This window comes from Magnolia sinica, chromosome 11 (assembly GCF_029962835.1).
Source record: "Magnolia sinica isolate HGM2019 chromosome 11, MsV1, whole genome shotgun sequence".
NCBI classification, from domain to species: domain Eukaryota; kingdom Viridiplantae; phylum Streptophyta; class Magnoliopsida; order Magnoliales; family Magnoliaceae; genus Magnolia; species Magnolia sinica.
The window spans coordinates 71,142,088-71,214,176 of record NC_080583.1 but is presented as its reverse complement, the minus strand read 5'-3'; the positions used below and the strand labels follow the sequence as shown (position 1 = coordinate 71,214,176).

General features: G+C 38.9%; 2 protein-coding genes across 7 annotated transcripts in view; one reads left to right on the top strand and one right to left on the bottom strand.

Annotated features, from left to right (window-relative positions):
* Positions 1-28,069, top strand: part of LOC131219322 (uncharacterized) — a 38,081-nt gene extending 10,012 nt beyond the window's left edge. Inside the window, exons 3-7 of one of the 6 annotated variants that reach the window (XM_058214387.1) lie at positions 15,513-15,564; positions 15,690-15,759; positions 17,274-17,416; positions 26,961-27,034; positions 27,171-27,411. In XM_058214387.1, coding sequence (XP_058070370.1) covers positions 15,513-15,564; positions 15,690-15,759; positions 17,274-17,416; positions 26,961-27,034; positions 27,171-27,172 — 341 coding nt within the window. In that variant the 3' untranslated portion in view covers positions 27,173-27,411. Of the gene's footprint in view, positions 1-15,512; positions 15,565-15,689; positions 15,760-17,273; positions 17,417-26,960; positions 27,035-27,170; positions 27,412-27,702 lie in introns of those variants that run through there. The other 5 variants (XM_058214390.1, XM_058214388.1, XM_058214392.1 and 2 more) reach the window with 5 other exon arrangements.
* A 19,660-nt stretch (positions 28,070-47,729) lies between these two features.
* LOC131219321 (14-3-3-like protein GF14 iota) lies at positions 47,730-65,010 on the bottom strand. Its single transcript, XM_058214386.1, has 7 exons — positions 64,783-65,010; positions 61,486-61,792; positions 50,519-50,606; positions 50,295-50,404; positions 50,056-50,204; positions 48,211-48,260; positions 47,730-48,094 (listed from the first exon to the last, which is right to left on the bottom strand). The coding sequence occupies exons 1-7, from the start codon at positions 64,853-64,855 to the stop codon at positions 48,089-48,091; spliced, it is 783 nt and encodes a 260-aa protein (XP_058070369.1). The 5' UTR covers positions 64,856-65,010; the 3' UTR covers positions 47,730-48,088.
* Positions 65,011-72,089: the final 7,079 nt, after the last annotated feature.

Genomic DNA, 72,089 nt, shown 5'->3' with positions numbered 1-72,089 from the left:
GAGGCAAGACACGACAAGCAACAATGGAGAGGAGAACATGAATTGAGTTCAATTTGGCAACCAAAGCAAATGTTTCATGATTGTCCACCCCGAATGTTTGAGTTCTTTGCTACTAAAGAAGCTCTGTGTTTCTCAATGGATCCGTTTGTGTTATACTTCATGGAGTATGCCCAATTACCCATTTACATCCAACCACTTGTTTACAGTCGGGTATGTCCACCATATCCCAAGGGCAACCATTTTCTCCATCATAATTGCTTTCCAACATGGATTAGAGATGAGGACATCCAAGCACTAGTCAGAGGTTACCAGAGGAGGAGGAGAGCTCCCATTTCTTTATGGCTAGGTGATGCATACATGGGGCCTCGTGGGCCCAATTCAAGTGCCTAGCCCATTGAAGACACCACATGCATGATCATGCATCTTATGCATCTTTGAAGGCCCCACACTGGGAAGATGCATGTGGGCTATTTAGTTGGACCATTCTGACCGTTGGATCATTGTCATTGGACATCTTCATCGTGGGCCATAAAATAGTTTAGTTTATTTAGTTATTTATATGTTTGCTATTTTTTGTTTGGCTTGTATATTTGCTGAGTGAGTTAGGAACAAATTTTATTTTATTGAGCGTCTTTATGTGAAACTTTTTATTTGAGTACGTCTTTTTATAAAAAGTCTTTTCTAAGACTATAAAGGCTTGGACGTCCATGCCCTAGCCCCCCATTATTGAATATGTGACAAAAGTTGTTCTTTCTCTTTGCTTTGAGATGAAGCAAATCTCTTGTGATTTGAGTGATTTGGTGTGATGCCATGGAGTGAATCCAAGTTATCCTTTTCTTTCATTCTCTTCGATCAAAAAGTATTTCTTCTCTTCTCTCTCTCTCTCTCTAAAACTATTTTCTTCTTTTCCAACAACAAACCATCTCCATCTCCATCCTTGTTCTTCTTTCTTCCAATCCATACACCCGCAACCTAACCCATCCATAAAATCCCAAATCACAACCCTAAATACCCAATTCAAACCCTAATCCCCAAATCCCCAAATCTTAACCGTAGTTTCCTAAAACCCTAACCCTAAAACCCTAAGTCTCAAACCCTAAGGGCCTGTTTGGGAGCTTGGATTTGAAACCCCCTGGATTCGGAACCCCCTGTTCCTGTTTAACACCTTGGATTTGGAACCCCCTGGATTGTAAAATTTGTGTTTGGGAGTGTGGATTTGAAACCCCCTCAAATTTTGTGGTATATTTGCATGAATATTCAAGGAGATCGAGTAAATTATTTAAAATACCCAAAGTGATTAAAATATACTATAACATAAATAATTATGATAACAAGCCCATCAAAATATACACATTGGAAGAAAAAAAAAAGAAGTAATTCCGAACTTCAGTGGGCCATAATAGTGGGCCCACTAAATTTCACCATTGTCATGTGTTAAGATCTCTATTCTAATTTCAGGTGGTCTAAATACACACCATAGAAATTACAAAACATACGTGCACCCACGTTAATAAATAAAAGGATAAATACTGATCAAATGTAAAATATTTTTAAAGTTATACAAACCCAAATTGCCAAATTAACAAAACTAAATAAAAAGAATGTAATACAATCATCAATCTCGAATAGTGTTTATAAGAAACTCCCACCTCAGCTCAACAGGCAATTCGATGAAGAATCGTGCTGCCTCTATATGCTCTAAGAGATACCTTAATGCTCGCCATGTATACGGTTCGTCTATATTTGGTACGTCCCTAAGGCATTGCATTATGGTTTGTCGGAAGTTACTCTTTTCAATTTGGGCTGTGTGATGCATATTAATGAAGTCATTGAGTTTGTCTTGCATCTCTATCATTGTTGCTCGGGTCGCTTCGATAGAGAAGGCTACGTGCTTCATCTCTTGCACCATTTCATTGTTAATTGTGACCTTCTTTTTCTTCTTTCTTGATGAAGATAACCCAGCTTGTGGAGTATCAGTCATTCCAAATATTGAAGATGTTGCAGGTTGTGTACCTGCATCAGAGAAATCAGACCCTGGAGGCACATTGGGGTTAGCTTCAAATGGGTTTGAGTCAAATGCCCCGTATGTGGGATTCTCTGATAATTCGTTTAACTTAGTATGCGCCATTGATTTGCATAGTCGGTCCTGGCAATTATTGCCATATTATCATATTAAGGAAATGGGATGTTCCGAAACGCCTTCATTCCAGGGTGCATCTGTGGTCATTAAAATACAAATACATATTAACATTAATATAACCATAAAGCTTTTGTATGCCAAATTTTTTTTTATTAATATACCTCGATGTAAGCATTCCATACTTCTGCTTCGACAGTAACACACTTTCGAGTATCATCCCATCCAAACCCGCTTAATTCAAGCATGCATTTCACCTTATGATAGTCTTTTCTTAATATCTTGATTCGATTTTTACAATGCTTTGGCATAAGCTCAATGCCCAATTTCTCACAAATCGATCCAACTAGTGCAGCGTATGTTGATGGCTTAAATTGATTATTGTCACATCGATAACCAAGGGAGATGTGTTCCAATAATACATCTATCATACAACTATCCATCGCTGAATTCCATTTTATTGGTTTTGCACGAGACGAGTAAGCTCCGTTTGTTGTCGACATTCCTGATGTATGTAGGTAATTGAACATTCAAAATAAGACAAAAATATATTATATACTTCATTATCTAACATAACAAAATTATATATCAAACGTTAACAATTACAATATATTTAATCTGATATTAGGATCGTAATTTTCATACATCGCTCCTGCAAGACTATCACGAAATTGGCTCCAATCATCTCTCTCTTTCACTTGGTTCTTCAGTTTGTATCTCTTCATCAGAGACGTCGCTATCGCTTTCCTCCATTTCGATTGTCCCATTATGAAATTCATCGGCACATGAGTGATATTCCTGGCCCTCATTTGTATCATAGCTTATATCATTGGAATCATTGAGAAGTGCATCACTCCTTTCGCTAATAATATGATTATGTATGATGCAACATGCAATTACAATCTTTGTTTGCGTTTCTATGGGATAGTTCGGTGTGTTCTTTAATATAGGAAATTGTGCTTTCAAAACTCTAAAAGCACGTTCAATGGCATTTCTTAATGACGAATGACGAAGATTAAATAACTCTTTCTTGTCCCTCGAAAGACAACCTTGCTTAAATTCTTTCAGATGGTAATGAACGCCTCGATAGGGTGCAAGGAAGCCAGGAGAATTAGGAAAACCAGCATCAACTAAGTAGTACTTGCCTTTGGGTAGAGGTAATTTCCCTTCCCGCGTGCGTGCTGATGCCAGTATACATGAATCTGCGGCAAATCCTTCCCAACCAGCAAGGGCGTATAGAAATTTTAAATCAAACGAACGTGCTGCCAAAATATTTTGGGATATGAACCCCTTTCTGTTACGCGATGAACCTTGATCTTTCACTGGAATCTTTGCCGAGACGTGCGTACCATCTATAGCACCGATACAATCTTTAAAATATGGGAAGAATCGTTCATTGTTTTGTATTTCCGGAGGTATGCCTAGCTGAATAGGTGGTATACATATGTCATGGAGTTTGACAATTGCATTTAATACTTTGTTAAAGTATTGTCTTATAGTTTCTCCTGAATGATTAAAATGGTGCCGTAGAATACGATTTTTTACACAGTGGCTAATGGTATACAAAAAAGTTATTAATTGTTCTTCTGGGCTAACTTCAAGCGTACCGGTCAAGTGGCTACTCTCACGAATCAAATCCTGTAAACAAATAAAACAATCCTTATTCATTCGAATATGGTCAAAGCATGTGGTACTGGGTCCATCGAGAATCGCATTGGTAGATTGCAGACCTGTCCAGTTGCGGGACTCTCGAATATCATTTTCATCATCCTCCTCCATATAGTTTTGCGTGACCGTTGCTACTATCATGGATGCATCATTACACATCATAGTTGCCGCTGATGCAGCTGTAGTTACTGCCGTGAATAAAACAATCGCTTTCTCGGTTTCATCATTTGAGTCCGAATTATTTAAATTCGCCATTTATATAGCCTGTTCAATGAACATTTGTTAAATTCATTACATCCAAAGGGTGTCCTCATATCAACAGTCCAGACCACCAAACGGTGGGCCCCACGTGCAAAATCCCACGACCCAACAAAGTAATTGGGAAACGGATTGGCTACTCCCCCTGCCAACTATGATGTATGGGACGCAGATTGCATCTTACCCTTGCCCGTCTCCAACGAAATTGGATTGCGTACTGAGTAAACTCCGTTGGGCCCACTATCAACGCGTGTGGTTTATCCACGCCGTTCATCTGTTTTTCCATATAATTTTAGGAGTTGAGCCCAAAATTGAAGCATATACAAAGCTCAAGTGGAACATACCACAGGAAACAATGGAAATATTAATTTCCACCGTTGAAACCTTTACAAGGCCTCCAGTGATGTTTATTTGTCATCCAACCTGTTCGTAAGGTCACACAGACATGGATGAAGTGAAAACACAATTATCAACTTGATCTAAAACTTCTGTGGCCCCCAGTAACTTTTCAACAGTAGATGTTCAATTAACACTTTTTTGAATGGTGTGGTCCACTTGGTCTTTTTATATGCTTCATTTTTAGGCTAACGCGCTAAAATTATTTGATAAAATGGATGGACGGAGTGGATAAAATGCATGAATGACGCTAGGCCCCACATTGTATTTTAAAAAATGCATAGTGGATAAAATGCATGAATAGCGCACTAAAATGTGGTAGCTTTACAGGGATTGTTGCCAACTTCCTTCATTTTTATTTCAAAAAACAAAGTTGTCCAGCTTCCTTAATGATAGTTAGAAATCTACTCCGACCATAATATGAGGCATCCTATTTTAGGCCAAGGGCCTAAATTTCAGGGCCATTGGTAGTTCAAGTTGATTACACAGTTAAAAATAGTGTGCAAAAACAATTATAATTGTTGAATTTGTTTTCATTCTTATGGCCCACTTGAATAATATTTACCCCTAAATTTTTTTCTAAAATCTTAAATTTTAATGGGCTATATAATGGTTGGATTACACCGTCCATATAACCATCATGGTGGGACATATATGAATAAAGTGTTCTCGTCCCTCCATTCATTGTTTCATTTGGTGTGGCCCATGTGAAGCCTAAATTAGTATAATATCTTGGCTATACGGAAAAATTTTGACTAGTCATCACATGGTCGGAGCAGATTTTGCATAACCATTATATTGGGCTACCCAAATAATAAGTTACAATTCATTAAAAAAAAAAAAAAATGTTAAAATATAAACCTACCTTTACAGCAGCTCCGTCTCCTTCTACCAGTGATGGCGTAGCAACCTTTCGCAGTTTCAGCAGCAACCTTCCGCAGTCTAGCAACAACTTTCTTCTGTGGTATTGGATAGAGTTTTTTTTGGAGAAGATGAATGAGAGAGAGACTTGTGCGTGGTTGCACGCGAAGAGAAGTTTTTAAAGAAAATCTCTCAACTGTCGGATTTTCGACCGTTGAGTTGCTTTCAAAAGGTAATCCAAGGTCCGACCTTCGATTGCAAACCCCCAAATCGAGGGAATTTGAAACCCCCTGGATCGCAAACCCCCAGTTACTTTATGGTGCCAAACAGCCAGGGGATTGCCAATCCCCTCCAACCCATGGTGCCAAACGACCCCTAATTCTCAAACTCATAATTCTCACAAACCTAATTCCTCAAAACCCTAACTCTCAAAACCGTAATTCCCCATAACCCTACTTCCAAACCCTAATTTCCAAAATCCAATTCCCAAACCCTACCGTCCTAACCTTAACCTACCCAAACCCTCACAAGTCAAGTGAACCCCTTTGAATTGAGAACAACCCCTATGCTTAGATGGAAGTCTGACCTTCCATTGATTATGATTATTTGGTATTTTATTGAATCTACGTTGCAGGACTGTCATATGGCTTGAATTCGAACACGTAACATTGCTGATTTTAAAAAAAGAAAAAAAAAACTTGTGTTAGGTTGGCTTTATTTTGTGCTTTAAATTGTTCTAGTTAATCTGTTGATGATCTCATTGCATCATTCTGGGTTAGGCCATCCGTCCTACATCAGTTACCCAGAGCATCTGCCACTCGGAAGGGATAGACATAAAATATCTAGCATGGCCTGGAAATATGTGTGAGATTTTTTGATATGAAACAAAGTTACTAATTGGATGCGAATTACAGACGCTTGGATTTGTGGAGGGTAATTGACAACTTAGGAGAAAGCAACAAAGGAGTTGTCATTGAGCCAAGTTGGAGGACAAGTGATGGTTATCTACTGTTATTCCCTATCTTTCCCGTGAGTGTACATTTTTAAAGGCCGCTACAAACTCATAATACACTTGACTGGGATTGGAGAAATACTCAATGATTGAAGTGGGAGAGCACCATCATAGGATGGACCGGTGTTCGTTGTCTCTAGACCAAAGTAAGGGACATTCTCAAAGAATGTAACATCCTTGGAGATATACCTTTTCTTAATCACAGGATAGTAACAAGGGATGTTTGCAAAGAATGTAACATCCTTAGAGATACACTTTTTTTGCCATAAGACAATAACACTTGTATCATTTCCGCATTTGTGCATATCTCAGAAAGACACACGTGGAATGAGGACCTAAAAAAGCAAACACACTCGGACACTTTTTGCGGAATGTGGAACAATGGCAAATTGGGCTATAGGAGTTTAAGTTGGTAACTAGTTCCAAAGGGTTAGGAACAACCATCCCTACCAACATAGAGCTGGATACTTCTATAAGGGATTTTTTCGTTTAACAACTCCTTTTTGTTGGGGTGTACATGGAGAAGTTTGGAATTCTACACCATGGTCAAACAAGTAACTTGGTAGATCATGGGTTGGGTATTCCTTGGGATTGTTTGGCCGAAAGACTTTCACTTGGGCACTGAATTGAGTATGGACCATCTAATGAAATAATTTTGCAATAAATGGCACTTGCATTTTGTGTGCATCTGCAGGGAATAGTCTCACCTTAAAATGGGGTGGGGACACCTTGATGTCATAAAAAAAACGAGAATAATCATCCACAAAAGAAATGAGATACTTGTAACTGAAAGTAGAACCAATTGGGACAGGATGTCAAACATCATAGTGAACTAAATCGAAAGAAGCAATGTGGTTAGTAGTTCTAGAAGGATAAGTTTTTCGACAATGTTTGGACAATTGACACGTATCACATTGAAAATTAACATAATCAGAAAATTTATTTGGAAATAACAACCTAAGAAACCTAATGGACACATGACCTAATCGCGTATGCCATAAGTGCACACGCTATTTATTGCCAACATGTGACTCTGAAACAAATGCAACAGAGGTATCACCAGCATCAAAGAGATGCAACCTTTAGCTTTATGTTCATCACCGATACTCTCGGTCTTTAGATCCTCAATGACACAACGAGATAGGAAAAATGTATTACAAGAATTCAATTACTTGGTAAGGGCACTCAAATAACAAAATAGGAGGAGGGAACATGAAGAGCAAAATTCAAGGTCGATGGGGTAAACTGACATGACCCCTTTCCAGAAACTCTATAGTAGGACCCAATAGTGAGTTTTATACGATTAGAAAAAAAATGTAGTACAAAAGAAAGTTACCTTTGTTGCCTAACATATGATCTATGGTGCTGAAGTCTATGATATGTTGAGGAGATTGTGCTAGCAACTGCATCTCATATTTTCGGAGTAGTTTTAAGAAATAACAATCCAATGATCATGGGATGGGTCATTCGCTTTTGGCTCTTTGCTGCTGGTTACGTAGTCCAACTTATGACTGTCGATAAACATTATGGTTGATTGTGACCATGTGATGCAGGACAATTAACCACTTGCTCTAAAAGCTCGAACTGATAGAGCATGACGAATTAATCCCTTTATCTCATAGCCTAGACCTCACATCTCATGGGTTAGGACCTCGGCCGAACCTCCCTCGTGGGCCCCAAATCACATGGGCCCGCCTCTCACGAGCCACCCGCCTTACACGGGCCACCCACTCCGAGTGTGTCCCTGCATCCAACAGGCTACCCCACTCGAGCCCGGTGTGAAAATGCCCCTGCATTAATCACCTCCGGTGAGGAGTCTCGAACACGAGACCTTCCGCTTTGATACCAATTTGATGCAGGACAATTAACCACTTGCTCTAAAAGCTCGAACTGATAGAGCTTGACAAATTAGTCCCTTTATCTCATAGCCCAGGCCCCACATCTTATGGTTTAGGACCTCGGCTGAACCCCCCTCATGGACCCCAAATCACATGGGCCCGCCTCTCCCGAGTCACCCGCCTCACACGGGCCGCCCACCCCGAGTGTGTCCCTGCATCCAACAGGCTACCTCACTCGAGCCCGATGTGAAAATGCCCCTGCATTACCATGCCAAGAAATTCTTCCCATTCAGCTTCACTATCGTAGTCACCAACCCTAGGTGGTGATCTTGATATTCAGATGTCACAGTCATGCCAACCTTTTGATCAGTCCACGCTATCTCCAAGGAGTAAGGTGTGAATTCCAAGGGAGGAGGGAGGGAGATGGAAAGGAGAATGGTGTTAGTTCCGAGGGAGGGAGGGAGATGAAATACATAGGGAAAGAAGAAAAGGACAGTCTCATTGTTCATTCTCCAGGCCTAGATCTTCCCTCTTCTTCTTCTTCTCTCTCTCTCTCTCTCTCTCTCTCTCTCTATGATCTTTGTAGTGATTTCCTCTTGATTTCATTCATTGATTCCTATCCATTTTTTTATTTTTTTTCCTTTCGTTTCCTTTGGAATCAGGAATATCATAGGTGGAATGAGTCATCGTAGGCGTAAGTAACTCTCTCCCATTCGTGTATAGCAAGTGGTTATGTTTTAGATGAAAGTCGTCACCTGTCTTCCCCTCGCCGTTAATTATGTGACACTTCTTCTTTCCAACATCTTCCAATATGAGGTCGATGCAATGTGCGGCACATGGTGACCAGAATAAATTTTGTTATTCTCCATCAACTTCTTTCTTGTAGCTTTGCATGTTGCTATGTTGTCAATCACAAATTGCACCACATTCTCCTCCCAATCTCATCCACCATCCCAACCATTAGGGAGAAAATGTAGTCAACATTTTTTTATTCTGTTGATGCATCTATTAATTTATTGAATATCATTCCCAAGTGGTGGTATACCATGAAGTTAATCATACTGTGCCGGGTTGGGCCAGTCTAACCATCACACATGATTGTGCATCCTCGGCTTCGCCAGAAGGGTTTAAAGGTAGCTACATATGCCTTTACATCTTGATACTTTGTTTCTATCCATTTCCCCCTAATCTCTTTAGCAGTGGGTGCCTTTACTCCTTTGCCTGCATCCATCGCTGCATTGATCACCACTTGTTGGTAGGGGGAGTTGGCAACATTTGGAGCTATGTTGCCGTGTATGAATAGCTTGGTTGCTGTCCTGCTAACCTTCTCAATGGAAGTTCTAGTCCAAATCTGCTTGAGCATCTTTTGTTTTCCCGTATCCTTTCTAAACAGAATCAGATCACATGAGGGTCTCCTAGGTTCCATGACATCGACATCATCAGCCTCGGGGGCACACTTGAAGACTCTCTTCGACAGTTGAAGGCAAACTGTAACCCACTAAACATGCTCCCACTCCCAATCGTACTCTAGCTCCCCAAATCACATAGGACTTCCTCTTGCTAAACATGCATTGACTCTCTTCATCTTCATGAGCGGTGCGCACACTCTCTCCTAGCTAACTTGATCTCTTGATTTGAATCCTCACCAGACACTACATTCTTGTGCTCACTAACACCCATGTAATTAGGACCAACACCTCTTGTCTGGTTGCGTCAGAAGCATCCTATTTTTTCTTTTGCATGGCAACTTTTTTCCCCTTAATTCTCCCAAACTTTGTTGCATTGGGTGCATTACCTCTATTGGCACACTGTTGCAACCTGCGACTTGGCCCTTTTGATGCGCCAAATGTTGTTTGAGTTGCGTGATTCTATCAGATATCACTCTACCACAATAGTTGCACTTTATGGAGTTCCTCAACAGTGTGCATTACCTCTATTGGCACACTGTTGCAACCTACGACTTGGCCCTTTTGATGCGCCAAATGTTGTTTGAGTTGCATGATTCTATCAGATATCACTCTACCACAATAGTTGCACTTTATGGAGTTCCTCCCACCTACCCACCCACCCACTCACAATATTTGCCATCCAATATCCTCCTTTGGAGTTCTAGATCCTAATTGGCTGACCATTTTCTCACTGCTTGACAAACACTACAAATCTAAAGTAAACTAATTCTAAAATATAGTCTCTAATTTCTAAGCCTCGAAAATTAATGTCTAAACTCTAAACTTTATAGTCTTAAACCAAGGTTCAAACTCTACTCAAAATTGTAAACTAAAGTATAATAAACGACAAAGACTCGAAAACGAATCAAGCTCCTGCTCATCTGCTCAAAATATAAACAGATAATAATAATTAATTTACTGCCATATAAACTTTATTAAGATTCAAGAATATTATTTAAACAAATATAAAGAGAAAGATTAAAGAATATTATTAATTTTCAAAAATATAAATATTATTAAGGTTCAAGAATCACCTATCAAGAGGAAGATTTAAAAACAAAAAAATCGACTATTTTTCCACATGTTTATTTCCACTCACTATTCAATTATTCAGAGGAAAATTAATTTTTTTTTTTTGAAGAAAATACTAAATGACGTTATCAAGAATAATATAAGGCATGGTCTTGTACACCTAATAATCATACACATTTTAGAGTATTCCAAAATGGATACTGGTCACAAAAAAATAAAATTTTGTGGGGGTTTTGCTCGTAGTTACTGTTCATGCGTAAATAGTTAGAAAATAATTGCTTTATTAAAATAGTAAATTAGCACAACAAGAATAATCTAAGCATGGTTATGTACATGTAATCATCTTGCACATGTTAGATTATTCCTAAATGAATACTGGACACAAAAAATAAAAATTTTGGTGGGGGGGTTTGCTTGTAGTTATTGTTCATACGAAAATAGCCAGAAAATTTAAAAATTAAAAACATGGTCAATTAGCATATCAAGAATAATCTAATGCATGGTTTTGTACACCTAATCATCATAGACATGTTAGAGTGTTCCAAAATAAATATTGGTCACCAAAAAGTAAAAATTTGGGTTTTTTTTTTTTTTTTGCTCGTAGTTACTGTCCATGCGAATTTATTGGAGTATATCACACCCTAATCTAAGGCTTGGTTTTGTACACTTAATCATTATATACATATTAGTGTATTCCAAAATAAATATTGGACATAAAAAATAAATTTTTTGGGGTTTTAGTAGTTACTGTTCATTTGAAAATAACCCAAAAAAAAGAAGAGAGTATATCAATCCTAATCTAAAACAGAGAGTTGTGACCTAATCATGCTACGTTTGCTGGACCATTCCAATATGAATATTGGACAATTATATATATATATATATATATATATATATATATATATATATATATAAAAACAATATTAAAATGAAATAAATATGGCTAAAAGAATGTACCAAATAGGGCTATCAATGGGCCAGGCTGGCCCATCGGGCTTTTGGGCTGGACTTGGGCCTCGATATTAGGCCCAAGGGCCGGGCTCGGGCTTTAAACTCAAGCCCCTTCTTTTAAACGGGCTGGGCTTGGACCATGTACAACAGCCCGCCCACCGGCCCGGCCTGACCCGACCATTAGGGCATACAGGTATAATCATGTAATATTGTAAAATATAATCCAAAATACTCTCTCCTTCTCCAACAACACCAACCCCCCACCTCCCCTCTCCCAACCCATTCCTTCCACTCTCTCTCTCTCTCTCATGGCGTCGTCGAAGCATCCCCCTCCCAAAACGAAAGAACCAGATTCAAAAAGGCCAAATCTCGTCTACAACACTAGATTCTTAGCTCTTCCACAACATTTTTCATCGCATTGAGCTCAATTGCGCTGATTGCAATTTGGGTATTCTTCCTTCTCCCTCCAAACATAACCCATTTCCCATTTCCTTCTAACTCCCAATATTTCATAGTTTGTGGACAAAGGTTGACAAAGACATAAATCTTTGAAGAAGACAAAAGAAAGGCATGGCTCTCTCTCTCTCTCTCTCTCCCCCCACCAAATTCGGGCTTGGGCCCATCATAAACATGTCGGGCTGGGCTCGGGCTGGACTATTTTGGCCGGTCAGGAACTCAGGCTTATGCTGAATAATCTGGGCCGGGCTTGGACATAGCTTGGCCCGGTTATGACCCAGCCTGTTGACACCCCAAGTACCAAACCAACCATAAATCTAGCAAGATGTGGTCAATTTGGTCTTCTAATCATCATATAAACAATTCCCGGCAAGAAAAAAACCACTTGCCTCTTTTTTCAAATTTCCCCTTAAATGAGGAGTTTTTAATCCCCCCAACCCCCCCCCCCCCCTTTTTTAATGCACAGTGGGTCAAAGTTGAAGTAAGAAGAGGAGTAATGGGAAGGAGCGGAAGAAAAAGTAGAAAAAAGAGGGTTTGGAAAGGTTTTTTATATATAAAAAAAATGGTCGTTTTTCGTTTGTTACGCCTGTAATGGCTGTTATAGTTCACTTTTCTAGGGTCACACTGTTACGACTCTGTGATGCATATCGAGGTCTGCCGATACCATTATGTAATGGCCGATACAATCGTTATGCAATGGATTCAGCACTCCTTGCAAAGCTTTTGTACATTAGGCTGGATTCAATAAAGACATTTCTATGCTGAGCTTAACAGACAAGTTGACATGTGGGGTCCATTGTGATTTTTTTGTGACATCCAATCTGTTCATCATATGTGCTCCCTCCTTTTGTCCTTGTCTTCCAAAACTGCAGGTGGGTCACACCATGTAAAATCATGCCTAAACCCTCTAAAATGATGTGTGGTGGCCAACTTGAGTTGTAGAATGGCATGAGTTTTTCGGTTTGCATTCCATTGTAGTCAGATGCATCTTTGAATGGATTAGGTGGAATACACAACTCACAGTTGGGCTTCACATACAATTTAGAAGGTTTTTAATGGTGGCATCCCCATCCTAACTGTTCCCTGTGGTGTGGCTCATCTGAGTTTTTTATTAGTCTGAGCTTAAGGCTCCGAGGGAAAAATAGAGGCGCACATGATGGATGGAGTGGATGTCGTTAAAACATCATAGTGGACTCCACATATTGATTTGTATGTTATGCTTAAAATAGAAATATCCGGGCCCTTATTACAGAGAGGCAGACCCACCAATCACATTTTGAGAGGATCACATTCTACCACATATATTCCAATGTGGATGGAATCTTGATTTTTTCGGCTTCCACTATTGACCGCTCGCCCTTTTATATTTGGGTAACTTGAGATCTCTTTGCAGAAACATTGACATGCACCAACAACTGCCATGAATTTTTTTTTTTTTCCTCTACACTAAGGGCATGTTTGTTTTTCAATCTACATCATAAATGGTGTGTAAATGAATAATTATTACTTTTCATACCTGATTGGAAGAGAGGAATTTACACTGTAATTTGGCCTCGAAAATCGTGGTGTAAAAATGTTGAAATTGGACTGAAATTGTAGCAGTAAAATCTGTGGGGGCCACCATAATGTATGTGTCTGATCCATGCCATCCATCTATTCTATGTACTCATTTTAGGGGATGAGCCTAAAACTGAGGCAGATCCAAGGGGATTGAATGCTTACCATTGAAAGTTAAAATTAGCCTAGGGCCCACAGGGATACGTACCTTTCATCCAACTTGTTTACAACGTCACTTAGACATGGATGAAGGGAAAACACAAATATCAGCTTGATCCAAAACTTGTGGGCCCTTGGAAGAATTGAACGGTACAAGGATGTGTACCTTTCGTCCAACTTGTTCACAGCGTCACTTGGACATGGATGAAGGGAAAACACAAATATCAGCTTGATCCAAAACTTGTGGGCCCCTGGAAGAATTGAACGGTACAAGGATGTGTACCTTTCATCCAACTTGTTCACAACGTCACTCAGACATGGATGAAGGGAAAACACAAGTATCAGCTTGATCCCAGGAAGAATTGAACGGTAAGCGTTCAATTCCTCCTTTTTCCTGTTGTGTGGTCCACTTGAGCTTGAGCGGGAAAAATGGATGGACGGCGTGGATCATACATATATAGAAAACAATGGGCCCCACACATTTTAGTGGAAAAAAATTTCTTTTTTCCTCAATTCGAGCTATGCTTACTGACTACTGTCAACATCAAGTGGCTGCTGTTGAATGTAAATACAAGGCTACGTAATAATTAGCCATTTACACCTTATTTACATTGTAAATTGGAAAACAAACAGGCCCTAAAAGACTCAATATCTTGGATTGATTGCAATGTACACAAAACACCCTTCTGTATCATACACGACATCCATGTCTCAATAACCTTTGAGGTGCGTGCTAGGCAGTTTTATTATTCTGTCACTCTTAGAGCTGGACACGAATCGAGCCAGTTCGGTTAACTTGCTTGACTCGGCTTTGATTGAAAGCTGGGTTCGGGCTGAGTCGAGCCTATTTTTTGAATTCGAAAAATTTTTGAAGTCGACTCGGTTCAGTTTGGTATATATATAATATCACCCTAAAATTTTCCTTTCCTTTTTTTCGCCATAGTTGACTCGACCAGCCCTCCGTCCCTCTCATATCCCCTTTCCTTTTTTTCGCTGCCGACCCAACCGGCCCTCTCTCCCTCTCAATCTCAAATCAATCTCTCTATATCTGACTCTCTCTTTCTCCGGCTGTCCTTCCCTATCCGAGCACTCGCCTGTCCTTGTTTGGGCACTTCATTGTTCTTGTCCACTGAGCCGTCCCTTTCCGAGCATTCGAGCCGGTAACCCTCTCTCTTGACTCTCTCTCCCCCTTTCTATTTGGGCCCTCAAAGTCGGCTCGAAAGCTTGGACTCGAACTTGAACTTGGCTTGAGCTGGCTTGAGCTGCTGACCGAACCGAGCTGAGCTGGCCAGTCAGGCTTGAAGACTGAACTGAGCCGAACTCTAGCTGAGGTAGGCTGCTGGCCGAACCGAGCCGAGCTGAGCCAAGCTCGACTTGGTTCGTCTTTGTGTCCAGCTCTAGTCACTCTTTAGCAAGGTATTCAATAATGGTAATGGTGGCCATAACGTGGTAACAGCCACTGTCATTACCATTATGACGCGGGCCGTAACTGCTGTTACAGCCTTTAAAAAAAAAAAAAAAAAGTTGTATCGACCCTGTTATGGTTGCCACCATTATTGTTACGTACTGTAACTGTTTTTGGACACCTTGGTCTTCAGTCCTTGCCATGGTTATCCTTATGTTTTAAAACAGAAATAGGAGCTGGATTGTGGATATATTTGTCACTTTTTATTTTCTTCCTGCATTCAGTTCTGGCTATGGTTCTGGTGTTATACTTCTAAGTGATTGCTTCTCTGCAGGTATCCATCGCCATTTTGTCCTTTATGGTCTGATGGAATTTTTGAGGAGGAGGTTAGTTTTGCACCTTCCTCTCAATTCTTGCCTGAAGGGAATGCCTGTCAATGCGGAGCAAGATTCTAATATAATTGCTTATCATGTATGTGTTCCCCTAACACTTTAATGGTTTGATTTTGCAGCTTTGGTAGGAACTTCTCCCCTGATGAGGTTTTGCAGTTACTCGATCGTTTCTTCAATTTAGAAATGCTGGTAATCTGAAGACTTGGACTTGGTTTCCCTTTTTTTATTGATAACATAAGTTTATTAACCAGAAGAGGATAGAATGCACAAGGAATCCATGAAGGGAATGGATAAGAGGAGCTCGAATATAAACGAGGCTCTGAGTCTCCCTTTGAACATCTTGAGGGCTAATGCTCTCGAGGTTATTTTTCTCACTATCTCACAGTGGCACATAGATTGGTTCTTTTGCACGAGTCTGTATGAGAAGTTAACTATGCCTTCGCTTTCTTTGGAAAACGACCAAAGCCCCCAAACAATATACTATTGGGACTAGAAAAACCTGGTTGTCGTTATACACCACAAAACTCCCTCTCATAAAAACTATCCAAGGAAGCCATTTCTGTTAAGAGACATGGGTGCTCTTGGATATTTTGTTCCAAAAGCACTCTTACCTTATAGTTAAGGATCCATGACTCCCTTACAATGGCAATCCAACAAACTTCGCATTGACTGTGCATCCACCAATATATCCAGCAAAGAGGCTGTGTCAGGCGAATAGTTTTTGGAAGAGAAAGGAGAGATTTGACCATATTTTTACCACCACCCAGGAATTCTACTGCTATAGTATTTGGATGGTGAATTTGCAGTTCCTCTGACAGTTAAAAGAAAAGTAGGGGTTGGTTTTGTAATGTCTACAAGTGCATATATACCTTTACATGCAGCCTCATGTGCAAACTTAACATGTCTGTGGAGCATTCGAGCCATGCATCAAGCTGGGTTCATCATATATATGACTCAACCTGGAAAAAATGGTAGTCAACCGATTAGGTGCGCCTGAAACGTAGCAACCAAATGAATGGTTTTAGTAAATTTGCCAATGGTCAATACTGAACAAAGTGTTGTGGCCTGCCTGATGAGTTAGCTTGATTCTCTGGCCACGACATTTCCTTGGTGGGACTCACCTAAAGAAGGTTGTGATGTTCCAAGCACTTGCCAGGTTGGTGTATATTGCTGCATGTAGATGTGTGTCTGCTTTGCTATACTCTGCTTTGTACTTTAGGCCTGCCTGATGAATGGTTTAGTAAATTTGCCAATGGTCAATACTGAACACATGTCCTGCTGGATGAGTAACATGCTTGATTATCTGGCCACAACATTTCTTCGGTGAACTCACCTAAAGAAGGTTGTGATGTCCCAAGCACTTGCCAGGTTGGTGTGTATCGCTGCATGTAGATGTGTGTGTCTGCTTTGCTAAACTCTGGTTTGTACTTTACCCCCACTCACATGACTGGCACGAATGGGAGTAGTCCTTGATGCACGCATGCCAACATGGAAACTCAAGCAATATCTGGGCCATTCATGAAGAACAGAGGTAAGGTGCATTGTGAACGTGCCCTAGTTCAAAATTTTGGCTAGTGTAGCCATTAGGCAGGCCATACTTGTATGAGGAAAATGGACAGCTGGGAAAGAACGACCAAAGGTCTGTATTCCATGAACACTTGTGGCCTATTTAAAGACTGAACAAGGCCTGCTTTTTTTGTCAGCTCATCTTGCTGTGGGACCCACTTGGCCACTTCATAAATGGCCCTATTCTCAGACACAATACATTTTCTCCTTGTTGGCACGTGGGTAGCAAGGCTGCTTCACCTTTTCACCTTGGTTCTGAAAATTGGTTACCATACAACTGGTAAGGCTGTATTGTAATTGTATCGGTCCCATTATGTGATATGGAGGTGAAATGGTCTATTTAAAAACAAAGGTCCCTGTTGGCATGTATCAGCCAATACACCCCCATATCGGTGTCGATATAGAGAGTGCCAATACTGCCAATATGACCACAAAAGGCCAACCCCCCCCCCCCCCCCCACATGTTTATTCATTTCAACCATGTAGGGAAGTTTAAAAGCTCATTTATAATAGATCTATTTTGGGGATCTAAACACAAGTTTTTGAGTGATATTCGATGAATTGAAGTAGCATGAACCATTTTGGAAAAAATTAGAAGGGGAAAACTATCATTCTTCTTGTGTTTTTATTTTCTTCCTTTTCTTTTGTTTGATTTCAATATAATGGGTAGTAATCTATCCTTATCTTCAAACCATGCTTGATTTGTTTGCGATTAGTGCCTATTTGATTAACTTGCATCAGGTCAAGCTGACACACAACATTCTTATCAAAGAACGGTTTAATACACCATTGATACATGTTGTTCCAAATTGTCATTGAGAGAGAGGAGGAAGAAGATGAGAGAAAAAGTGTGGAGAAAGAGAGAGGACAACAATAGCCTCTTATGCCCCCATTCTTCTTTTATTATTAAGGCTTTCTTCATTAAAAGGAAAAGTACAAAAATGCCCTTTCTCGCATTGTATTACATTACATTAGCCTAAACCTCAACCTAAGACAGTTAAAACCACATGAGAGACCAAGCTGGACCACCAGACCACAAGTGGGACCACTTGTGTGATCAATATGGACTATCAACATTCCCCCTCAAGCTGGAGCATACATATATCATGAATGCCCAGCTTAACAAAGAGACGATTTAAATGAGTACATCTGGGAGCCTTAGTGAACATATCTACCAATTGATCGTTGAACTTGATGAACATGTAAATTTCCTTGCTAGCAACTTTATCCCTGATGAAGTGACAATCTACTTCAATGTGCTTGGTTCTTTTATGATAAATAGGATTATTGGTAATGTGAGAGGCACCTGATTATCACAATACAACTCATGGGAATATTAACCATAAACTCAATCTTGTACATTAACGTTTTTAGCCAAATGAGTTCACATGTTGCATGGGTCATTGCCCTGTATTTTGCCTTCACGCTTGAACAAGCTACCACGGTTTGCTTCTTACTCCATGTAAGAAGATTACTCCTTACGAATGTATAATAGCTAGTAGAAGATCACTTGTCAGATGGATAACCGACCCGATATGCATCAGAATACCCTTTTTCTTGGATACGACCATTCCACTTATGGAGGATAACATGGCAAGGTGCTTCCTTAAATACCAAAAAATACAAAACATGGCCTCCATATGAGGAACACAAGGAGCTTGCATAAACTGATTGACCATACTAACTGGATAAGTAATATCAGGTCGGGTAGTCATTAAATAAATTAGTTTTCTAGCAAGTTGACTATATTTCCCTGTATCCATGGGAATTTCAGTGTGCTTGGTTTGCAGAAGACTTGTCTCATCCAGTAAATTCATCATATATTTCCGTTGTGACAAATTGATGCCCACCTTAGACCTTGCTACCTCAATACTCAAGAAGTATCGAAGACGACCCAAGTCCTTTATATAAATTTCTTCAACTTGTCAATATCTGTACTGTCACTGTTGCTGATGATGATATCAACCACATATACACCAACACAATAATTCCTGCCTCACTTCATCTTATAAAGACAGTGGTCTGCCGGGCTATGTTTCATCTTAAATTCAAATACCACTTTGCTGAACTTGTCGAACCAAGCTTTTGGAGATTGTTTTAAATCATAAATTGATTTCTTAAGGTAGCATACTTTGCTTGACTATTCCTGAGCGACAAAGCTAGGCAGTTGTTCCATATAGACTTCTTTAATAGAATCTCCATTAAAAAAACATTTTTTACATCAAGCTGATACAGTGGCCAATCCAGATTTGTGGCGATGGAAACAACAATAAGTACAAAGTGAAGCTTTGCCACAAGGAAAAATGTCTCTGAATAGTCAACTCCTAGGGTCTGAAAGTACCTTTTTACAGCCAATCGAGCGTTTAACTGATCAACTGAACCATCAGGGTTATATTTCAATACACACACATTTACGTCTAACTCTTCATTTTCCAGCTAGTAGTTCAGCTAATGTCTAAGTTTGATTTTGATAGAGCACTACCATCTCTTCTTCCATAGCTTATTTCCACTATCATTGCTGAGGGCCTCCTGAAAAGAATGATGAATAAACACAGATGACAAGGACTGAGTAAATTGTCAAAATGGAGGAGACAAACCGACAAAGGAAATAAATTGAGAAATGGGATGTTGAGTGCAAGAACGTATACCTTTACGAAGAGTGATAGACAATTCACCTTCATTTTACGGTACATGTGAAGATTCAATGGAACTACGATCTTTTGACGGAGTAGGAGCGTTGATAGAAGACACACTTGTATGCAATCCATCTCTAATTTGGAGTAGACTTGCAAAGGTGAATCTACACATTATATAGGCATCTCCACCATTAAAGTTTTTGTGTCTGGCACAATGGGTAGAGTGGTAGACCCTCTTCAAATTCAAATATTTGACCCCCTCAAAGAAATATGGGTTTTTAAAAAAAATATGTCATCAACTTATACACAACATTTGTAGGAGACATGACTATAATATTTGTATCCTCATTAAGTACAAGAGTATTGAAGAAAGTACACTTGATAGGCTGTGGTTCAAACTTTTCAAGGACATTGTCCAACTGATATACAAAAAACACACACAACAAAATATTTTACGAGGAATGGAAAAGGCGAGAATACAATGATATAAAAGAGAAAAAGGGGGATTTTTTCGTCTAAGACAGATGATGACATCTGATTTATTAGGTAGTATGCAGTTAAGATTGTGTCACTCCAAAATATTTTCAGAACCTTTATATTAAACAACAATATCTTGGTAACCTCAAGTAAATGTTGATTCTTTCATTCGTATGTGCACACAAAGTTTGATGAATAGTGCCATGAGATGAGATACGAGTATAAGTCACGAGATACATATTTCCTAGCCTTGTCTGAACATGGAATTCAAACCTAAGTATTGAATTGTGTTAATACTTCCATATGAAATTACTTAAAAATAAGAAAATACTTTGTAACAATCTTTCATTAAGTATAACCATGTCATTTTGAGAATAATCATCTACAAAGATAATGAAATACTTGAAAATAAATAAAATAGTAGTACGAACTTGACCCCAAATATTAGAATGTACCAAACAAATAGGTTTATCACTTCTTTTGTCCACACAAGGTAGTAAAAGCACTATTTGATACTTGCTTAACTCACATGCCTCACAGTCTAACCTAAGCACATACAACAACGACAGAAAAAGACTCTTTAAAATAATTAAGGAAATGTGACAAAACTTGGAATGCCACTGATGAGGAGAGAGATATCTATCTACAATGCAGTTCTAGTTATTCTACTATCGAGGTGATAGAGTCCATTCACTTTTTGTCCTCCACCAATCATCCTCCCTGACTTCAGATCCTGAAATTTACAATAGACATGATAAAATGTGATAGAATAGTTTAAGGATTTAGTTAGCTTACTTACCGACAACAAACTCAAAGGAAATTTAGGAATACAAAGCAATGGCGATAATGAAAGTGATAGAGTGGGGCGAGCAATACTCAACCCAGACACACGGGTTAAGTACCATTTGGTAATGCCACGGAAGAAATGGACGTAGGCTTGACCAACTGAGAAAATGCATGTGCTTACTAGTCACATGATTGGAAGCTCCAAAGCCAATAATCCAGGGGACACTTTTAGAAGAGGCAAGACAAATCATACATGATTGAATAATAATAGTTGTGGAGGATGAAGCATGAGCAGAATGATCTTTTATTAGCTTGAGATACTATTCATTGGATAATGTAACTATATCACCTGCAATACTAGATTCGAAATCTAAGCTTGCACATGCTTGAACTCTGTGCATTTCATTGCACAGAGTTCATTTACATCTGATTGCTCAATGTTTGTTTCTTCATTTGGTAGGGGAGATAGAGGAAGTCGTGGTGGGCGCAAGGTATTTCATAATGGTAATAGTGGCTGTAACGACCACCATTGTTACCTTTACAATATAGGTTGTTATGGCCATTACGGCCCCCGTAGTGGCTGTTATGCTCTCTCTCTCTCTCTCTCTCTCTCTCTCTCTCTCTCTCTCTCTCTCTCTCTCTCTCTCTCATTGAGAAAAAAAAAAAAACTGAAAACCCTATACCGGTCTTGTAATGTACCATTACGACCTTTGTGCCATAACGGAGCATTTTTTCCATAACGGCTGTTACAACCATTACAACCTCGTAACAGCTGTTATGGCACACCATGGATGACCAAGGTTGCAGTGAACTTTTTTGTAGTAAACATTAAGGAAGAGGTCGTTTTGGAGTTAAGAATAGTTGAGGAGGTTATAGTATAGATTTTGGTGGCGGCTGCAGTAGTGATAATCGATAGTGTTCTCATTGTAGTTTTTCTAACCACACCATTAGTCCGTGTTGGGATCTCGTAGATAGGCAAATCAGGTTTGATCTTATGATGATGGTTTTGAGGGCTATCACTAACCCAATCTCAACCATTATGGATTAAGTACCTCAGGTGATATAGTTACATTGTCCAAGGACAATATGCCAAATTGCTAAGAGATTGTTATGCCCATATATCATCCTCCACTGCTACTTTTGTTTAGTCAAGTTTGATATGTTTTGCTTCCTTTGAAAATGTTTTTTAGGTTATTGATTCTGGAACTTCAGATCATATGATTGGTGAGCATAGTGTTTCGTCTTAGTTGGATAAGTCTACTTGATTTACTCTATAATGTTAGATAACGACGCTACAACCCATGTGTTTGGGTTGGGTATTGCTAATCCTATGCCATCTTTTTCATTGCCATTAGTGTTTTGTATTCCTAAATTTCTTTTAAGTTTGTTGTCAGTAAGTCGACCAAATCTTTGAATTGTTTTGTTACATTTCATCCTTCCTATTATGAATTTCAAGATTTAAAGGTGGGGAGGATGATTGGTGGAGGACAATAAGCGATTGCTCTTTAATATCTCAACAGTGGAATAAGTGAAGCTGCATTGCGGACATATATCTCACCTCATTAGTGGCATTGTAGGCAAGATGTTCCATAACGGTAACAGTGGCCATAACGGCCATCTTCATTACCGTTACGATATGGGCCGTTACAACCATGGTATTTAAAAACGGTTACGTAACAGCCGTTACGTAACGGTAATGGCCATAATCATTACACGTACGGGTTTGAAATGGCCGTTACAGGAAAAACCGCCAGTAACAGTCTATAACGGTGTCGAAATGTGTTTTTTCAGAAATATAAAAAAGGCCGTAATTGCCATTGTGGGGGTTGTAACGGTAACGACAGTGGTCATTATTGTCACCGCTACCATTTTTGAATACCTTGGTTGCAACCTTTTAAAACTGTTTTGGGATTGCTATAGATTGTTATGGGACTGTTATAGGGCATTTCTTTTGTAACGACCATTTTAGCCCCATAATATGTAATAGTTATGGTCATCACTGTTACGCAACTGTTTTGGGATACCATGATTGTAGGATTGACCATCTTTATAAAAAAAAGAAAAAAAAAGAAAAAAACTAGTTGAAGAGTCTTGTTCTATTGTTGTCTTATGTTTCTAAGTTGGAGTATGAAGCTTATGAGTTAAGCAAGTATCATAGTCCATAGAGTTTTGGTTCCACCTCTTGTGAACAAAAGGAGTGATATTCATTTCTTTTTAGTACATTATGATATTTGGGGTTTAGTTCGTATTACTAAGTTATTTGATTTCAAGCACTTGTTATTTTTGTGGATGATTATTCTATTGTTATATTTAATGAAAGTTGCTCTGAAGGGTTTTCTTGCTTTAAGGAATTTCATATGGAAGTGCAAACATCTAATTCAATGCTAAGATATGGGCAGGCACCGATGCTAACTAGCAACACACGGTGGCACAACAACAGATTAGCGTCCACACAATCAACACTCTGGGCAGATTGTTAAAACAACAGTTGGCTTGGACATCAATGATGCACCAAATGAACAGAAGCACTTGGTGATAGTGTTGCTTCAAGCAGGTGGGCCACCACAGCAGCAATGTCTTAACATGTGATGAGCAGGCCCCACAACACGTGATAAACCATAAACCGATCACAACACATGATGGATTGTTGTCATCAAACAGCAGTAGCAGCTAAGTATCTTTGGCCACCCTTGAATCAAGGGCAGGGATGATGGCGATGGGACAGTGTTATCACTGGCTGGAGAGGTGTTGCCTCTGGTGGAGATAGACTGCTAGAAACAAGAAGGAAAATGAATGGGTGCAGAGGTGGTGGCTGTTCTGGCAACAGTGAAGCCACATCTAAGGAAGATCCTTGGTTTCAGGTTCGACAATGAGTTTTCACGGTGGAGGAATAGTTTTCCATGGTTGAAGATGGCCAGCAACAATGATGGCAATGATCTGGTGCTATCTGGCTCTGATACCATATAAGAGTCTACATGGTGCTAATCTTGTAAAAAAGAAGAGAAGAAGATAATGGAAGAGTGAGAAGAGAGGCAATGAGAAGGAAGAGATGAAGAAGGGGGTGGTGGTATGGCAATGGTGATCTCGACGATGGTGTTGCTGATGATGATGGTTTTAAGATGAGGCGGCGGTTTGCAGTGGTGATGGGTTGCAGATGGTAGTGGTGCAGTTCAGATGATTAGTGATGGGTTTGAGTTGGATCCGGTGGATTGCTGGAACGGGGGTTCGAAATGACGATGGGTTTCTAGTGACAGTGCCGGAAAAATGGCAGCCACAAGAAGGGGAGCCGGGCTACTGCAAGAGACGGTGCCTCCTAGCGTCTGAGCGACAATGGTGGTTGGCTGCAAGATGGGGTTGCCGAATAAGATGATGCACGAAAATGGATGGTAGGATCAACGGCAAACACACTGCCATATCTGATCAATAGGTGTCATTGCCAGATCAATGGCGATAGGATATGGTGGTGGCTTTCCGGCGTGTGTATGGTTGTGTGGAAGTGAGGGTTGTCGAAAGTTGCAGATGCGGGGTGTGAGCAGATCAAAGGCCCTAGATCAGGAGATACCATGTTGACAGCTACATTGTGTCATTCTTAAAGGCTGATAATGAGCAATGAAAATGGAGAAGATGCAGTGGAGAGCAGTAGTGATGGGAAGTAATGGAGGAGAGAGAATGAGAGAGAAGTTGCATAGGGTTGAGAAACCCTAGCCTCCTCACCTATTTATAATATTAGAAAATGTGTTGGGGCCTATTACATGGGCTGGGCCTAATTCCTTTCAACACTTCTGTTAAGTGTCTTGAAAGAAAATCTCACCACATTGAAGTCACATTTGATGCACCATGGCACTTGCCATACAGCATGGACTTGATCCGACTTAATCCAAAACGACTGTCTTTGACTAGCCTGATTTGGACCATATGCTATAGTAAATACCCACTTGAAGCTGGATGCATTATCCTGAAGAAGCACTGAAACTGACAAAACAGCCAGTCTGCCTGTAGAAGCACCAAAACTCACCAGGCTGCCTGTCAAAGCCTTAATCTGGGCTCTTTTATGAGTGCAGCCTGACCCCTCACATTCCAACTAAGTAGCTCCATGGCACAGCCAAACTTGGCCCCTGACCCTTATATATGTGCATTAAATGTAATATAAGATAAGCCAAACACTATCTCATAACCCAAACATAACACGCTATCTTGACATACTAGACATATCATAACACTATACACCTGATGATTGGGACCATACAATTCTTCAGTTTGTTGTAATGAGGAATGATCACCTACAGCCAAGGTGTTCAATCACGGTAATGGTATCCTAACAGCCATTACAGCCCCCATAATGGCTGTTATGACCCTGTAACGGTGAATTTTTTTCGAAGGAAGAAAATGTATTGGCCGGTTACCGCTGTTAACGCCCCATATCATGTAACGGCACCCACTGTTACTGTTACGTAACCACTATTACGGCCATTATGTAACCATTTTAAAATATCATGCTTACAAGTTACAACCCACTGCATGTCACACATCCAATGGGTTGTTTCGCGCCCACATCTCTCATGTGTGGGACATTTGAGCCATGCATAAGGTTGGCTCCACCATGCAGAAACATGGCACATCAGTCCGGTTCACTTACCAGGTCGGCCATGTTATATGAAGACAATTCGTTAAAAAAATATATTGTATGAAGACAATGGATGCTTTAAATCATACCTGCTCGTCCAATTCAATAGAATGGATTGGTCTTCATGGTGGGGCCCACCTTGCAGAAACATGGCACATCAGTCCGGTTCACTTACCAGGTCGGCCATGTTATATGAAGACAATTCGTTAAAAAAATATATTGTATGAAGACAATGGATGCTTTAAATCATACCTGCTCATCCAATTCAATAGAATGGATTGGTCTTCATGGTGAGGCCCACCTTATTCGTGGCTCTGATGTCCCAAACACATCACACGTCAGCTGAAAACAACCCATTGCATGTGAAAGTTTCATGCAATGGTTTGGAGGTGATCATTCTTCAAATTGTAAAGAATGATAATTATTGTTTCTGGTCAATAATTTCTTGTTCTTCTTTTTGCCATTGTCGTTACCTTTAGTTTCACCCTCTTCTTTCGAATCAAATAGTCTAACCTTTTCTTGTTTAATTTTATTATCTTTCTAAATTTAATCAGCACTTTTTTCATTCTCCCAATATTTCTCATTTTTGTAATTCATAGACTGGGTATGCACTGCCACAATGCATTGCTGCCGATTAGTTTCAATCATAGATATGATGCATTTGTTCAATATTCTTAATGTTCGAGGATCTTGGGGTGAGGAACCCCCTTCCCATTTATTTTGGGGAGTGGATTAGGTGCGGCCCTTACTGTGGGGCCCACCTTGATCTATGTTTTGTACATCCACGCCGTCCATCCGTTTCTCCAGATCATTTTAGGGCATGAGTCTAAAAATGAAGAGGATTCAAATCTCAGGTGGACCATACCATAGGAAACTGCGGTGATTGAACGTCCTACCATTAAAAACTTCGTAAGGCTCACCGTAATGTATATTTGCCATCTGACCCGTTGATAAGGTCACATAAACCTGGATGAAGGGGGGAAAAAACAAATATCAGCTTGGTCCAAAACTTTTGTGGCCCATTAATGGTCAATCACTACTGTTTCCTATTGTATGGTCCACCTGAGAATTATATCTGCTTCAATTTTGGGCTCATGCCTGAAAATGATATGGGAAAATGGATGGACGGCGTGGATATAGAATGCATACACAAGGTGGGCCCCACGGTAAGGGCTACACCTAATCTGCTCCCTTTATTTTGGTTCCCGGAGCAAGTGGGCCCCACCTCAAAAGCTGAGCATTTGTATATCGTCTAGTGGATCGGTTCTCTCACTTCTGGTACACAATCATTTCATCTGCAGTGGCAGCTTGCTTTCTTTGGAATATGGGAATGAGGGTGGTGTTCTCCCGGAAGAACATGACTTTTCAACCATCTGTGGAATCCTTGCTCTTCAATTAAAATCTTTAGCTATTCTCTCATCTTTGCATAGTATTGTTATGGATATTGAAATTGTAATAACTTCTCATGGCTTTTGTGTCTGTTTTTTTTTTTTTTTCCATACAAAAATCAGAAACCGGACGATGAGGAGATGGAAACCCTGAATCAAGAGGAGGATTTCACCTTGCCACAGAATTTCTTCATCAAGGAAGAATTATAACTTAGTATATTCCCTTCTGTTTGTATCACCATTATCAATTCCTTCAACTATCGGTTGTCATTGTTACAAATAAGATTGGATCCATCTGTGTACAATGCAGTACTTTTGGTTGCCACATAATTTTTATGCAGCCCAAAATATCTTTTCTTGGGTATGATACATGTATACTTGATGATAGAAGTATGGGGAATTCTAGTCCAAGCCACATCACACCAATTCCCTCATGGGATGCATTATGCTCAAGATCCATAGAACAAACATCCTTCAGTGGATGGACCACTAGCTGTAGATTCTCGGGGTTGGACAATCCTACCCTTTTGATTGGTGGACCTTTTAGCATTTGATACTCACTGTTGCTGATATTCTTTTCTAGCTTCTATTTGTTGGTCGTGGATTAGATTAGATTGTTAGGATAATCTGTTCAGTGAGGTTCTTTTGTATGCAGGCACATTGGTGAGAAGGGAGAATTTAGTAGAAAAAAAAAAAGTGCAGGCGCATTGAAGAGAACATCCAAATGGCACCAAATTTGTCCAATTTAGTTAGCTTTCAAATGAGTACAAGATAATGCAATTTTGCCATCAATTGACTGTGTTACAGCTAATTCATGAAAGAATGTATATATATATTAAGTACAATACAGTTCTGTTGATTCAAGGGTGTTTTAATCGCCCATCTGTTTTATATTGGATGATTAAGATAAAAGTGCTTAATGTCTAGGATTAGATTAGGATTTCTTTTACTTTCTAGAAAGAATGAATACTTTTAGACGAAGTCTTCCATAATTATATGAATAAATTATTGAAGTTTCTTTATGCATAGTTTCTCTTTGCTCTGGTGTGATTCTTCCTCTTTAGTTGTGATGCTCAAAGTGGGTTGGTATATGGTTGCACTAAGTGTGAAGTCAAGCTGCAACAAGTTGAGGTGTGGAAGTGGGGAAGTCTATTTCAAAATGTTATGAAGTATAAAAGGCTAGGAAGCAAGACTGGAAGTGCAAGTCCAAAGAGTGATTTGAAGCAGGAACAGCACGCAGATGGAAGGATCTTGCAACTGAGGGTTGGTATGATGCTAACGGTACCAAGCCGTGGATTATAAATTTGTGTCTAGCATTCAATGATGTTCTTTCAATATGTGTTTCCTTCCGGAGAAGTAGAAGTGCATCTGAATCCCTCATGATGATCAAAAGAATATCGAAATGGTTGACAAATGGCAAGTTCTCCAAGACTCTTTTGAAGGCAATTTCATTTAGTAATTGGGGCCCCTTCCCCTCTAGCCAATGTTTGGAGGCATCATATTCCAACTACAGTCCAGGCGTTCAGCCGGATAGCCATGTCAGACAAACTTATCACAATTGATAACCTCAAGAGGAGAAAATTTGTGATATTTTATATGTGCATAATGTGCCGGGAGAATGAAGAGTCGGGTACTTGTATGTTTGCAAGAGATGTTTGGGACCATGTCGGGCAAGTTTCCTGAAAGGGGCTATGATGCGGAAGATGGTGCCATCTGCAATTCTGTGGGGAACCTTGAAAGGAATAGCAAATTTTTTGAAGGTCAAGGTGCATTGATTGAGTTGATAAAGAAGATTTCGTTCATGGCTGTGGCATGGGCTATGCCTCATCTCGACTTCAAGGAGGATTCCTTTCAAGTATTGTTAGCCATCTGGACACTGCTATTCAAGGCGGCTCCTAGTTAGTTTTTGGTTCTTTCAGCGATGCATCTTGTTTGTGTACTAGGGACTATTTCAGGCATTGCATGTGTATGATGCAGGTTGCGTTGGATTGCCTTGGTGGATGCTTTCTTATCATTTTTGAGTCTGAGATTGTACACGGAAAGATCTCTGAAATGGCAATCAATAGAAACAGTTGTGAGAATTTCATACTCGAGAAGGCGATAATGAAGCTTCTGCGAAGATCCATGGTAGGGTGGAATGAAGAACAAGAAAAGAGGCCTTTGAAGAATATTCTCTTACCCCAATCATTACAGAACATCACATGACGATAAAAATAGAGACCCACCCATTTTCTAAGAGTTTCAAATTTGTGAAGAACATCCTACATGTATGCCTTTTGTTTTATTCCATTCAAAAATCTTACTTTGAATATGTGTGGTGCATTCTCGCTCTTATAGACCATTGTCATGCTCTTCCAATTCTTCTTCAAAGATCGTGGTTGGATAGCCGAAGGCTACCCATAATGCAGAAAAGAATAATTATTTAACTAAGATTCAAAAAAGTTCACAATGATGCCATTGTCAAAGATGAAGGTCATGATTGCATGATCAAAAGCTACCCATACAAGGATTGGAGAAATTTCACAATGGTGCCAGTGTCTGAGAAGATCACAAATTATATCAAGCCTTCAGAAGAAGTCTCATATAGAGGATTGTTCTAATACTCAAAATATAAGAGACTTTGCAGATGGACGCAGTCAATCTAGAAAGGATGAATGAAAGGCCACCCTTGTTGCTGAGAAAATCAAGTACTTGCTTGATGAAGGGTAGAAAATAAATTTAAAAGGTCAGTGCGAGATGCAAATGAGCCAGAAATACATCCATCTATAATGGAAGCAAGGACCAAGATTAGAGATAAACCTGATCCGTGGAAGAGGGGGAAAAAAGAGTTTGGATGAAGGCACAAGATTTTGTTGTGAATGAGAAGGAAGGTACTCAAGTGTGCTTTATTTATGTTCCCGAATAGGCAAAGGACTTTCACTAAAGTGCATAATCCTATGGAAAAGAAACCAAACAAACATACTCAAGGACGGATTCTCACCAAGTAGAAAATATGGTCACATTGAAGAGCTAGAGGATAAGGAAGAAGGGTTAAGGTGTCAACTTGCAGTGGCCTTATTTTCGTCAGTTATTTTTGGGCCACTGGGTGTTAAGTGATGGTCTAATCCATGCAATTCGCATGGAGATGGGTCCCTACTCATGGTTCAGTGGTAGGCTCCGTGAGTTTCAAAACTAAAGGTCATGGGTTCGAGTGCCCATGGGGTGTGTGTGGGTGTGAGTGTGTGTAAAAAAGAAAAAGCCATGGGATGAGCCTAAGATCATGCAGTTTTTTTGAGACAATTGAGTGTCACCAACATCATTGAAGCCTTATCTGAACTATAATTGAGGTAGCTAGAATTTTGCTACGCTATTTTACTCTATCAAACTCCATATCCTCAATTAAATCATAGGTCATCAAGTCTTTTCTTATTATCTCTACCCATGTTCTTTTGAGCTTTTCCCTTGCCTTTTCAAAGCCTTACCTCATTTGACACAGATGTGTTTTTATGACTGATTTTGGTTTTGTTCAAGGAGAGGACCCCCAAAAATGGCATCAAATAATTGGCCCCGTCCACTCCATGTGGACCATTCATCATGTTGAGCCCCACCTTCAATATGAGTCGTTAATCATGTGGGACCAACTTAGAAAGATTGTAAAGAGAAGAGAAGAGGGCAAGATGGGAATTACTAAAAATGTTTAAGGACAAACTTGCCAAAAATTAGTTTAAAATGTCCACCTGATTAGGCCAAATAAGCTTTTTAAAAAATGGCATCTCCGTCACTTATTTTTTAAAAGCTATTTTACTAGTTTCTAAAAAATTAAGTGGTAAAAATAGAGTTTTACCAAATAGTCTATTTTCAAAATAAGAAATTAATTTCGCATAAGCAAATAAGCTTTTATCAATAGAGATGCCAAACAACCCCCTAAAGAATGCTTTCTTCCACTTATCATAACATTAGGGGGGTGGAAAAAAAATTTAACTTTTAGAATTGTGATTAAGCACAAAGAAGTATTGCTTAAGCATTGAAAATATAATATGCTTCATAGAGTGATTCCTTTATTATTTAGGTTTGATGTTAGAGGTCGATTTCTGTGATGCTCATAATGTCAAGGTACAAATGATAAATCCACATTTTGAAGTTAAATATTATTCATTTTCTTTGTTGTTTTTCTTTCCCATAATTATTTGATGGTTGGAGATAATCTACGGTTCATAGACTATTATACTAGTTGTCCAATTTGAGCCTATATCTGAGAACAACTTACTGACTCGAATAACTGCCCAGATTATAATTGCCAAGGGTTGTGCTTGATCCTAACTTTCAGACCCATTAGCTAGGCCTATTCTTGTCCCATTTTTTGTCCAAAATAACTCTATTAGGCTTACGCCGACATTGTCTTAGTCTGTTGATAGCCTATCTTGTATGTGCGCGACCTACAAAGCCAATCCGATCTTATCTTATGGAATTGAGTTATTATTGACTCCTTGAGATGAGTGGGCTTCCTAGGACAAGCTTTGTTTGAACACTTAAAGTTCACAAAGTCATTAATGGCTTATTCAATTTTACATGGAATCTTCAACGTATATAGTTTAGACGTTACAATAGAATTCTTTTTTGGAGTCCCTCTAATAGGTCATCGGAGAAAGAACAAAGTGGCACAACAACCATGTGTTTAATGTGTGCCTTGAAAAGCTAATGATACTTATTTTGATGGACCTTATTTATTTATGACCACTCAAGTTGAATGGAATATGTTTTGTTTTCATTATTAATTTTGTGTGGAACTTACAAATAATATGTTTATATGGTTATAGGGATTCCTTCGAAGAATCTCTTTTGAGGGTCCATGGGGAAAGAATGAAGTGGACACAAACATCATAGCTAAGGGAGAGAGTTGTTGTCACACCCTATAATTCGGATACAAAGTGTGCACCCTCATACCCGAGTAACGATACATAACTCGTACACCAAGTGTACATAAACATTCACCATATGGTTACTTAGAGACATAGTTTAATGTATTAAGTTCACATCAAATTTACATTCGACAATCCATTCAATCACGTGCTTTTCATTACTACAACTATCACATTCTCAACTACAAAATTAAATATGAAACTTAACTACATCCACCCATTCGGGACTTTATGCATCTATAATGTCAAACATTGTTTAATATAACATGTCCATAAAATGAATAAAAAATTAATGCCTAACTATCAATATCTATAATGAAGAAAATAAATCTCCTAAACAATGAATCATATAAACAATTCATCAATCCAGTGCAGCTAATTCGTTTTCCGCCAGATATGACCATAGGTTTTGTGACTCATCCGCCAACCGGGCCTCATTCTCCAACCTCATTTTCCAACACTTGATTTAGATTCTCTGTCTCATTCGCTTTTGTACGGCTGTCATTCCATAATATTAGCTGGCTAGGCTAGTGAGTGAACTCATCATGGTCCATATACAACACAAATAAGATAGTACAAGTAACATCTAATATGTTTATATGTAGGAATGACTATGTGTGAAGGGATGTTAGGAAATGCTTGTAAGTGGGATGATCGTCCACTTGCTTGGGTTAGATATCCGTTAATCCGGTCCACATCTACTCTGTGAGTAACCTTCCATTGAACATGGGCATCTGGCAATGAATCTATTAGGAAGTCATCCAGGGAGATTTTCCGAGAACCCAGACACGAGGTATGTATGCGGTCATCTAGAGTGAGCCTCTAGGAATCAACATAAGCATTATGGATGCATGTAATGCATACTCAATGCAATATGCATTGACATACTTAGTCATCAAGTACATCTCTCCATATGAGAGGAAACAATGAACTCATGGTTATAATGATGTACATTTTCATATGCGCAAATTATAATCATAACCGATCATCCCAATTATCATATGTCAACATTTTATCATAACAAGGCAATACAAACAACATGGCAATAAACAAACCATCTTGTTTGTATAGATATGAGACTTGTTGGGATTCACTTACGATATAAACTTCAGAACAGTTATATGCTTTGGAATCAAGAATCTGAATCTCTATTACAATTGTTTAAACATTTATGAATTAATTTAGCTATTCCATCCGGTGGGGCCCACCTTTGATCAATCCCAGATGACTCATTATTAATCCATTATGGTCTTATTAGTTCATTATCTCAATTTGGAAATCAATACATGGGATAGTCAATCAATGCGGTCGATCGATGAAGCCAGCTCGAAGGCCCTAGATTGATCCCTTCGATCAATCAATCAGAAATCAGAGAAATTTATATTTTATATCTTAGCTCTTTGGACACTTTTGGTCACATTCGATTGATTAAACCCCACTCATCGATCGATCGATAAAGACTAGATTTAATTGAATTTGGTCGATGGAAAATTTTCATGATCTTCAGTCGATACCCTCCATCGATCAAGACCGCTCGAGGATCTCTTCGATTGATCAGATCTAGACTCCGATCAATTAAGTGAACTTTTATATTAAGCTTTTTGGTTGCCGGACAAAATTCGACATGTTCGATCAATCGAATGAAGTCAGTCAGGTCTGTTACACAATCTGATTTTCAAAAACTTTAGGATTTTTCCTCTATTTTCTCAACTTTTTTGTAGATCCAATCACCAAGTTTGGAAAAACCAAATGATCGCTCAAAATCAGCTTATCGAAGATCTACAATCGTTAGTTGAAATCATTCTACAATAATAATTTATCATTAATACTCTCCTTAGATCATTGTGGCCAATCCAACAATAAGATCAGTATAGAATTCGGGGCCCTAATATGATTTGGTCTTTAGAAACCTCTGATTCGAATTGATCTGGTCTGACATTGCTAGATTGCCCGAAACCTATCTTTGTGACACGAGATCTCACACGAAGCCTTCCTCTTTCTTCTAAACCTCCTATAAATTAAAACAATTAGCGTAAGACTATTTTGCCCCGTTCATTGTGTAGATTTAGAATTTTTAATCAAAATATAATTTTTTTTAAAGGGAAGAACTTACTGGTAGAATCTCCTCTTCGACATACCTCTCTCTCTCTCTCTCTCTCTCTCTCTCTCCTATAGGGTTTTCGCAGGGGAATTCCAAACTCTGGATCCAAAAGGTTCCTCTAGAATTTTTGTAATTTTATGTAAAAAGTTAAACATAGAAGTGTTAGAGTCAATTCTCTAACCTTACCCTTTATCGAGAATACTTTTACCAAAAGTGTTAAGTGTCTTGTTTTATTATTAATCCAAAACTAAAACTTTTAGTCCTGATTAAACCATTTTGATATGGTTCAAAATTTAGGGTCGTTACATTCTACCCCCTAAAAGAAAAAAAAAATCATCATCAAAATTTATTTAATCTACTCATCAAACAGATGAGGGTACTTTTCTTGAATCTCATCTTCTTGTTCTCAGGATGGTTCATCAACTCCATGATGAATCCATAAGGCTTTAACTAGTGGCTCAGTCTTGGTTCACGTAACGTGCTCCTTCTGGTCCAAAATACGAATCAATCTTTTTCTGTATGCTGTATCTTCCTGAAGTTCGAGGTCTTTCCAAGTGATAATGTACGAAGCGTCTCTTTCATACTTCTTTAGCATTGATTTATGGAATACATTGTAAACAATAGCTAGCTGAGGTGGAAAAGCAAGACAATATGTGAGACCCGTATCCTAGCCCGTATCGTTCTGTATGCTTCCGCGGTCCTCCCGGTCGAATTCCTGGGACCCGCGATCTATTATTGGCGTTTGCGCGCGATCCTGAGTTGTGTCCCGTATATCAGAGTCAGCTCGACCCGAGACTTGTATCCCTGCGACCGCACCGTCGCCGCGGTTCCGATGCCATGTCTCGTGCGCTGAGGTGATACCCGGGCTAGGAGATGTGGGCCCGCGTTCAGTTCGAGAAAAACACCGCGCATTGCTAATCCCAAGAAAATCCATCACATCAATCCCATCAATCATTCAATCAAGTACACATCACTTCCATCACTCACACCCATCCCTAAGTACAACTACCCTTCCCCAAAGTCAACCTCTCTCTCCACCCATCACTCACCCATCACTCTCTCTCTCTCTCATCTCTCTCCCTCATTCTCCAAGCAATCCGCATCTAACACTTCCTTGGGAGAGAGGAGAAGCTAGTGTGGCCCACCTCCCTACCACTCAATCCCACCATGCAAAGACCATCTCCACCATTGAAATGCATCCCTTGGAACTCTAGGATGCGTTGATGGAAGAACAAGTCCATAATCAAAGGTGGGTGCTTCTATAGGCTTAGATTTCATTCTTTTGATGATGGGCCAAGTGGGGCCTACCGATTGATGGTATGGATCTTACTTTGGACCCTAGATGTGACCGATGGTCCACCTTTATTCTCATGATCATTCTATGATGGGGCCATTTTCCATGGACCCCATCATGATGTTTTTTTTCTTGCATAAATAGGGTCATCTAGACCTTTCATTTTAGTGGAGAAAGGATCTCCATCGTTGTTTTTGATCGGTAGGCCCACATATAATGGGACCTACTTGATTTATGTTGTTATGTATGGAAGGGAGGGCCCATAGTGTCCGGGTCCCTCCATCACACGCGTCTCTCTCTCTCTCTATCTCTTTCTCTCTCTCTCTCTTTCATTTTTTGTTGTGTGTGATGATGTGGCCGACCCGAATGTACCCCACTTGATGTATGTCTTATCTACACCATCCAACCATTTGGTGGCCCACCTGAGCAGGGCCCACCTTAAATATGTGTTATGCTCAGACCGTCCAGCGTCCAGGGACGCTGGACGTGAACTGAAACAAAAATATTAGCTTGATTCAACAAGCTTTGGGGTGGGCTGTTCATGTAGGCCCCACCTTGATGTATGGCTTTAATCCACGCCGTCCATCCTATTTCTTAGCTCATTTTTGGCGTTGAGCCGAAAATTGAAGCTAATCCGATTATCTGGCAGGCCATAGCATAGCAAACAATGTTTTCTACCAATGAAATCTACCTGATGTTTCTACACACTAAAATACCTCGAATATTGGGCTTGATGGGTCTATCTTGAGCCATGGAATCCAACGACTGAGTCGGATTCCTCTGATGCGGGCCCCACCTGTGAAAAACCACAGAAAAAATAATTTTAAAATATATATATATATATATATATATATATATATATATATATATATATATATATATAAATGAAGCAGCATGTGCTACTGCTGCCGTCCAGAGGATGCGCAGCAGCGTCCTGCTGCGCTGGAATGTGAGAGGCAGGGACCGTGGGTCCCAGCCGTGGGCCCCACCATGATGTGTGTTGATCATCAACACCGTGCATTTGTCGAGTCCCTTCTAACCGTGGGCCACCCCAAAAATCAGCTGTATGTGAAACTCAGGTGACCCACACGACAGGAAATAGTGGGATTGAACGCCTGCCATTGAAACCCTTTTGGGTGTCACAGAAGTTTTGGATCATTATGAAATTTGTTTTTCCTTTTCATCCAGGACCATGTGACCTTATCAACAGACTGGATGGCAGATAAACGTTATGGTGGGGCCCACGTGGGACCCACTAATGTTGTGTTTATTCCACACCGTCCCAACGTGTGTGAGTGGGACGACTGGTGTATCTCACTCCAGCTGCATAGCTGACTTTTGTAGTGGAGTCACCAAGTTCTGTGGGTCCCACTTGCTTTAATCCACGCTGTCCATCTATGACCCCCCCCCATGATGCATGTGTTACATCCAAACCCCCCAACCATTTTGAAAGATAATTTTAAGGCTTGAGACTAAAAATAAGACAGATCTAAGATCAGGTGGACCACATTACAGAAAACAGTGAGTTTGAATGTCCACCATTAAACCCTTGGGCTACCAAGTTTGGACCATTATGATATTTGTTTTCCTCTTAATCCAGGTCTCTAGGACCTTATGATTAGATTGGGTAGAAAATAAACTTTATGGTGGGCCCTATGATTTGTTTAACAACAAGAATTATTATCTCCACTACTATTCGTGGTATGGTCCAAATGATCATTCGATCCTTCAATATGATTCTTTTTTTTATGGGGATATATGAGGCCCACCTAAATGTATGTATTTTGTATTCACAACATCCATTCACGTGGCCCCCACGTGATGTACGTGTTGTACCCAAGTTGTCCATTTGATGGGCCCATTTGGAACGAGCCGGGCCCACCCCATTATGTGGTATATGAGGCCCAATTGATAAGGCCCAGCATCGAGGCCCATCATGATGCATTCGAGGCCCATGGGCGAGGCCTATATTATGCATTCAAGGCCCATGGGTGAGGCCCATCGTGATGCATTCGAGGCCCATGGGCGAGGCCCATATTATGTATTCAAGGCCCATGGGAGCCGCCCATTGTGATGTATTCAAGGCCCATGGGCGAGGCCCATCGTGATGTATTCAAGGCCCATGGGAGCCGCCCATTGTGATGTATTCAAGGCTCATGGGCGAGGCCCATCGTGATGTATTCAAGGCCCATGGGCGAGGCCCATATTATGTATTCAAGGCCCATGGGCGAGGCCCATTGTGATGTATTCAAGGCCTATGGGCGTGGCCCAATGTGATGCATATGTGGCTCATGAGTGAGGCCCATGGCGATATATGTTAGGCCCTTGTGTGGGGCCATGGGCCCACTATACGTATGGCTCTATGTGGACCACTCCTTAGGTGCGATGTTGGTTAAATGACCACATTGATGGGCAATGGTGGTTGAACGTCCACATTGTGACCTTTCATTAGGCCTTGCTCGACCGATTGTCAAGGCCAAGTCCGATTGTCGAGGCCGAGTATCGAGGCCGATTCTGATTTGTCAAGGCCGATTGTATAGGCCGATTCCGATTGTTAAGGTCGAGTATTGAGGCCGATTCCAATTATTGAGGCCGATTGTATAAGCTGGTTCTGATTGTTGTGGCTGACTGTATAGGCCGATTCTAATTGTCGAGACCGAGTATCGAGGCCGATTCCGATTGTCGAGGCCAATTATATAAGCCGATTCCGATTGTCGAGGCCGATTCCAAGTGTCAATTCTGATTGTTGAGGCCGACTTCGATTGTTGAGGCCGATTTTCATTGCCAAAGCCGATTGTCGAGACCTATGTGATGTATATGCAGCCCGTGTTTAAGGCCTAATGTGATGAATATGAGGTCTATGTGATGAGGCCCATTGTGATGCATTTGAGGGCCAGCTGATGGAGTCCATTGTGATGTATATTAGGCCCACGTGAGAGGCCCATCGTGATGTGTATTAAGTTCTTGAGTGAGGCCCATGGTATTATATATTAGGTCCTTGTGTGAGGCCATGGGTCCATTATATGTTAGGATCTATGTGGGTCATTCCTTGGGGGCAATGTTGGTTAAATGTCCACATTTTCGAGGCCAATTGTTGATGCCGGTTATTGATATCGATTATGAGTATGTGACAGCATAACATCATGATACATGCTCATACACATCATCTGCATATTTATTGTCAGATGTGATTGAACCTTGCATATGCTATAGTACAAATGGTTTATAAGACTCCCCGATAGGTCGAGTTATCCCACATGAGGGCACGGTATGCGCAGGATTGATACATGATTAGACTACATGACTCATGCATCTTGCATTGTGTGTTGCGATTATTGTACGCCCTAGCAACATCAGGGCTGTAGCCTCCCATGCATGTCGTGGATAACTAGATGGGATACCGAAAATATTTAGTTCGAGCATCTGGGCACTTTGGATGTCCGTGGGTGAAAGTCCCTAAACCTCCGTGGCCAAGAGACGCCCCAACGTGGAGACCGAGTGGATCCATGAGCGCCCAAGTGCCGAATACCAGGAGGCCGTGTCTCCCACTGTGTCGTGGTTGGTTGGGAGGGGGTGTGGCCTCACCCGCCTGAGAATAGGGGGTATAGCTAGGCTGAGTTTGACTAGCTCGTGAATGAGTCCTCTATCGACGTGCCAGGTAGATATTGGCTAACTACTGGTCAGGCGGATAGTGAGGTCTCTTCCACTTGCATGGTCGCGCATCAGTGGGCAGCAATTTGCATGTAGATTGTACTAGACCCCGGTGATGATCCTAGAGATGTACAATATGGATTTGTGGAACAGACATTGCATACTCATTCATTCATTCATTCACTATCCACTTGGGCTGGTGGTGCGCAACTATTTGTTACGTGTACCTTCGCAATGGCCAAGATTTTGGTTACAGCGCGCGACTAACCTGAGATCAGGAGTTTACCACATCGAGTCTGATTATTCAAATTAGGTATAAGACTGGTTTGGATAAAAGCCCCTTGTGGTGGACCCCGTACCGGCGATACTATGTACTATCATCCCGACTTCACACTCCGGCATGGTCATCTCATTCGCACCGCATATTGCATTTTTTGGTTACTGTGTTTCTGCATTTATATGGTCTAAATACGGCTGACGGTATTCGTGAACTCATCAGGAATTGTATATTGCATTGTATCCTCGACATCTGATATTTGGCTCTTTATGGCTCCTCATTTGTATAGCTGATCTTTATTGCGTACTCTGAAATTGTATGACTTATGGATTTGTCAGTATTTCTGCTTATTCTGATATTGTATGATTCATGATCTTGCCAGTATTTCTGATATTGTATGATTATGGTACTATATTAAATACTTGACACTTATCTTGTGCACACACGTACACCACCCTTTAAGTTTTCTATAAGCTTATGCATGATAGATGTGTGCAGGTAATGTTAGATTACAGCAATATTGAGCTTGGAGTATGCAGCGGACTTCTGGAGTTTGATTTTTAATATATGTATTTTCCTTTCGGCACTGTACTCATATATTTATATTAGTGGATATGTGATGATGATGTTGCCTTTGTGATTTGGGTAAACTTGTGGTTATGCTTTTTACGAGATAAATGTACATTGGAAAATCCTCATTGTAGGATCCCAGGATCGAAATCTGGCGTATACGCGCTGGGAGCCGAGAATGAGGTACTACGGAAGCTGTTGGCACCGGATTCGAAGATCGAGAATTTTGTAAGCCTGGTTTCTGGGTTTGGGGCGTGACATAATAAGACACAACTCCAACTCATTTTAATATCTCGAATGGTCCTATGAATCTATGAGTCAATTTCTCTTTAGTACCAAAATGCATCATCCCATTCATTGGTGAGATCTTTAGGAACACACAGACTCCAACCAAAAATTTTAAATCATGCTTACAGATATCTACACAACTCTTCTGTGTACTCTAGGTTGCCAACAGTCACTTCCTGATAAGTTCTACTTTCTCCATAAACTCTTGAACAATATCGGGTCCAAATAACCATTTTTCTCTTACTTTAATCCAATAATTTGATACATGGCATGGACACTCATAAAGTGCCTCGTAAGGAGTTATCCCAATACTTTCTTGATAACTGTTGTTATACGCAAATTTTACAAAATGTAGATTATCGTCCCAACTACCGTTAAAGTCTTGGGCGCATGCATACAAAAGGTCTTCGAGTATCTGGCTCACAGGCTTTGTCTGCCCATTTGATTACAGATGATATGTCGTACTATATCCCAATGTAGTGCTCATGGCTTCTTGCAAACTCATCCAAAAAATGCGAAGTAAAACTTAGGTCGCGGTTTGATACCATAAAACTCGATACTTAATGTAGTTGTACTACTTTCTTAATATATAGCTTGGCAAGCACGGCCATAGAATAATTAATGTGAATGGGAATAAAACGTGTTGACTTCGTTAGTTAATCAATGATCACCCATACTGAGTCAAAGGAAGTCCAACTATGAAATCCATCGAAATGCAATCCCATTTCCATTCAGGTACCTTTATGGGTTGCAATCAACTAGAGGGGTTCTGATTATCAGCTTTCACTTGCTAATAAATAAAACATCGAAATACATATCAAGTATGTCTTTCATATTCTACTACCAAACTGACTGCTTCACATTCTGATACATTTTAGTTCATTCAGGATAAATTGTAAACTTAGATCAATGTGCTTCATTTAAAATTTCTTCTTTCAACTTTGGAACATCAAGTACACATAAATGATCACGATATCAAATACATTTATCTGCCCAAACCTTCCATTATGATACATCATTATTCTCATGTCTAGCCACCATCTTCATTAACTACTCATCATTCCTTTGAGCCTCTATAATTCTTTCCTTTATAGACTTCTTCATCATTATATTACCGAAATGAATATGTCATTCTCAAAATCTCAACTTCACTTCGAATTCTTTTACGAAATCCAACGTCTCATATTCTCGGATCATTAGCATTGTTATGCTTTGTTGTTTATACTGCTTCCTACTTAGGCAATCTGCTACTATATTCGCATTACCAAAATGATAGAATAATTCAAAATTGTAGTCTTTTAAGAATTTCACCCATCTTCTCTGCCTCATTTTAAAATCCTTCCGTGTGAATAATGAATGGAGGCTCTTATGATTGGTGAACAGATCTAATTGCTCGCCATACAAACAATGTTACCAAATAATGGCAGCTAACTCCCGGGCATGAGTTAGATAATTACGCTTGTGATTCTTCAACCACCACAATGCATATGCTATAACTTTATCTTCTTGCATCAACACACAACCGAGTCCTAAAATTGACGTATCGGTATACACTACAAACTTCACTCCCTCTCAAGGGAGATTGAGAATAGGGGTCGAGATTAATAATCACTTTAGCTCAGTGAACGCTTCTACACCCTTCTCCATCCACTTAAATGGCACACCTTTTCGAGTCAAGCTTGTCAACGAGGCAAAAATCTTTGATAAACCTTTTGTAGTATCCAGCAAGTCTGGGAAAACTTTTGATATCTGAGATAGTCTTGGGTTGCTCTCATTGAACTATTGCTTCCACCTTTGCAGGATCTATTGCTACTCTATCTTTTATAATTATATGCCCGAGGAATTTAACATTCTCCTTCTAAAACTCGTACTTTAAAAACTTAGTGTACAGTTGGTTTTTCTTCGGAGTCTGTATTAAGTGTCTTATGATCTTCACTGGTCTTAGAGTAAATCAGTATATCATCGATAAACATAATCACAAATTGATCCAAATACAGCTAGAATACAATATTCATCAAATTCATGAATACGGTTGGAGTGTTGGTCAAATCGAAGGGCAACCAAGAACTCATAGTGCCAGTAGCATATCCTGAAAGTTGTCTTATAGATATCTTTTTCCTCAATCTGCAAATGGTGGTATCCTGACCTCAAGTCAATCTTAGAAATGTGACCCAATCGCATATATCATGACGTCGAGGATTTTTTTAAAAATAAAATAAAATTTATTTTTACACCAACATTCATATTCTTATTCAGATGCGTAGTTTTTAAGGATTTGAGATACAAATTATCAAGGTCTAATTGATATAGGTTAGTTACTAATTAGTCAAGACCGATAATATATAAACCATGTGACAACACAAACTTTCCATTCTCAAAGTAAATGTATAACCTTTAGCATCTAGATGCAATATGAAAATTAGACTACTCCTAAGAGAATGCACATAAAAGATATTATCAAGATCCAAATACGGTCCCAATTGTAACTTTAATGTACAAACCATTATAGCCTTAACCTCCGCTTGAGCGTTATTAGCCATGAAAACATAACTCTTCGTATCAGTTGGCCGACAACTCTTTATGAATCCTTACATGGAATTCGAAATGTGAGTGGTGGCTCCTGAATTGATCCACTATGAATTTTCAAGTGCATCAATTAGATTTGATTTAAAGCAGATAAGAATACTTTTCATTTGTTTCTCTTTTCAAATGCATTAATTAGATTTGATTTGAAGCAGACAAGAATACTTTTCATTTATTTCTCTAGCAATCTCCTTTTAAAAATGTGACACCAAGAACGCCCTTAGAAGTGGATTAAATTATGATCTTAATGGAATAAGGAACCAAGATTTATAATTTTAAAAGATTATGAGCATATTTGTTATAAGAACAATTTAAGACTCATAATAGGAAGTATCCCATCATCTTAGGCATAAAATCATACTAAACTTTATCCAATTGACGAGGCAATTAATTAGATTATTGAGGATGATGGGCCTAAACATTAAACCTAAATGTAAAACCTAGTGCATCATTGTTATCCCTTCCTTTGGTTCGAGATAACAACATGCGAGTGGTTTTCACAATGTGAAGTTATCTAAACACCAATAGTGCAAGATGAACCCTTTGATCTCAGAATCATTAACACCTTATACTATAATCCACTTGATTCCCACGAAAGGACGAAGTGTTTCAGGTCAAACATCATAGTTTAGAGATAAACACTACCTTACCGATCCTTAATACACGATGTTTACATCGCCCTATGAATGTAAAAACTGGCTAGCATTTTTAGCCACGACTACTTTGTTAGAACATACAACTAATTCTACTCACTAATTCCTAGAAATGAGAATCCCACCCAAATCCCTTAGGGGGCATTTGGCACATGGAATTAGATAGGATTAAGTGGGATGGAATTGACAATATCACTAATAAAATCCCACACTGTGTTTGTTTTACCAGGTATATATGCATCAGAAAATGAGCCATGTATTGTGGAGGATTACAAAGAATTTCATGGAATTGTAGGAGTCTTTTCAAATCCATTTGAAAATTACATTTGAGATTTGAAATGTAGCATATCATACTGTGCATGCTCTGTGATGATCCAACTAAGGAGTATGTTGATGTCAGCAAGCTATGGGCCCCACTATGATATATGGAATATATCCAAACCATTCATCCATTTTTCAAGATCATTTTAGGGCATGAGCCAAAAAATCAGGCAGATCAAATGCTCACAATGACCACACCACATAAAGCAATGTATATTGAACGCCTACTGTTGAAAAGTTCTTGAAGGTCACAGAAGTTTTGGATCAAGCTGATATTTGTGTTTTCCCTTCGTCCAAGTCTATCTGATCTTATGAACAAGTTCGATAATTAAAAATACATCACGGTGGGCCCTAAGAAGGTTTCAACTGTCAACGTCATTATCTCTACTACTTTTTAATGTGGTCCATGTAAGCTTTTGATTTTCTTTATTTTTTGACCCATGCTATAAAACAATCACGAAAAATGGATGGACGGTGTGGTATAACACATACATCACAGTGTGGGCCAAATAACTTGTTGAAATTAATACAATAAGAAAGCTTGCAACATTTCCAAATAGTGTCAACAAGTGGACGGTGGGATTTGCTGATCTCATCTATCAATCCAAACGTGATTTCAGATGAATCCTATGATTTAACTTTTCAATTCTTACAATCCAAATATAACATACAGTATTTACAAAACTATGGGATTTGCAGACAAACCATGACACCATGTCATCATTGTAAAATATCAATTCCATCCCACTTAATTCCATGCGCCAAACACCCCCTTAGGGCATGTTTGGTATGTGGGCTTAGATGGGATTAGGTGGGATGGAATGGCATTTCGTCCCGTGCAAATTCCTTCCTACGTTTTAGAAGGACAAGAAGGGTTGAGATTATATGGGATGGAATTGCGTTTAGTCCCATGTGGGATTTCCGGTGGATTTTGAAATCCACTACATGTGGGCCCCACATTGATGTGTGTGTTTTATCCATGTTATCCATCTACACACACCCTTTACACATGACATTCTAGTTATATATGTGTACAAGTGAGACATTTGTTGTGAATTTGGTTCGTCCATTTCAATTCTATGGTGCACCAAACTGGGTTTTGTTTAACCTAGTGATTTTTCCATAGTAAGAATTATATCCCAAACATGGGAATTGGATGGCCAAAATACCATGGTATGACATGCTATCATTGTGCAATGATGGTGTTAATCCCATCCAATACAATTCCATGCCATTTAATCCCACGGACCAAACGAAAGTTGTAAGAAATTATAATGATTTCCACTTGATTCAACAATAAATGTTTACCTTACACTTTACGTTCAAAAGAAATCTGTAATGAGTTGACAACTACCATGTTTGGTAGCTCCTTAGGCAAAAAAAAGAGGTAAAAATTCAGAGAGATAGAGTCGTGAAGAAACAACTGATTTGGACAATGCAATTTTAACAAAGTTATGGTGCTCTATCTCCTGTTTGCGACTTGTTCTTGGGTTTTCTCCTACATGCAATTTCGTATTCGGGTCCAATAAACATCATTGTGGGCTCTAGGGAGGTTTCAATTGTGGATGTCATTATCCCCTTTATTTCTTGTGATGTGATCCACTTGAACTATGGATATGCTTCAGTTTTGGGCTCATGCCTTAAAATGATATGGACGGCATGGATAACACATACATTGACAGTGGGCCCCATAGAGTTTACTTAATATGCTATACGCTGCTAAGGTACTCAAAATGCAATCCACTTCTGTGATTCTCTCATCACGCAATAAATCTAAGTTTCCTTCCAAAAAATAAAAATTAATGGACTAACTATTGTTATTAATATTTGTGCACTAAACTTAAATATAATGGACTAACTCGTAGTCCCCATGACCCAAACATATAAAATCATTTTCGCATGAAATTAGGACCCTTTGATTATGGACCTTTAGATCATGCAGCGGAGGAGCAAATCAAACACAAGTAGCGTAATATAGTCCTTAAATGAGAAATCACTACCCATATGCAAGTGGAAATTGATGAATCTCATGGGATAATCTGATGGGCCCAGAATTTAGATTTGGGCCCAATAACTCTTTTTTTTGCCACAAAGATGAACTGGGTCTATGCCCCACCATCTGGTCCAGAAAACTACCAGGCTCAGCAATAGATACATAAAAGCTCAACTTCTAAGCCTAAAACACTTCCCTTCCTCAATGGGTTTTAAATAGCCGGTTTCTTTAACTTCTCCGATTCTATTCACATCAGCCAACCGATAGAAAGGACCACTAAAAGTTTCGGCTGCCGGTTGTAGTGGCCATGTTTGAAGATTTGTCTTTGCTATCCATCTTGCGGCAGCGATTGCGGGTTCAGATACCGCAACTGCTAGCAGCAATGCCCTCTGCTGCCATTGATTAATCGGAGAGGGGAAGAAGAGGTATGAAGATGAGGTTTTTTTTTTATTTTTATTTTTGCCGTTGGATCAAGTTTTAAGATCAGCTATTTCGACATTGCCGCCTGCTGATGCTTGAGCCATGGAGATGCCCGCAACTCTTCTTCCATTATTGCCCGGCGCTGGAAGCTACAGTGAAGAAGATTCAGTCACCAGCCTCTGGTTTTCTACTCCTCACCGTCCTATCGATGGGGCGTTTCCATTGCTTGAGAGTGAGGGGAGAGGAACCAGAGCTCAATTCGTATTGTTGGATTGGCGGTGGAGAAGCCAACCCATCACCGGACTCTCCACCACCGTTTGCTTTAACGGCCTCTCTCTAGCGAGAGAGTATACCAGTAACATGCTCCAACTCAACCTCAAAAGGACTAGGAAGGGAGAGGATTAGGTGAGTCACCCCGGGCTCACCCAAGATGGTGCCGCCCTTACCATGGGGCCCACCTTGATGTATGTTTCGTGCATCCACGCCATCGATCCGTTTTTCCATATCATCTCAGGGCATCATCCCAAAAAATGAAGCAGATCCAATTATTAGGTGGATCATACCAAAAAATGAGGCAGATTCAACGATCAGTTGGACCACACCACAGATAAATCTTGCATTTAATGCAACGCAAGCTTATTATTTGGTGTCGCCCACTTGAGCGTTGGAACCGCCTCATTTTTTGTGCACGTAACTTAAAATGATCTGAGAGAAGGGGCGGACAGCGTGAATAAGCAGATACATCACAGTGGCCCGCCCACAGAGCTGCCCGTTCGTGGCCAGAGATGGGCCGGGGGTAGGACGCAATCCGCGTCCAATATAACCTATTTGTTAGAGACCATCATGGATTGCTTATGATATGTAGCCATCCCATCCATGGCTTGGAAAATGGACAGCTATAACAAACATCAGTGTCATTTTTCGCATGGTAGCCTGAGAAATACAACTGTCTAACCGAACTTAACCAGGAACCACTTTGGGATCAAGACCCAATGAGAGGGGGTGTTTACTTGATGGATGGCATGGAGGATATTATGCGAGTTACTGTAACCCCCAAGCACAAGTACCCAAAGTGTTTTCACCCATTCTCCAATGCACCAACATTTGGGGGGCAGCTGCTTGTATAGACTATAGCTTGTTGCACGAAGGATGCCAAGCAGAGACAGAGCTGCTTTGGAAGTTTGCAAAACTGAAAATTGCAAAGCTAAAACATGCAACTTGCAGAGACCTTTGTGGACTCTTGAAACATCCTGACTGCAGACGTGCATGCGCAGATATCAGAACCATCACTTGAAAGTCGGCCCAAAATTTAGTGGTTGAACCAACCATAGCATTCAATGGCTGGTAACCTCAAAATGCAACACTAATAATCAAGACATTAGGGCGTATCATAATCAGAGAGTTTGGTGCACAGATACTTGACGAATGCTAAGGTGGAAATTACAGTTATTTTTACCCTTTTTTTAAAATAGTAATTCCAATTCAATTCAATAGTCCATCCAAACACACGCTTTATACCAGCAGATTACCCAAGCAAAATCTAAATTATAACTTCTAAATGAAAATCAAAAAAGGATGACGCAAATTTGGAAAAATCAACATCCAGCAACAGGCAGAAGCAAAAGAATCGATATCGAACAAAAGCATGCATATATGGTAGTCACATCTATCGTGTAAAAATTACGCAAAAGATACCCATGACATGGAGAAGAGAATTCTCTTGGGAAGGAGACATGCCCATGAAAAGAAAGAACAAAGAAGAAAAAGAACAAGAAAATCTCCTCATCATTATAACAGAAAAACAAGAGAATGGAAGAACAAGAAAGGGAGAGGGAGAGAGAGAGCCAAAAAAGAGCAATGTCTTCTTTAGGCTTTTAAAAAATAAAACCTGGATATTATGAGAGGGATATTATGAGAGAGCTAATTAAAGAGTCTCCGTCAATCCATCCACAACACAAAAACCCATGTCAATCTTTCACATGCCTTTCCCCGTCAGTGCTGCAAAGTTTAAAAATTAACAGTGTTTCGATCAAAACAGGAGGCAAAAAAAAATAAATCCAGATAGGAAATAAAAGAAAAGACAATAATGGGATTTCAGCAAAATGTCAATCTACCTCAGGTTCAGTAGCTTTGGGCTCATCGCCACCCTTGAACCCATCTTCTCCTGCAAAACTGCCATGTTAGAGCCCTTCCCTTCAATTCTCATATGCTTATTTGCTTTAGTGCTTAGCAGATAAACTAAAATCCATAAAGAAACTGCTTCATTTTTGTCAAAGAGAAAATTGAGTCACCACAATTTTCTTTTCAAGAACATATCTGGAAATTCAAGTGGGTGGGTGGGTAGGTGTACATACATACATACATGTGTGTGTACATATATACGTGTTGGGAAAAGGCACCATAAGGTCAACCTATGGGCCCCACCATGATGTGTGTTCTGTCAGACATCCACACCGTGCATTTCCTGGATCCCCTCTAGGTTATGGGATACGTAAAAAATCAGCCATATCCAGAACTCAGGTGGGCCATACCATCTTAAACAATGTGGCATCATGCCTAAAACATCTAAAAGCACTTTGTGGCACCCACCTGAGTTTTGAAATGACCTAAAATTTGATGCGACCCCTCATCCAAGTGGGACACATGCAATGGATTGGCTGGATGTGTGAACCACATCTCAGTGGGGGGCCCCTATAAACAATCAGGAAGGTTTCAATGGTGGGCATAGACTCTCAACTGTTGTCTGCGGTATGGCTCGCCTAAGTCAGAAGCAAAATGATACTTTTCAAATGGTCCTAAAGAGTTTCTTTCAGAACCCTGTAATCAGGCTCCTCCACATGATGTCAGGATCAACCAGATGGAATATGGTGCCCCCAGCTGATCAATCATCCAGCCCAAAAATCTCTCTAAATGGACTGCTAACCACTGAACTGGTCATAAGCCTGTAAAAGGACTACCAGGGGGAAATTTTGCCAATAGTCCATATATGACACGCAGAGGTGCTCCTTTCAGATGGTTAGGAATGTCCCGATAGAGTGAACTTTTTTCCAAGTTAAACTGACCACCCAACAGAAAAGTGTAGGCTCAATCACAAGATCTGATGTAAAGCTCCATATATGAAAAGCCATCTGAAAGTATCATTCCCTTAGTAAGAATTTTGCGTATATGAAATTTGGAACTGGAATTAAAATAAATAAATTGAAGGGAAAGAAAACATTGATAGATAAAAGGTGGGCTTCTCCCAAGCAAACATAATGAAATAATCATGGGTGTGAGTTATACTAATCACAAAACATTTGTAATCAATAAATCCTTCTAAAATGCCACCAAGGAGTAGATTGGATTTTTGAAGATATAATGTGGATTTGATAGTAACAGCGAAAGAGATAAAAGGCTAAAATTCAGAGACAAAAACCAAGTCGTTTTTTTTTAATGAAGGAACAGATCTTTTGAACAAGGAAAATAGGTATCAACTTTTCTATCGCTTGTTTTCTTCTACATGGATCGAATGAAAGAAAGATTCTTCTTCAACAGTTCTGTGGGTGAAATTATCCTGATTTCATTCTTCTGAATTACTAACAAGTAATCAATATGGCTGAAGGAGTAGTTATAACAGGTTTTACAATCTTCTTCAAACATAGGTGTAGCACTTCCCACTTTGAGATGTGATCACTGCCTTAAGTGAAAGGACCCTCCCATATATTTGTGTGGGCCCCCCAACTGAACAAACAACAGGAAGGCTCCACAAGGCAGTCTCTTCCTGTACCATTAGATCTCCAGGTAAAATAATATTTCTTTATTTTTTTCCAGGGAAAAAAAAAAAAAAACTTATCTTTTACTTGCTTTTTTGATAGTAATGTTATAATGATTTGCTGTTTTTTTAATCAGAAACAGTTGCTGTGCTTATTAATGCATTACAAGAAACATCCATCAAAGCTTTTCTTCTTTCTGTACAGTACCTCCATCTTCAGGTAAATCTGAAGTCCAGAGAGTGAGGTTGTCCCTCAGCAACTGCATGATCAAAGTGCTGTCTTTGTATGACTCCTCACTCAGTGTGTCCAGCTCTGCAATCGCCTCATCAAATGCTTGTTTTGCCAGATGGCAAGCCCTGAAAATTTCAAGCCCTATCATTCATTCAAGAAGAAAACTGCATCCAATATCCAAAACCAGATAATAAGAAAAGGAAAATAAAACTTACCTCTCAGGGGAATTCATTATTTCATAATAGAAAACTGAGAAGTTGAGGGCAAGACCAAGGCGGATTGGATGGGTTGAAGGAAGATCTGTGCTTGCAGTGTTGGAAGCAGCCTAACAGAATAGCAAAGCAAAGGTTACAAGTTGTGGTCATTGAAATCAACAATCGACCTTTTTTTTTTATTATAAATAATTTGGTAAAAATGTATTAAGCCAATGGGTAGTTGCCTGGTAGCCCTTCAGCGATTGATCAGCTGCTTCTTTCCTTTCTTGGTCAATCTTGAACTCTGCAAGATAGCGGTAGTAATCGCCCTTCCTGGCATGATAGAAGAATCAGAAAAACGATGTAGAGTGACCTATTTGGAGTGGTGTTTCCTATATTTCTCACAGCTCAAATACTACATTTGAATAAATTGGTTTGACAAACAAGCCCATCTATATGTCTGAATGCAAGATGATGAAAAATGAAGATATGAGATGGAGGCACAGATTCAGGAAGATAACGGGGGCTGATCGGGGGTGGGGGGAAGCCCCAAAGGGCACCCCTTACCAGTGTTCGAATTATCTCCGATATTATCTTTATCTCCAGCTCAGCGATATCGATAACGTTGGTAGTATCAGAAATTCCAGGTATTAGCAATGTATCGCTAAGTATCGCCAACATATCAATATCACTAATGTAATCGTCAATATTTTCAACTACGTAAATTCTAGGTGCTGCTTGTCTTGCCAATGCATCAATATCGCTAATGTATCGCCAATATTTTCGACTATGTAAATTCTAGGTAATGCTTATAGCATAAGTGTATCGATGATATTTCAATAATATCACCAATGTATTTATCTCAACAAAATTTTGTTTATTAAAAAAAAAAAAAATTTATTTCACATTTTTTTCATGGGCACATGGTTGTATGTAGTGTTCAATTTCTCAACGATAATATTGATAATATCTCGATATTATCGGTATCGCAACATGCACGATATTGAGACCACAATCTTTCATTTTCTTTTCAATTGTTGATGATTTTTTGATGAAATATTATGTGTTGTTGATATTTTGCAAAATTGATGGATGCTCAGATGGAAGGTTGGTTAAATAGGTTGGATGGGATAGTTGGACTGATTTCTTACAACAACACATGCTTTTAGGGTCCCATTAAATGGAAACTTGTTATGTATACATTCTTTTTATAAATTTTTTTTTTTAATTTCTAAATATGCAAATATGTACATTTTAACATCTCTTGACACTTCGCTGAAAATTCCACCGTTTTCCCTACGTTTCCCTGCAGTTTCAGTTATCAGCTATATTATCGGTGATATCGATATTGTTTCCGTATCCCTGTCCAACAAAACTTGTAGCGATACCGATACTTCAAACACTGCCCCTTATACAGCCCAATGGCCGCATCAACGGGAAATTTCAGTGGCATCAAGAAGAAGGCTGTCTGGCAGGTTTGGAAGCCTAAACAGGATGCTGCCATCAGCATAGGAGGGTCCCCCATGTACACTGCAGCCAATCTTTTTTATGTATATCGAAGGGGTGTGGCAGACTCGGGAAGATTTCTAAGCCCCATGAATCTGTATGTGGACTCCCGCAAGTGGTTTTTGTCCAGGGTTTTTATTTATTTAGTTTATTAGGAATCTTATTATATGGCGGTGAAAATTAACTCTGGTGGATGTCTAGTATTAAAGTTAAGAATAAGTTTATTTCCTTAGGAATCATACAGGCATAGATTAGATCTTTCATCCCCTGAATAAATCAGAGATTAGATCTCATCAAAGGTTGACATTAATACAGGTTTAGGGTTTATTCAATAAATCATATATAAAGGTCATTTGCCAGCTGTATGTTAGAAATTATTAGACTAGTTAATGTTTTATGTTTTTTTTTTCCTAAAAAACGTGTGAAGCTTTTAACCACTAGGATTTATGATGGTTGAGAAGCTTCCCTCTTCTTCTATAGAACTGCTGCTGGAATCTGGTCTGTTATAAAGTATTTTATTAAGGGGGATTTTTTATCCAGGTTGCTGATTTTGATTGGCACTTGCTAGAAATAAATATTGGGGACTAGAATATGGTTCCTACTTAAGAAAATTCACCATTAGTTGATGGAAATTGCATAAACTTGCAGACATTTGGTATTTATCTCTGCAACTACTCATTTGTGTGATGGGGAATCAGTGGACCTATACCCAATACAAGCTTATTTAATTGCAATTGAGTGCCCTTCCAAACCCCAGATTGACTGCATCAAGAAACTTGTGTTGGTTGAAAGAGATCTTCTATAGAAAATCAACGTGGGCAAATATTAGTAGGCTATACAATGACGCCAGTTTTAGTCATAAAGACAACAGGGAAAGCTTGTGATGTCATGCAGCCATGGATGGGCTAAATCATGGCGACCCATCACATATTTCTTCGGGGGGGAAAAAACACGAGCATGTGGGCGTTCTTGGGAACATCGGTTTAGACTGATCTGCACAATCAGACCCAATGTTACCTAATATATAAATTGCAATATGAGTGTATGCATAAAACCAACATCGCATACACTGTATGTATTGGAGTGATGCACATGAGACTACCACTAGCGTTCTGTGTATTGGGGGCTACCGCATACCCATTCCTGTAACACAGTACCACTATACCAAAGCAACCCACGATCCAGGTAAATCTTGATCAGACCTTAGTTTGCACCAGTTTGGTACAAGCACTTTGGTTTCACAGAGATTATTATGAATAGAGATGCTCACTCAAGAGGATGCAGGTCTCTCTACGCACTTGAAGCAAGTATTTCAATCCAAACCTTGATGGCAAGAACGGGGATCAATTCACACTAGTAGGAGATCTCTCAGATCAGATGGGAGTTCAAGTGTGGAAGGACACCGGAGACAATTGGAAATTGAGGCAACAATGAGTCTCCCACAATGTTCCAGTCTAACATGGATTGCCCAGGCTTAACAAAGAAGAAACAGAATTGTAATGGGACTGTATGTAATTATGCAGATTTGAAAGAGAATTGAGTATGATGCCATCGGGGATGAGATAGGAAGCCTCATGATTGAACCAAAATCATTGATTGGTGTAGATGATGCAATAGCACATTGTTTCTAGCATGCATGCCAATTGTTTGGTGGAATGCCCGGAGCAAAAGGAAGCTTCGGTTTTTGGGTTTGCAATCACATGAATCACATATGTGAGACAGGGAATGAATAGCCCTAATGAACAAAATGGATGGGTTCACACAAATGGTGGGGTCCTCTGGGATGAGATAACTCAAGCATGGAAGGATACCAAAGATAATTGGTGGAAATCAAGGCAGCAACAGAGATGGTCGTACAGAACCTCCAAAAAAAAAAATCTAACCAAGAAAAAGAAAGTGATAACAGCAAAAATGCCAACCCATTTCCTTAGCCTGATCAAATATGAACAACCATTTGAACTTGCACCTGCCCATAGCCCAACCCACCACATGCAGGTTCTTTGAAAATCACCTCAATCAACACCTATATCCTCAAATATTTTTTCATTTCTTTCACCTCAATTGGCACCTGTATCCTTGAATATTCTTCCATTTCCTTCCAAGTGCCGCACAGTAGTCCAATGGCAAGCCTGATAAACAAAAATCACAGGGTCCAAAGAATCCACACAATCTAAATCTTGTTGACCTATGCAAAGGCAAAGATGTGAGGCCTTCTTTCCAGCGATCCACCAAAACCACTACATAAGCAAGAAGGAACTAATCCACCTCTCTGATCATTGCTTTGAATGGTTGACAGGATACAATCAACAGCTCTAATCATCTTATTGGAGCCAGTGAACAAAGATATGTCACACTCTCTTTATCTATATTCACTCTTATCAGAAGCAGTTATGAATGATTTTCCACAAAAGAATTCCTCTTAGTTTAAAGGAATCAAAGAAGGATTAGGAGAGAATTGACAGGGATTAGGACAAAATCTCCTCCCTTCTCCCCTCTAATCCCTCCCTCCATCTAAATTTCAATTTGAATAGGGATAATGAGGAAAATGTATGATATGCATACGGAGTGGAGAGGCAAACTGTGTGAGGCCCACCCACTGGTAGTTGTCCGGAAGCAGGCCCCACAAGCCTATATCCAACACCTCCCACTCAACCACATTGTGAGAGGGCCATGATGCTAATTGTCCACATAGCTCGTCTCCAAAAATAAAAATAGAAATAAGCCATCAACCTTTATCAAAAGAATTAGGAGTGAGACTAGCTAGAACAATGTTACCTTCTTACAAGTGTTCGAGTACTATGTGACCACCTCTTACTAGCACTCAATAACCCAAGCTTTGTGAAGTTTGTCCTAGTCCATATGACCACACCATATTTATTCATTTTTTAATTTTATTTTATTTTTGGAAGGGTAACGGCATAACGCAAACTTTTATTAAGCAATGCGCTAAGTTGGCAGAGCAAACTACAAAGAAAGCAAGCAAACTAAATTGCAGTCCACTAAAAACTCAATAGAAAAGGCCCACAAGAATAAAGGACTCAGCTCTCGAGAACACCTCCCCCCTCCCTTACTAGAGACACATTTAGAAAACACTTGCTATTTCCATCCCCACCTCCCCAAATCACCCACCAAAAGACAAACAGAAGTAACTCATCTTCCCATCCCATGAGGCGGAACTTTTTCTCTCACTGGATCCATACTGCAAAAAAAAAAAAACCCTCTTCTTTTCTTGCTTGGAAAGAACTTGGGGTATTTGAACAAAGACAAAGTGCAACGGAAGATTCGATATGGTAGGCTTCATGAGAGTTATCCAGCCACCAAGAGATGAATACTAACACTTCCATTTAACTAACTTCCTCTCAAACCGCTCTACCACTATCCTATACGTGCTTTGCCGGCTACCCAATATAGAATGGAAGACCAAGGTATGTCGATGGAAAGGATTCCCCTCGAAAACAAAAGACCCACTAGCCGATCCACCTCCTCCCTCCCTAGACATCCACACCCCTAGCATCTTGCTCTTGCCAACATTCAACTTGGCCTGAAACAACTCCAAAAAGGATGGTTGTTCTTAGCTTTTCCAACATGTCCTTTTCCACTTCATAAAAGAGAATCGCATCATTGGGGAATTGAAGATGAAAAGCAGGGGGGGTTCACCCTATCCACCCTACCCACAAAAGAGACATGCCTCTTTCCCTTTAGATGACATCCTTTCCAAAGCCCCAAGCACCACTACAAAGAGGATTGCCTTGCCGAATTCCCCTCAAAGGTTTAAAAGAATCCTTTCGGAGATCCCGTTCACCAAGACAAAAATGAGCTAAGCAATACTCCCTAATCCACCCTCTCCATCTCAAACCGCAACCCATCTGCCTTAACGTGTGATTCAAGAATTTTCAGTTGATGTGGTCGGAAGACTTCTCCAAATCTAGGTTGCGCATGCTATACTATACCCCCTCATCTCTCCTTATACCATGAATCAACGTACTCATGTGCAATAAGGACACTGTCGATGATCTGCCTTCTCGGAACAAAAGGAACCAGATTCTTAGATACGATCTTTTGAAAAAACCACACAAAATATTAATGCCAACATTTTTGCTAGGATCTTGTACGACCCACCAATCAAGCTTATTGACCTGAAATCTTCCAAACTAGTGATCTACGAGATTATTGCAATAAGCGATGCTCCCCATTCCATCGACAAACAACCCCTCGCATAGACTTCCGACATAAAGCTTATGATGTCCCCTTTGACCACCTCGCAAAATTCATAATAGAAGGCCAACAAGAAACCATCAAGACTCAAGGTCTTATCCTTTCCTAAGGACTCCACAACAGCCTTGACTTCCTCCTTCGAGAATGGTATCTCCAAAAAGGCAAAATCGTGATCGATATCTCAAAGTCATCCACCAATGGCTTTTCCTAGCCCTCATCCGTGAGGGTGAGACGACTTTTTGAAATCAACCACCACCAATGTACATACCTGATCTTTTTCTTCAATTCTTCTTCCTTCCACAACAATATTGCCAATCTTTTTGCATCTCGCCAGTGAGTTGGCAATATGATGAAAAAAACTAAGTATGTTTATCTCCTTTCTTAAGCCAAGTGGCCCCTGAGCGCTACTTCCATTTGATCTCCTCCTCATTAAGATAACTCAAATATTCTTGGGATAGTCGCGCCCTTCAGTTCCAGTAATCTTTCAATACTCCCTCTTCTAAGAGATGATGAATTTCAACTTTCAACCAAGTTGAAACTTGGCATATCCTTCGACATTGAAGGATGAACAATCTCTTATAAGATAAACCCATCCGCCTCCAGCCAAGACAACTTGAACCAAAACAACTTAAGCCCCCAACTCTTCACCTCTACCTCCAAAAGAATTGGGCAGTGATCTGACATCGGATTCCAGGCCCTCTTGAACAAGCAAATGGGAATTTTTCCACCCATTCCACAAAGAGCAAGAATCTGTCGAACCTCAACATTACTAGCTTGGCTTGGCTTGGCTTGCCCATTGGACAAGGAATATTTGTCATTCACCATCGAAAGGCCCACCAGACCGTGATTCCCTACCCAATGAATGTTGATGACTCCCGATCTAGTGTAATTGGCCAACATATGCACTCCAGCCTATCAAGTTTATATAGAAAACCTTATTTTTCACACAAATCATTTTAATTCCTTTATAAAGTGTTAGTATAATACATACACTTTTTTTTCCAAAAAACATCGCTTGCATAAAACACCCAACCAAAAAATCGATACTCCTAGCAGATTTAAAATCAACTAAGTTGCTTTCTTAGCATAACAAAGTCCAATCCAATCCATTCGGGGCCCTCGTTGTCATACAATAAAGTAGCACTGCTCAGTCCCATCCTATACATAAGAAGAAGATAGCTAAGGACGTGGAGTCACCTATAGAACGGACGGCTCACACAATGCAATAATTGAATCAAAGCATTTGGTAGGTAAATAGGTCCACCCACGAGGCAACAAATCCACGTTGTAAAACATACAATATTAGGTATATTGTATGCATCAGGTCTACAATCCAAAGTCATCATATGTGAGGTATAACCAAGGTGTCCCGTATCGGTATCGGTTGGCGTAACGGTGACCTCCAAAACCGATACGGATACGGGGGCGTAACGGTGATACGGGGACGTAACGGCCCGTAACGGAGCAAAAAATTTTTTTTGCCAAAAAAATATGAAAAAATATGGATTAAATCCGGAATATTCTAAGCATTCCAAATATGCATTCATTTATAAATTGGAACATGTTTATGGTGGTGTAACGGTCCACTCTTTAGTGAGAAGTTGTATCGGACTGTCTGATGAATTTATGAACCAGATAACCTGAATTTGACTACAAAATTCATATATTTAATTTTCTAACTATCTACTATCAATGATAGATATATTAGAATGAATGTAATATGAAAATATCTTACATTTAGGTGTTTGCAATTATTTTTGAGGGCCAAAATTCATGCGTAAATAGAAAAAAAATATAAAATGGCACCCCAAATATGTAAAATGCACATTAACATGTTCTACTATGATTAACACATCATATGGCATCATTAAAACAGCAAAAGAATCATTAAAAAATGATTTTTCGAATTTTCAAAAAAAGGGCCGAAATAAATGCGTAAATAGAAAAAAATATAAATATAAATATAAAATGGCACCCCAAATATGTAAAATGCACATTAACATGTTCTACTATGATTAACACATCATATGGCATCATTAAAACAGCAAAAGAATCATTAAAAAATGATTTTTCGAATTTTCAAAAAAAGGGCCGAAATAAATGCGTAAATAGAAAAAAATATAAAAATATATAAAATGGCACCCCAAATCTGTAAAATGCATATTAACATGTTCTACTATGATTAACACATCACATGGCATCATTAAAACAGCAAAAGAATCATTAAAAATGATTTTTCGAATTTTCAAAAAAGGGCCAAAATAAATGCGTAAATAGAAAAAAATATAAAAATATATAAAATGGAACCCCAAATCTGTAAAATGCACATTAACATGTTCTACTATGATTAACACATCATATGACATCATTAAAACAGCAAAAGAATCATTTAAAAATGGTTTTTCGAATTTTCAAAAAAAGGGCCAAAATAAATGCGTAAATAGAAAAAAATATTAAAAAAATATAAAATGGCACCCCAAATCTGTAAAATGCACATTAACATGTTCTACTATGATTAATACATCAAATGGCATGATTAAAACAGCAAAACAACCATTAAAAACTGATTTTTCGAATTTTAAAAAAAGGGGCCAAAATTCATGCGTAAATAGAAAAAAATATTAAAAAATTATTAAATGGCACCCCAAATCTGTAAAATGCACATTAACATGTTCTACTATGATTAACACATCATATGACATGATTAAAACAGCAAAATATATTAAAAAAAGTATAAATACCTATTTTTGACGAATTTTTGAAAAATGGCCCACCGAGCTTTGATTCAAAAAAATCTATAATATAATGTGTTTTTCTATTAAATACCTAGCTAAGGTTGGTCGAAATTAGTAGTAGAGGGAGTTAGAAACAGTTTGGAAGCAAGAGGTTTCAAAAAAACAGCAAAAACAGAGCTAAAAAAAAAAAAAAAGTTACCGTTTCGGGCCCGTTACGCCCGTAACAGATCGAATCGGCCGTTTCGGCCCCGAAACGGGTAACGGTTCGCACCGTTACCGTTACGTATCGGCCGATACGTAACCGATTTGGCATACCATGGGTATAACTCATCTCATCTTACAACATGGTTGAGTGGAATATATGTTGGATGTGTAGGCAACCAATAGTGAATGGCCACATAGTTTGCCGCCTCTTTTAATACCCTATTTGTATATCCCCTATCTTGTTATCCCCACTTGAATTCAACTGAGGTAAAGGGATTAAAGGAGATAGGAGATGAGATTTTATCCTAAAACATACAATATTAGGTATATTGTATACATCAGGTCTACAATCCAGAGTCATCATATGTGAGGTATAACTCATCTCATCTTACAATGCGGTTGAGAGGGATATAGGTTGGATGTGTAGGCGACCAATAGTGAATGGCCCCACATAGTTTGCCTCTTTTAATACCCTATTTATCCCCTATCTTGTTATCCCCACTCGAATTCAACTGAGATAAAGGGATTAAAGGAGATAGGAGATGAGATTTTATCCTAATCCCTATCAACCATATCTCCTAATCCCTCTTCCATTCCTATGGATGAAGAAAGGATCCTCAGAAAAAAAAAAAAAAAAAAGCATTTGCAAGCAATTCCTTCCAAGAATGAGAGAAACAAAGAATGGGAGATTAGGCCCATATCTCTATCCATTTGGCTCCATCTAATGATCAAAGCCATCGATCCAATGGGCCATCCAAACCAAAGATCAAACAAGTGGGATTAGTTCCTTCTGCAAAGGGACCATCTTTCGTAGCAGCCTCCTCCATGCACAAAATGGGCTAGACAATGCACGACAAGGCTCCTTAAGGAACCCATTTAGGGTGCTTGCTGCTCCAAATAAGTCGAAGAAATTACCCCAAATAGAGCTAATAACGTTGCAATTAAGATATTGCAAAGGACGCAGTTACCGAGGATAGCTTTGTTTCATCGCTTAAGGTTCTTGAATTTTGGTGGTCGTGGCATACCAGAGGTATATACTCTTGATGGGATACAAGGCCTTCCAGATTTCAAGACACAACAATCAAAATTCCTTTAAGGTAAATATCAGCTAGAGAAAGATATGGCAAAGGAATTCCCATTTGGAGTCCATTTCCAAACTTTCATATCCTCAACTTGGTAACAATAGAGACCTTGTTGTTCAATTTGGCCATATAGTTCCAACATGCACAAAACTTGTAATTATTAAGATTCCTTCAAAGCTTGGCATTTGTACACATTGGCTCTCCCCATTAACACATAACAATCAATAAACCTTCTCATTTGGGAAGGGAGACGGAGACAACTCCAAATTGAATGACTCTACCAAAGGGGTGTCTCCCTTCCACATGCATCCGTATAACAAACTAAAAAAATAAAGAAAAGGAAAACAAATCACTTTAAAATTCCCATCATAGTTTTAACTAAAAATAAAAATAAAAACAACTCCATCATTTTCTTCTCCATGTTAGCTTTCCTAACCTAAAGTGAAGTTAGCTCTAACTGATTCTTGTCTACTAATTTTTCTTACCCCCTTTTTACAGATAAGGTAAACTTCATTAGAACAAATGGAGTATGAAATTTCAAGGAAGAAGCAAAGATTGGCCAAAGTTTAGTGGCCTACTTGAGACTCCATCCGTTTCCAGAGAATTATTTGCCAAATCAATAGTCTCCCTAAAAAGTGCATCAAGCGAAAGAGTGATTCTTTGGACTAGGCAAACAAGAAGTGGAACAAACCTCAGCCTCCATTGTGCAATTCCGAAGGAAGCCTAACATTCTTTCAATCCCATCAGTTTTTTTTAAAAAAAGGATTTGGTGCAACTCACTCAAAGTGCACACTCTCAATTTATTTGAGTCCATGGTAACCAATGGACCAGAACACCAATATTGTCTTTTGTTCATTATATCTTCTTTTTCCATTTCTGATTTATCTTTTTTTTTCCTCTAGAAAGCTTTTAGTGACATGACCAAATCATGGCTCTTTCGTTGACTCGATTAAGTCAAACTAGATAACCTAGCAAGTTGATCTTGAATTTAGTGGGGCAAGGCCAGGATGACGATGATGATCTTGAAAGTCACAATAACAGCATATCACAATTAAATAGTACATGTATAGTGAACAAACCAATATAAACAGTGTCCCCTATAGTCATCAAAGAAAGCTTGTCAAACTCAACATGACTCACTCCAACCAAAAGAAGCCATGGTCAAGTTGACAGAAGTTTACCAACAAAGAAAGGCAACCCAGGTTTTTATCTAGAGAAATTTAGCCTAAAGAACAGCTTACTTAAATCTTAGAAGCATATCATGATTTCCCCACTAATCAGCACAGGGAAGCAAAGGAGTTTCTCCCAATAAAAGTGAAACAACAAACTACAAAGCTGATGTATTAAAGATGGTGTTCTAAGGTGAGACCCTTTGTATTAGGTATCTGTTCCGGCTTTAATCTTCTTTAATAAAATAAAAATGAGACATGCAAAAACAATGCAACGATGTTTTAAAGTAACACAACTTACATCTTGTAGTAAAAAACGGTTGATTCTCCAGAGCTGGAAGAAGGGATCAGATGCTCGTCTATGATGGTCAAAATGTCATTGCAAATCTTAGAGAGCTCTTCTTCTACCTTTTGCCGATAACCCTTGATTAGTTTCACATTTTGCTCATTCCCCTTTGACTCTTCCTTCTGCTCAATCGACGACATGATGCGCCACGATGCACGTCGAGCACCAATAACATTTTTGTAACCGACAGATAGGAGATTTCTCTCCTCCACTGTCAGTTCCAAATCAAGTTTTGCTACTTTCTTCATGCTTTCCACCATTTCTGGATCATCAACCATTACAAAATCAAGAAGTGTCTTCTTATGGTTGATGAAGAATTGCATATTAATTAAAAACACATTGAGACTCTCTCTCTCTCTCTCTCTCTCTCTCTCTCTCTCTCCTCATTTTAGTTACAGACTGAACAATGCCAAAAGATTCACAAATTTGAGCAATGAAAGCAACGAAAGGAATGTCCGGGAATATGTGTGGTAAAAAAATGTAATAATCTAGGACCAAACTAGGGAAAGGTCACAAAAACTTGATACTAGCAAAGCATCAAAAACCCGAACAAAGTCTGAATTAGGGGAAAAGGCAGAAATCACAAAATTAAAAAGAAAACTACTGGAAACATGTCTAGGAAAAACTGAAGACTATACCCATCAAAAACCTCACCAGGGAAAACTGGGCCAAAGATGCTAAAGAAGAGCAAGAAGAAGGAAGAAAAGTATATTAAAAAATGGTATATGAAAGATGACATAATCAAAGATTTAAAAAATAAAAATAAAACAAGATCGGGGAAAGAATGAAGAAATATCATGAAATTTAGGAAAATTATTGATTCAAATGCATCAACAATCCAACCTAGAATACATTTACGACTAAAAATGCAGGGGAAGTTCCTTTTTGGTTGATAAACAAAAGAATTTATTTAAGAAGTCCACCGGGAAGAAGATATAGAAATCCATCAAAGAATACTGTTGATCTCTAGCAATCTGATCATAACCACTACCTATGTAGCAGAACACAGACTTAAAATATTGAAGAAGAAAAAGTTCCAAGAAAGAAAGCCCAAGTCCCTTTCACCATTAGAGGCTCAGTACTGAATAACAAAAGCCTTCATCCCTAACTTGATAGCATGAGCAAAAACCCAACAGCCCAGAGACTAAACTGGATGGAATCTTACTCATCTTTTAGCACACCCCAATAATGGAGGGCCTGGATTACCCATCGAACTCTTGTCAACATTGAGCTTCCAGCAACCCAGGAGGGTGCGATGGAGCAACACACGGACAAGCAAAAATGGGCAGATTCCAAAAAATTGTCAATAATCCTCTAATGGCAAATACAATCAGATTCCACTGAACCTCTAAAGCTTCATCAGATATGAAAGACCATTCCACTCTAGAAATGACTTGAGCTGAGGATTTATTTTCAAATATTCTTCTTTCTTTCTGTGTGCCCCACATAAAAGCGGGTGCAAGCAACCTCCTCCATAATATCTTACATCAAGGCTTGAAGGGCCCACTCCGCCACCATCCTTAAGGTTCACAATTGAACACAGGAAGACCCACTCAATCTCAAACAGAAAAGGAAAAAGAAGAGGACCAAACTGTGTAGACTGTAGAAAAATTATGGAGCAAGAAGACTGCAGAGACAGTTTTAGGAATAACTGCAGTTTTTATAAGAATTAAACGGCAAATCAAAGAATAAAAAACAAGATCTAGGACAAAATCACAGAAAATACTCCAGATCAATCCGCAAATGAGAAGAAACCAGCGTATAATGAATAATTGACATTTTCTAAGCCCTCAGCACGTCCGTAGCCCTGCATATGCACATGCAAGCATACATGCCAACATGGCATGATCATAGCTTTGCATCAGGCGGGCCACACTATTTAGATCTTCAGGCCAAAAGTAAGCCCGCTCACTCCAAAGTTGCACCACCGGGTAAAAGACCAACAGCGAAAACAACTTCATCCACCCGTTTGATTTGCCATTAGTGGCCCCACCTCAGGGAGTGAAACAACCTGATTTCGAAGCCAAAGACCTACACATGTGTCCAACCAGATGGAAAGCTTGGATCAGCACATGTATGACATGTGAATACGCAGGGCTCCACCCGCATGTGGCCAGAAAACTTCCGAAAATAACGCTATCTAGGCATTGAAGCCCGATATGACCCGATCTAGGGTGGGATTAGGAAAAAAATGTCGTTTTAAGAAAAAAGAAGCATCAAAGACCTAATCGAAGGGCCTTTTTGGGGGCGTGGATTTGGGACCCCTGGATTTGGAACCCCATGGATTTGAAACCCCCTGGATTGAAATACTCCTATTGTGTTTGGCACCCTGGATTCAGAATTAATCCAAAAGTAGCTATGCATAGTATATTTACGGGGGTTCAAAATTAATTACTAAATCAACTTTAATTTCTAATTAGTGTACGTATGCAATGTTTGACACAATGGTTGCAACAAGCCCATTGAAATATATACTTTGCCCGAAAATGATGAAATTCCAAGTCTTAGATGGGCCACAAGCACAAAACCACATCAGAGTGACTAACCAATGATTTTTTAACCATTGATTTACATGGACAATGTTTGGATGGCGTGGATCATTGTATTAAATAATTATAGTGATGCAATTGATAATCAAATTGTTTTGGGATATCATTAGTGGGCCATGTGCCCAATAGATTAATAGTCTAGTGACACACATGCCACTCTTGGAAGGATTTTAGATGTAATCCAAGCTTTCACCTTGGATTTCAAACCCCCTATTTGAGGGTATTTGAAACCGCCTGGATTTGAAACCCCCAGTTATTTTATGGTGCCAAACATACCAGGAGATTTTAAATCCACTCAAACCCCCAGTTACTTTATGGTGCCAAACATATCATGGGAATTGAAATCCCCTCAAACCCCCTCAAATCCATGGTACCAAACGAGCCCTAAAGAAAATCTAGGACCAAAATGCAAAATGTAGGACAAAAAAAAAAAGCAGAAAAAGGCACCGAATGAAAGAAAAGTGAAATAGCATTAGGAATATAAAAACGATATAAGAGATTAACAAACCCCGATCTAGGGCAAAAATAGATAACAAAAAATCCAAGAAAAATCAAGAACCGAGCTCGAATACCATATCAAAGGAAATCCACGGCGTACAAAGCCCGATCTGAGCCAAGATTAGGGCAAAAACATCCCAAGATCACAATACCGAAGAAGAAAACAGTGCAGAGAGAAAGGGAAATGCAGATCTGAGAGCCTCACCATCATACCGCTCGGCTTGCTCGGCAAGCTTCGCCATGTAGACATGGTTCTCTCTCTCCTTCTCCGTCGACATTGCAAGACTCGGAATCCCTTTGAGAGATAGAGATTCTCTACAGAGAAGAAGAAAATGAAGGACAAAATGCAAAGAGAGAGAAAGAGAGAAATGGTAAACGATCCTGAAAAGACGAAAGAAAATGTGTTTATATAGGAAATCGGGTGGTTAGGATTCGAGCAAGTTGGGGAAGGAAGACTAGAAATGTGATAGCTGGATTCGCCGTTTGAATGATAACTGCTGGAGTCTTGTTCGATCTTTAAGTGGCCTCATCCTAGCCGTACATTTCTTTTTCATGGCTGTTTATACGATCATTTCTGGAGTTATTTGATATTCCGGCAGTGTATTATTACGCTTAATACGCAGGCACTCAGAACTTGTTAGCCTGGAATACATTATATCAAATTACAGCCAATAAATAACGATCCCAATCAGATTGATTGAATCATCTTAACATCTGATTCATGGAAGCTTTTTTGTTGAACTATGACCGTTGGATATATTTCATCTCTTAACCGTCCAATAAATGCCTACCAATCCAATAGTCAGATGCTTGATGATGCCTCTAAAACTGGAAACTATTTGGACAGTTGGATTTGAATTACCGTACGCAGTTTCTAAGCGTCTGCGTATCAACCCTCACACTCTGCCGGAGTATCAATTTCTCTTTTACAGGGGGAGTTATTTGATGCTCTAGAAAAGCACTACGCTCGATACGCAGGCACTTCTAAATTCATCACTGTTGCATATATTAGCTAAAATTAAACCGACTAAGTTGTGGATCACATTGGTGCCAAGTCACGACCCTAAAATCATATTTTTTGAACAATTACTTTCTATGATTCATGGGCACTTGTTTGAATAAATGGGACTGTTAGATATTTTCTAATTTTAACCGTCCAATAAATGTGCCAATCCGGTATTCAGATAATCATATAAAAGTAGGTTTTGCACTCATCATACACCTCCTAAACAGGTACCCATAATTGGGACAGTTTAATTTAATTACTTATATGCAACTTAAAATTTTATAAGTAATTAATAAGTGCGTGCATATCATCTAACCCACTTTGCAGAGTATCAAATGTTCTTTTATGAAAAGCACTCCAATTAGTAAAATAAAAAAATGAAAAGCACCCAATTTCAGTTTGACCAGAGAGAGCGCGGATTAGCTGCAAGTAAAACGATAGTAGGCGTTTACGTGAACGTTGGGCCACCTAGATGTACGTGTCATATATCTACACGGTTCATCAATTTCTTCCTATCATCTTAGGGAATGATAAGAAAAAAGCCAGGCAGATCTAAATCTCAAGTGGACCACGCCGGTACGAATTAAATTACAATAAAAACTCCTCAGGGCCACAAAAGTTTTGGATAAGCTGATATTTGATTTTTTATTTTTTATTTTTCCTTCGTCCAGTTCCCTGACCATATCAACAGATTGGATGGCAAATAAACGTTGCAGTGGGCCTTAGGTTGTTTTTAACGGTGCATGTTCAATAACCACTGTTTTCTTTTGTGTGGCCCACATGAGATTTATGCTTCATTTTTTTTGTGAGTATTCCCTGGAATAGTCTGTAAAAACTAATGGACGGTCAGGGAAACGCCACTAACGTCTTACCCGGTAACACCTGATTAGCTCCCGGCTATAGAAGGTTTGCTACAATCTGTCCGCACGTACTTTCAATAAGATACCTCGAAGAAATATCTGATAGATGCGGGTTCTGTTCAGTGATGCAAACCGTTGATCTGGTAGGATGTTTTCTGATGGTGTTTAGTTTGAAAATTGTCAATGCTTGAAGATTGAAGACTTTTAATCAACGGCTCACAAAACAACATTTTATGAAGGGTCAATATGAAAATAAATTTAGTTAAATATTCAATTAGTTGAAGAGAAATGCTCACATATTCTTGCCATATCATTTTAGGAAGTTTTTTAGTACAATGGCTTTAATATATAATGGAATCAAAACTTTAGCCTCCATTTAACAAAACAAAGCTTTTTGGGCGGAGGGTATTTTTTGTTTTTTTTTTTTTTTTTTTTTTTCCATGACAAAAATGTCCATTTGTCCTTTTCTTATGGTAGTAGCTTTGCCTTGAAAGATGAAAGGACTTTTCGAAAAGGGAATTGTGGGTCCTGCTAAATCATGATAGGCCTACTCATTAGGCAATCTGATTTGTTTATTTTAATCAGACAGTCGTAGAGTATATAATGATATTTTTTTGTTTTTCAAGAGAAGCTCTCTATGGCTAAAAATAATATTAATGCTCTCTGTTAATTATGTACTATTCCTACAGTGTAGTCCATCTATGATGATTTCTGCCCTCAAACTTTTGTCTGATGACACGAAATTAAAATTCATATCATGTGGATGGGTTAGATTTGCTTTACAGCAAGCCAGTAGGCTCTAAATAAGATCTCAGATAGGTTCTAATGGGGGTTCTACTACATGAAGGTCATTTGGAATTTTTCTTCTTTTCTTCTTTGTTTTTTCTTTACGAAAGTAGACCACACCAAGAGTCGAAGCTATGTCAATCTCCGGCGACTGTCAAAGCTCCAATGAAGCTCAGTACACTCACTGGAATGAAAATGATGTTTTTTTTTTTTAAGTTCTCTGACCATACTCTCTGACATAGAAGTTATAACGGTCAAATGTAGGATCTTTTTTTGTGTTGTGTTTGTTTTTGTTGGTGGGTATCAATGGTCGTAATTTGTGAAAGGGATGAGGGTATGGTGGTTCCCTTTATAATTATTTTTTTTATATGAATGTGAGAGTTTGTAAAAGAAAAGAGGATGTGGAAGAATAATGTAATGGAAGAATGTTGTAATGGATGAATGTGATGAATATTGGAATTGATGATTATTGTAATGGGTAAATATTATAATAGATGAATTTTTATAATGGAAGAATGTTTTATTGGAAGAATTGTGTAATTGATGAATGTTAAAATGGAAGAATGGTGCAGTAGATAAATGTTGTATGGTGGATCCTCAATACTTATTGTGGATTATCGATATTTATGAAAACGACCATAATTCCCTATTTACATGTCTGATTAAGGTGCTCTTTTACTCATTGAAAAGATAATTTGATAAACTTTTAAATGGCTTCAGAATCATCTTATTTGGATATCATTTGATATTCCAAAAGTGAGCCCAAAGTTCATCATGGCATTAATCGAAGCATATTGAACTTTGGTCTCCACTTTTATGCTATCAAATGATGACTAAATGAGATGATTCTAAAGCCATTAAAATTTTCATCAAATTATCTTTCCAAAAAGTATAAGATCATCCCAACTAGACATGTTACAAGGGAGTTATGACCGTTTTCGTGAAATTAGCTACCCAAAGCCATGATGAGTTTTGGGACCACTTTTGGGCTATTGAATAGTGTCCAAATGAAATGATTTCAAATATATTTGAAATTTTATCAAAATATCTTTCCAACGAGCAAAAGATCACCCTAATTAGACATGTAACGAGAGAGTTATGGCTGTTTTGTGGGATCAACAACCCATAGTGATTATCGGCGATCCATAGTGAGAATATCGACTATCCACAATGAGTATCAGTAATCCACAATGAGTATCGGTCATCCAAAATGAATATCAGCGACCCACAACACAACATTCATCTATTACACCATTCTTCCATCTCAATATTCTTCCATTATAAAAATTCATTCATTCATCACATCCACAAAGTATTATAAGATGGGACATGCATGTTACAAGATCTTCAAGGAAATATAAGTACATCAGCTATCAATGGCCAATATATCAAAAGATACATTCCCACATTGTGAAAAATAACCATAGATGAGTAAGAAAATTAGTACGTTTGGCCAAAGCTAATTAGGCTAAATCTATCAACGGAAAAAAAAAAAAGAAAAAAAGAACAAAGTATAATGCTAAATAAAGCAAAAAGGTCAAAAATTCGTTTTCTTCGTTAAAAAGATTATATATATATATAAATATATATATATATATATATATATATATATATATATATATATATATATATATATATATATATATATATATATATAAAAGATGTTTGGAAGACTACATATATAAAAGAAAAGAGATTTTAATATCTAAATTTGGCCAATTTTGCATTGACTCATATTGAGAGGTGCAATTGGCCATGGTTATAGCAATCCTATATAAAACTTTCCTCCATTAAATTGTTTAGACCTATTCCTATTTGTAGAGGATAAGTATTGTCACACGGAACTCTTATGCAATGGTTAAGATTATTTTGACCTCTTTTAAAGTTTTGGTTGTTAATAGTGCTTCTTGTTGAGTTAATTAAAGCTCAATTTTGACTTCACAAAGACGATCTTTCAATTCTATGAGACGACCTTCTCTTTTGATTTAACGTCTTAATCAATTTTTGAGCCTAGAGAGTTGTTGGATAGATTGATAGGCATTATAATAATCCATGCAGAGGGCATCTACAGTGGCTTGGTGTGCATTACTGTCTTCTTGCTTTTGTCTAAGTTGTTCCTGACGAGCTTGATGAGTGAGAAGCTGTTGTGTTACCATAATGTAAAAGCGTCAGGCCTCGTAAAAATGGCTCAAACCGGTTATAAAATGGTGGTTGTTTTCCACACAGTGTTTATAATTTCAAAGGGTTGAAGTTCTTAAAGATGCGCAATAATCTCTCCATCCCTTCTTGTAAGACACAAAGACAATAAAATCTAACCAAAAGAGAGAAATCACAAAAGAAAACACAAACTGTGCGAAGCCCACCCAAGTTCGTTTTCTGCTGTCACTAGCCGACCACTGGGGATACGGCCCTACGAGCAGTATTGGAAGCCATAGCAATATAGATTATTTTCTACAAAAAGATTATAAAGCTGAAAGGATGAGAATGAGAATGAGGATGCTTAAAGGTTAGAAAGCATATATAAGCAGAACAACGGTTACATTACGACGATTTGCTTCTTGAGGTTGATCTTTTCGTTATCTAACATATGCATTCGGAAGTTGGGGGGTTTCGATCTACAACACATTTAATGCATGTTAATATCATTGATCCACAACGAGTATCGACAATCCACAGTATTTTCGGTGATCCATAATGTTATTGGTGATCCACGGTGCATATCAGCTATCCCACGGTGCACATTAGCGATCTCGTGAAAAAAAAAGAAGAAAAAAAAAAATGCCGAATGAAAGAATGTTGAATAGATGAATTTTATAATGAAAGAATGTTGTAACGAATGAATGCGATGAATGTTAGAATGGATGAATGTTGTAATGGATGACTTTTTATAATAAAAAAATGTTGAGATGGAAGAATGGTGTGATGGATAAATGTTGTACTATGGATCACCGATATTTATTGTAGATTGTTGATCCACATCAATACTCATTGCGGATTGTCGATATTCATTATGAATCATCGATAATCACTATGGGTTGACAATCCAACGAAAATGACCATAACTCTCTCATTACATATCCGACTGGGGTGATCTCATGCTCGTTGGAAAGCTAATTCGACGAACTTTAAAATGGCTCTAAAATAATCTCATTTAGTTACCATTTGATAGCCCAAAAGTGGGCTTAAATTTCATCATGGTTGTCTATAATTGATCTCACGAAAGCAGTCATAATTCTCACGTTATATGTTTGATTGGGATGATCTTATGCTCGTTGGAAAGATAATATGATGAACTTTCAAATAAATTTAGAATAATTTCATTTGGACATCATTTGATAGCTCAAACATGGGCTCAAAATTTAATATGGTCCAATTTATGACATGATGAACTTTAGGCTCACTTTGGAGCTATCAAATGGTTTTCAAATGAGATGATTCTAAATCTATTTAAAGTTTATCGAATCAAGTTTCTAATGAGCATAAGATCACTCTAACCAGACATGTAATTAGGGAGTTATAACAATTTTTTGTGGGATCAATGATCTACAGTGATAATCGGTGACCTACAGTGAGTATTGGTGAGCCGTAGTGAATATCAGTGATCCACAGTGAATATCGGTGATCCACTATATAACATTCATCCATTACACTATTATTCGATCACAATATTCATCAATTACAACATTTTTTCATTACAAAAATTCATCCATTACAAATGTTATCCATTATAATATTCATTCATTCCAGCAATCATCACATTCATTCATTATAATATTATTCCATTACAAAATTCTTCTATTAATAAATTCATCCATTCATTATTCTTTCACACCATCCTCCAATTTACAAACTCTTACCATTCATACACAACAACAACAAAAAACTATAAAGAGAACTACCACACCCTCATTTTTTATTTTATTTTATTTTTTATTTTTTGTTAGCTTGTTAGTACACACACTCCATGTTAGCCACCCCTGCTAGGGATTGATACTAAGACCTCAAGTGTTAAAAGGAGGTATCTCCACTCAATCTGCTAGTTGAGCTACACCCTCATTCCTTTCACAAACTTCGATTTTTGATACCCATTAACAAAAACAAATACGACACATAAAAGAACTTACTCTTGGCTGTCATAGGTTTTACATTGAAGAGTGTAGCTGGAGAACTTTAAAAAAAATAATAATAATAAACTCCTTTTTGGTTCATAGGGTGTACTGCGCCAGAGCTTCGTCAAAGATTGATGGAGCTTTACTTTAATGGAGCTTTGGTTCTTGGTATGGTTTTGTAATGGCCCAGGTTTTCGAAACTTAAGTATATGACTCGTTTTCTAAAAACCCGAGTGTTAACCTTTAAAGATAACCAAATTCCACATGCATTTTTTTTTTCTGAGTGAGCATTTAGGCGGAATATGAACAAATCAAGTATGGAGGAAATTGTATATACATCCGAATTATAAGAGCGGCTGGCCAAAATGACTTATACAAACCAATATCTCTATGTTAACGAATACAATACTTACAATATTTAACACATGTGAAATAATAAAATGCGTATAAATTTGAGCCGCAACATTGCGCAACTTCTTTTGGCAATTACAACCATGCGTCCTTGACAATTGTACCATGCTCCTCATCAATCCAAACATGAATATCATTTAAATCACCTGCACTAACTGTACGATTATATATTTGATGAATGAATGGCCAGCTTAGTGTGAATTCCCCTCAAGATTACACACTGTCACATTAGTCAAGCATAGTTTGAAGAAATAAGGCATCCAAAATAATATATGATGCAATCTTATTTAAATGCATGGATACATGAATGCACATCGACCTGGGGATGCTCATCCAGTCA

What these genes read in the sequence shown, in the direction of transcription:
- LOC131219321 (XM_058214386.1), bottom strand. Translation starts at nt 64,855, where the DNA reads ATGTCGACGGAGAAGGAGAGAGAGAACCATGTCTACATGGCGAAGCTT. An exon ending in ATAATGAATTCCCCTGAGAG is followed by an intron (nt 50,205 to 50,294) that starts GTAAGTTTTATT and finishes TGAAATTTTCAG; the next exon opens with GGCTTGCCATCTGGCAAAAC. An exon ending in AGATTTACCTGAAGATGGAG is followed by an intron (nt 48,261 to 50,055) that starts GTACTGTACAGA and finishes GCAGTTTTGCAG; the next exon opens with GAGAAGATGGGTTCAAGGGT.